This window comes from Vicugna pacos, chromosome 3, assembly GCF_048564905.1.
Source record: "Vicugna pacos chromosome 3, VicPac4, whole genome shotgun sequence".
Taxonomy (NCBI): Eukaryota; Metazoa; Chordata; class Mammalia; order Artiodactyla; family Camelidae; genus Vicugna; species Vicugna pacos.
This window is the reverse complement of record NC_132989.1, coordinates 5,327,588-5,395,956: the sequence shown is the minus strand read 5'-3', so window position 1 is coordinate 5,395,956 and position 68,369 is coordinate 5,327,588. Positions and strand designations below refer to the sequence as shown.

Here is a 68,369-nt window from a genome sequence, read left to right as displayed (position 1 = left end):
TTTCTCATACTCTCCACGGCTATATTCAACTGATCCATAAGTGAACAGCATCCTTTGAAGCATCAGTTAAGTTTATAACCAGCTAAAACAAGTCAAAGGAACACAGGTTACAAGGCCGTAATCACACTCAGGAAAAATTTGAATTTCTGGTCAAAAGTTGTCCACAAAGGCATAGAGTAACAAAATGAAGGTAAATTTCAGAAACCCCAAATGCTCTCTAGCTCCTGGACAATCTCTAGTTATCACATACCTACATGCAGAGGCCTTGCTTCCAACTGAGGTCCAAGTGAAAAAAAAAAAAAAATCCTCATCAAATGTACCCTGAGAAAGATTCTGCAAACACCAGACTCAGAAACATCCACTGCTGAGGGCAACTTATTATTTCCAAGCAGACATAATAATGTCCCACCCAATGGTCCTGCCCTCAGATAAACACCATTGCAGAGGCAGCCTTGTAAAGATGGCACCATGTTTCCTTTTGAATCCAGATTTGAATAATATCCTGTGTATTGAGTGTCAGGGAAAAGTAACAGAGTTCATTTAAGAATAAATAACTGCTGAGGTCAAGACCATTATTTAAAGTTCAGTGAAGAAGAAACAACAAAGATGTTTCAAAATATTGCATGGAAATGGGAATCCAGTCTCAATCCTTGTGAAATCAACTGAAATGTCCTGAAAGCTGTCCTGTCAGTAATTTACAAATCTAAAACCATCAGTTAAGTTACTGAGTATTTTTAATATAATTTCCCTCCTCTGCTATATTTTCCTAGGTGTTCCCAAATAGGGAAGGAAGATAAGTTTTTAAATCAGCATTTAAAAAAAGACAGGGTAAAATGCTAACTCTGTGATCAGACCTCAGCATTCTTATGGTTATGCCTAATGTTTTTTGAAGCACAATGCATCATTCTCTATACCAAATTCTCCCTATGGGTGGTGTGGTACTTTGAGAGTTCTCCCACTGTGAATCTAAGACTAGTGGTTACATGGGACCTGATGCTTTTGATACAAATATTCCCTGCTTGAGCTGGATTGGATTTTGTTTTTAAATATCAGTAGAAAACTAAAGGTGTTCCCAGCCTTCTTTTTCAGTCAGGTGGTCCCCTCTCCTGGGTGATTTCATAAAAATGACTCCCACTGCTTTCTCCTCTGAATATGTGTGAATCACTGAACACCTGGTGCCACATTCCTCTAACTCGTGTGCTGTGTGAGGCTATGAGATGTGCTGAAATGTGAAGCGGGGAGTCTGACTTGACTGCACTCGGCTGTGCATTGGATGCCCAAAGGTAAATGTTTGGAGCATAAGTTTAGCTCGCTTTGACTCTTCCCTGCAGTCAAAGCACAAAGAAGTTTTTTTTAACAGGCTAGATTCTGGAGAGCCCTGGTGACTTTCCCTTCTGCCGCACAGGACGCAGAGTGTAGAAATGGGGTTCAAGCTGTCAACATTATTCAACTTGAACCTCTGATAGAAAGCCGCCCTGTATCAACACTGAATATCAAAGGAGGGCTGTCATGAATTGCCGGTGGGAAAGAGCGTAGGTGTTACTTTTGTTAGAGAGAGCACCACGTCAGTAACAGGACTTTAAAAATAATATGTATGAACTTCCTCTCCCAGGGAATTTTATTTAGAAATTAAAAAAAAGTGAGCAACCTTATAGAAATAGTAAGAAAGCAGAGGCAACTTAAGCACCTGCTAATGGACATACACAAAATAGTTTAGGTTTTAATATTAGAATTAGTTACAGAATGTCCTTTACGACAGGATGTGGATCTATAATCATTATGTATGACAGTTTCATTGTATTCTTAAGAGAAAAATGTGGCAGTTACAATCTCATTATATGTATTATAATATATATAATATATAAAAACATATATGATAAGGATATATGTAACACTGAGCGTATGTGATAAGGATGTACATACACAGACATGTATATATAATTTAATGTGCGTATGTTGAGCACATGCAAGTGCATATATATGTAATTATGAAGTAAACTAAAGTTTCACTGATGGTGGAGTTTCAAGTGACACCAGTTTGTTCTTGGCTATATTTTCTGTCTTCCTACAATTATAGATCGAATGTGTAAAAGTAATTTACTTTCAAATCAAAGAATAAGCCTCCTGTTTGCAACTTGGGCAGTAAATACATATACTTTTTGGCTTTTCAGTCTTAAAATGTTGGTGGAGTGACTAAGCTATGATAAATTTATACCAGAATCCTGCCCATATCTGCTCCTACATTCTAGACAGAATCCACTTGATTTCTTCTGACTCTTACGCCTCTGTACCACAGGGTGTCACCTGAAGTACATGCTTCTAATCGTAAAATAGACACTTTAGTCTCTGCAAGTTAAATTTGGAAAGACTTGGCAATATACATACACTTAAAAAAGTCAGATAATAGGAACTTGTAAACATGTAGCATATTAGATAAGCAAAATAATATTTTAGCAAAGAGAGAAGAAATACAAACAAAAGAATGCCCGTAAGTGATGAAGACTTACTCATTGTTGTAAACAATTCCAGTTTGCTCGTGTAAATTTCCCAGTTTTCGACAATCACGTCAAACTCTAAGATGTCACTTTACCCTTCGCTCCTCATGCAGTTTTAACCTGATCCTTAGGGAGAAACTGTACCTCACTGCCTCGGGTGAAAATCCATGTGACACTGGGAAAGTCACTTTTCACGTTTGTTACTTGCCAAAAGCACATCAGAGCAGCCCCTGTCCCCAGGGTTATTGGGAGAATTTTGTGTAAGGCCCTCATGAGAGTCCTGGCACCTAAGACTGTTTTTGAAAAGTTTAGGACCTTCCCTCACACAAGAAAAGTAACCCTCTACTTTGCTAGTCGTGGAAACAGAACAGGTTCCAGAATGAGAAAATGGTATTAATTTCTGAATTTGAAAATGGTCAGCACACATAACCTTGTCTTAATTACTTTAATCCCCTTAGCCTAACTTTCCTTATATTTAGAGCAAACATGACAGTAAAAATAGTATAAAATTCATAATTTTTAGATTATACATCTAAGATTATAGAAACATGTATTTTCAACTAAAAACTAGCACTGGACCAGTTCTCTGTCTTAAGACATTTAATATCTAAAAATCATTTAATACAGGCACAGTGTATGTTGTAATTTGGTTCTTAAAAGTACTCAAAGATAAAGATTTTTATCATCTTTCAAATGAGAAAAGAACATTATTTGTAGGCACCCCTGGCTTCCATCAAGTGTATATTCATCTTTCTCTCATGGAAGTTGCCCCACGGTTTATCCAGGGATGCAGGAACGCAGCTGTCTCTGTTGCAACTTCATCCTCTCTACGGAAGGTCAGGGCCAGAGACATGGATTTACCTACGTTCAATCATGTTTCCTTCTTTTATCTTCCTAAGGTTATTGGTTACTGATTAAAATCACTGCCTATTGCAGGTAAACACTGGAAATTCAGGAAAAGAACAATTTTAATAATGTCAACTGATATATCCTAAGCCTTGTCCTAACACTTAATTTTTCAGTCAATATGGAAAAAAAATTTTTTTTCTGTCTCTACACCAGAGCAAATGCTTATATTTGACACTTACCTCCTGTTTGCGCCAAAGGAGGATGGCTATCTATGACAAATCTAGCAAAAAGCAATGATGTTTCTTCGCAGGAGCCACAAACTTAAAAGGCTTAAATAGAAATTATATCAGAATTAGTGGATTTGGAAGGGATTTAAGTATGTTTCTTTTGATCCAGCTTCCCCCTTGATAAGCAATTCTGTGTGAGCCTGTAAAAGTTACCTAATTTATATGATTTTCAGTCTCCACTGTATCTCTTCAAACCTGGATTTCCCAGGAAGAAGAAAAAAAGAAGAATTATGTAAACATTAAAATGTATATTTTCAAGTGTGAAGTCTTCTAAAATGAACTTGCCTTCATTCATTCAAACTAATAATATTCTACATCAGGAAAACTTCTTGGTACTTGGGGTGCTTCAGGGAACAAAATCAAAATCCCTGTCTTGCTTATGTGATGAGTAAAATCTAACATAATGGAATAAACTTACATCAAATCAAATCAAATCAAATCAAATCAAATCAAATCAAGCAAGATGGACTAGTAAGAGTTTGTGCTACACTGTATAGTACAGGGAAATATACACAAAATGTTATGATAAATCACAGAGAAAAAAATGTGAAAAAAAAGAGTTTGTGCTACAGATTTTATCACTGTTATATTCTTATCTAATTATGTAAACCAAGGTGATATAGTAGAACAGAAATCTTACCTATTTTCTTAAAATTTAATTATCTGGGATTTTGAAAAAAGCATTCACTGGGATGTTTAGTAAATATTTGGCAAGACCATAATAGGCATGCAGAGTGAATCGGATCTCTCTTCAACACAATCCCAACTGAAAACAAATTAAAATGCTTCTGGTTTTAGGTAATTCTATATGAATCAGCCTGTTGTTTTAGTTAAATAACCTTTCAATGCCATGAAATTTTCCATTATTACAATTGTCCAGCTTCATTTAAATCACTTCTTTATGGTATTATTATCAGAAGTTTTCAACACTTTTTCACGTGGTCATGGTTATCAAAGCTGTTAGCAGGACTTCACTTTGCCCACAGTGAGTAGTCTAATTTGTATTGTTTGTTTTCTGAGAGGGAGATAATTAGGGTTCTTCATTGATTTCCATTTAAAAGAGGTACTGGGGATTGAACCCAGGACCTCATGCGTGCTGAGCATGCGCTCTACCACTTGAGCTACACCCTTCCCCTCTTCACTTTCTAGTCAACAGAGATCTGTATTCTCTTCTCCACACTAAATAATTTTCTAAATATTTGCAATATTGATGATCATTCCCTTATATCTGAAACTTTCTTGGTATTCAGAAAGGATTTAACAAAATATTTATTAAGTAGACTTTATAGCATCCATGATTATAACTTGTATATTATATAAATATACATTTTATATTGTGCCAGTGAAATAAATATTTGGAAGCAATGGTTCATTTAATTTTATGCCCACATTCCTCACCTGTAGAAAGACCCCAGAAGGGGTCTGACTGCCTCTGAACACAGAGCATCAGGTCCTTGGTAGACCAGCCTAGCTGGCATACAACAGAAAATGAGCATGGATTTTATCAGCATGTTACTCCCAAAGGGTATTTTTCCCCCAGGTCATTATCAAGATTAACAAGCTGGCAGCTGCATATGGTGCCACATGCTTCTCTCTTTTGGAAATTGTTTTATCAATTAATAGTAAGGTTTGGTACAAAATCATGAAGTCAGAAGATGCGGTTTTGAAGTTTTCATCTGCCTCTTGCTTGGGTGAGGCAATAGTTTACTCTGAACTTCAGCTTCTCTATATCTCCCATGAGTGTAATTCCTTTCTCAAAATACTTGGCAGGACTTTGTGAAGAAGCAGAATCACAATCAGAGAATGCAGTTAAATATGCTTTGAAAAAAGGGGGCAGTATTCCCTTCACCTTTTCCCCATAGTCAAGAAAAGTACTTGACATCTTGTGAATATGCAACTGGTATTTTGAATTAATTTATATTCTTAAAATTCATAATTTTCATTCTCAAGTTAAATATATTTAGGCTGAAGAGGAAAATGTGATGACCACAATTATCTTCTACAAAAATTTGGTAACATTTGACTGGGAAAAAAAAATCCCCTAGTCATCCCTTATAAGATAAGACTAGTCTTGTGAGTGAAGGGAGAGGACACATACTATATATGATGTAATTTATTTTTTTATTATTAATTTTTTTTATTGAGTTATAGTCAGTTTACAATGTTGTGTCAATTTCTGGTGTACAGCACAATTTTTCAGTCATACAAGAATATACATATATTTATTTTCATAGTCTTTTTCACCATGAGCTATGACAAGATCTTGAAAATATTTCCCTGTACAGTATTAACTTGTTTATCTATCTTATATATACCGGTCAGTATCTTTAAGTATGGCATACAATAGAAAAACACACACATCAGAAGAGACAAGATGTATAAATCATCACAAAGTGAACACACCCATGCCGCCACACATGAGGCAAGGAATAGACCCTTAACAACATCACAGAAGTACCTCCCCACTTCTGCCCCAATCACTAACTCTAGAAACTAAATTTACCTCCCTTGCCTGTTGTTTTTCAGATACTTTTGAAATATTTATCAATTGTAAATGTTAAATGCCCTTGTGAAATGTGCAAATGACTCATCTTGGAAACGTGAAAACTAAAGCCATGTAGCAGCAACCCAGGTCTAGGCAGGACTCTGAGGAAATTGGAAAGAAGACATGAATGTCTAGGGTAGAGGGGGAAATGGGAATTGTGAAGTGAAAGATTTTGTGGATAGAGGTGCTAACAAAGCCAGGAAGAAGGAGAAGACAGAAAGTATTAATGCAGAGACTAAGGGATTTAAAAGAGAATGAAATTGCATTGAAATAACACTGATATTTTAGAATGGCCATCATTCAAAAGTCCACCAATGACAAATGCTGGAGAGGCTGTGGAGAAAAGGAGACCCTCCTACACTGCTGGTGGGAATGCAGTTTGGTGCAGCCACTGTGGAAAACAGTATGGAGATTCCTCAAATGACTAGGAATAGACTTACCATATGACCCAGGAATCCCGCTCCTGGGCATATATCCAGAAAAAACCCTACTTCAAAAAGACACCCGCACCCCAATATTCATAGCAGCACTATTTACAATAGCCAAGACATGGAATCAGCCTAAATGTCATCAACAGATGACTGGATAAAGAAGCTGTGGTATATTTACACAATAGAATACTATTCAGCCATAAAAAACGACAACATAATGCCATTTGCAGCAACATGGATGTTCCAGGAGAATGTCATTCTAAGTGAAGTAAGCCAGAAAGAGAAAGAAACGTACCATATGCGATTGCTCATATGTGGACTCTAAAAAAAACCGAAAACAAAAACATAAATACAAAACAGAAACAGACTCATAGACATAGAATACAAACTTGTGGTTGCCAAGGGGGTGGGGGGTGGGAAGGGACAGACTGAGATTTCAAATTGTAGAATAGATACACAAGATTATACTGTATAGCACAGGGAAATATATACAAGATCTTGTGGTAGCTCACAGCAAAAAAAAAATGTGACAGTGAATATATGTATGTTCACGTATAACTGAAAAATTGTGCCCTCCATTGGAAATTGACACAACATTGTAAACTGACTATAACTCAATAAAATAAAATTTTAAAAAAAGAAAGGACACTGATATTTTATAAACAAATCCTGGTTAGTTTTTCTACTTGAAAAGATTCATCACTCCAAGTCATTCTTTCATCTTTTTTTTCTATCTGTTTATTTGATTTTAGAGTAAGATCAAATTTTTAGGAGCCTTCCGAGGCAAAAGTAACTCCATGATTAGCATATTGCTGAGAACGTGTTATATTCAAATCAGCATCCATGGAGGAAACGTTTTTTTACTCTATATTGAAGCTAGGGTAACATAAGGCTGAGTAACCTTTTCTTAATCTAGTGTGAACTACAAAACCACTCAAAAATAGTCCAACATATTCTAAGCTTTCTGTTGATAGCTAAAATAAACACCAGGTGAGTCAAATTGTCTTTGTCGTATTTTAGTACCTCATATGCAGTAGGAAGTTAAAATTAGGTAAATGACTGGAGAGTCCTCAATGAGTATGGCATTTGGTAAAGATTCTATCAAAATCCTACATCTGTCAAAACTCCACACTTAACCAAAAGCTAATGAATAAAAGAAGTATTGTCTACCAGTCCACAAAACGGAAAGTTTTAGAATAGGAGCATGGACCAAGGGAGCTGAGTTAACTAATGAAATGTTTTGATTTAGTCATTCTATGTTTATCTATGACGTTTCACTGGGGAATGAATGGTAGTTGTTGAAGGATTGAGCAATGTTATCATCTTAATTACAGAAGTCAATTTTAATCAATCTGTAAATATTTACTAATTTCCAGGCACATAGTGGTCATGACTTACAGTTTAATTTCAGAGCTTAGAGAACACCGACATTTATAAAAGGTAACTAAGAGTACCGAACCCAGAACTCAATTGAATTGTCTTCACCAAAGTTTTCTAAATAAAGCTGCTACACTATTACCATTAGAAGGTATTTAATTTGCATTGAATATCTGACATTAAATCAGCAAGGACATGATAATTGCTCCTTGCAATTTCTTTTTAAAAGTTTGTCAGCAATACAGACACAAAAGACACATGAACACAGGCAACATGTAAAAACATCTATTCAGGACCTCAAGGGATGTTTGGCCTGCCTGAGATAATTTATAATGCTACTTGAAGAGAGTGCTCTCTGGAAGGTGTCTGTCAGTGAATCCAAACAAGTCAGTTGCCTGATGCTGAGATGCTGGCGGCCTTCAGCTATATAATTTTTTTAATGATGCTCGCAAAGGATGCTTCTGCCTGGTATAATTCAGGACTGTTAAAATGATAGTGACTATTTCTCAGAACCAAGGACACATTTTCCGGAAGGACTGTGTGCCACTGGCGACAGCACCAAGGATGTTAGTGTCTCCTGGACACATCCCCCGCTCTGATTTTCTGGTGGGAGGATGTGCATCTCCCCAGCACTCTTTTTAGAGCTGTGGCCACGTCTTTATTTCTCAAGCTGTAGATGAGTGGGTTGAGCATCAGAGTGAGGATGGTGTAGAAGGCAGACACAACCTTGTCTTTCTCTGGCATGTGATACGAATGGGGCAGCACGTTGGTGTAGAAGGCTGCCCCGTAGAAAATAATCACCACCATAATATGGGAGGAACAGGTAGCGAAGGCTTTGCGCCAGCCCTCGGCAGAGTTCATCCGATGCACAGTGAGCAGGATGCGCGTGTAGGAGACAGAGATGACAGATACAGGGATAAGTAGCATCAGCACGCAGCAGGCATACATCAGGGTCTCATAGAGCGATGTGTCAACACATGACAGCTTCAGGACCGCTGGGATCTCACAGAAAAAGTGATTGATCTCTCGGGAGCCACAGTAGGGGAAAGTCATGGTGACGGGAGTCAACATGAATCCGTCCAAGGAACCACCAACCCAGGAGCCCACCACCATGAACAAGCAGATCCTGTGGTTCATAAGGTGAGGGTATCGAAGAGGGTTGCACACAGCTATGTACCTGTCATAAGCCATGAGTCCCAGCAGGAAGAATTCTCCTCCGATCAGGGTCAGATAAAGGAAGATCTGAATCGCACAGCCCAGGAAGGAGATGGTCTTTTCCTCGGACAAGAGGTCTTGTAGCATCTTGGGGACAGTGATGCAGATGTAGACGGTGTCCATGATGGAGAGCTGGCTGAGCAAGAAGTACATGGGTGTGTGAAGGTGGGAGTCTGTGTGAATGAGCAGAATCATGACCAGGTTGGCTGTCACAGCCACCAAAACGATGGAGAAGACCACTGCAAAGATAAGTCCGGGAAATGCAGGATGTGTGATGAGACCCAAGAGGATGAAGTCAGTGGAGTTCTGGAGAACCGCCTCCATGCCCATGTCACATGACAGCTCCTGGAGCTGCAAAGACAGAAAGTTGTTGGGTTAATCGATAATCCAGTACATAGGCAGGGGTGGGCAACATGACTAGTATGCGTGAAGAAGCAGAGTGGAATAAAGGAAAGAACACTGACCTCAGAACCATTTTGAATCCCGGTTTCAGTATTAATGGTCTAACATTAACATCAGACAGAGAAATTAATCTATGAATGAACTCAACTTCATCACTTGTGAAGGGTTATCATAGGTCTGTATCTCTGCAGGCTGGATGTAAGATGTAAATGTAATAATTCCTACAGGATCACTTTCAAATTTTTCTTACTTTTTCTTTCAAACCATCTTCTATACACATTTTATAATCTTACTTTAGACTGAAAATTGCCTGAGTTTGATAACTGTGCCTTACTCTTCGTGTTGTCTTGCGATCATTATGCATAGGTTGATGAAATGTTAACTACTCTCTGCCATTTAGACAATTACATTGTTAATATCATACATAGAAATCCATTTGTGATTTCATAAATTGATAGAAGATAAACATGAAGACAATAAATGCAAGTAAATTTAATCATTTTGGCTCCTGTTATTATTAGACTATTTTGTGAATGGTTTGAACATTAAGGATGAACCAGGCAGTGCTACAGCCTTCAGTTAAGGTTCAGGATCCACTGGCCACTGGTTGGATGTTGTGCTGCCAAGGAAGCTCATGTTTTAGGCAAAGGTCACCTTAAGCGCTTGGATCTACTTTTTCTCCCAGGATCATTTGGGGTCCTAAATCTCAAATGAGGACCACTTAGCTTTACTCCATTCCACGAGCAGGACTTTGGGTTCATCATCATGGTGGTCCTTCTGGTTGACACCGTTGAGTCGGGTTGAGATTTTATGACTTAGTAAGGCATCATATCATTTCATGATGATCTAAGCTTCTCTTAAATCATTGTTCAGCCAAACATTAACAGAGTTTCTCTGGCAGGGTGGCATTCTGAAGTTTTCAAAATGTTATAGGGTCCTAGAAATCCATTTTTTGAAAATTTCCTTAACAATTTTTTCTACCTTGTTACTGATCCTTATGTGTATAAGTAAAGATAACTCCAGATGGACAAGTGATTCCTGAATTTAGAGAGAAAAAGATAAATTAATATTAAAACTCTCTTGAACTAAGTGGAATGAAAGCTTACAGCTTTTATTCTTCAGAAATGTAATTATGCATTTCTTAGTTGTGTTCAGAAACATTGAAGGGTGAATTGTTTATTATCATTACAATTATTTTGTACTGTATTTCTCTCCATCTCAGTGACAGAATGACTGAAGAAGTATACTTGTATAAAAGGTATTAGCTACCAATACTTTATCTGTATTTTTTATTCCATAATGGTCAAATATATTGTTTCTGAGACATCAAGAATGAATAAGTCCTCCTTTATGCTGAAGCAAACCCTTAGAAACAATAGAAAGACTTTTTCTTTCTGAGTGCTCATTAAAGATGGAGTTATATTATGAGTAATAGTCTAGAAAAATAAGCAAAATTCCAGAAGGAAAATGAAAAGCAATTTTATGTTGGTCTGTACTGGAACTTAAATTTAATACACCTTCTCAGTTGAAAGGGAGAGAAACAAATGACTGGATATTTAGTAAACTCTACCTAAATATCAAATATTAACTCTCAGTTAGTTCAGTGGAAGTCAGCTACTTCATCCTTCTTTAATATGTGAAAGATTTACCTGTCACAAGCACAACGCTGAATCATAGAGAAAGAGACTGAATTTAAGATATTGCAATTATAAGGCTTTGCAGTAACTGGTTGGATATGAAAATATTCACACAGACAGAGGTTAACTTTACCTTGACCAACAATCTTTGTTTTTCCACTTAGACACGTTATAGATTTTTATATGTCAATTACTGACAGTATCAAATCTGCTCCTAATGAATATTTCAAAAAAGCACTGAAAATGAAATAACCATGCCATCTGAAAATTGCCTACGAAACTTTAAAAAGTTTCTTTACAATCAAAATATGGGCCAGAGAATTTTATCTCACACAAGCAAGCACTCAGATTGGACTCCTCAGAATATTCGACAGAATTCATCAATCTTATTGCCTCGAGTCTTCTTGATTAAGGAATGCAAAATTTTTCTAGCTCCGAGATCCTGTCTTGGAGTAGAGCCTAGGATAACAGAATACAGAAGCTGAAGGAGAAGAGAGATAAGCCAACTTTTTTATTTTTAAAACAACCAGAGACTCAGTGAATAAAAGAACCACAGATTGGATCCAGGCTGCTTGTGTGCGTGTGCGTGTGCATGTGCGTGTGTGTGTGTGTGTGTGTGTAAGAGAGAGAATATTTGAGTGTAGGGAATAGATTTTGCTAGGGGAGTAGCCCACTATGAGGCTTAGCACAAAGGAGCATATTTTATTTTTGCAATGAAATCAAATATATAAACCAATGTGATATGTGATCAAAACACAGAATCACTACTGTACTGTGGATTATTTGATGTGACAAGTAAACAATGACAATGTTTGCATTATGAGCATGATGACATTTTATGATTTATTTCTTTTTGCATCAGTTCCCAGGATCTCATTTTAACAATAATGCAATGTAATGTGTGATTTGGTTTATTTACATGTACAAGATCCTGGATCCCATTCCCCTCAGCCTTTCTATCATTATCATCATTATTCCCTGCTCTTTCTTAGATTTTCTCCCATTTCCCTATCTAACTGAAGTCCTTTTAAGAGAGAGAGAGAGAGAGAAAGAAAGAAAGAAAGAAAGAAAGAAAGAAAGAAAGAAAGAAAGAAAGAAAGAAAGAAAGAAAGAAAGAAAGAAAGAAAGAAAGAAAGAAAGAAAAAAAGAAAGAAAGGAAGGAAGGAAGGAAGGAAGGAAGGAAGGAAGGAAGGAAGGAAGGAAGAAAGGGAAAGAAAAGAAAGAAAGAGAGAAAAGAAAGAAAAAAGAAAGAAGAAAAGAAAAGAAGCATTTAAAAGCCTGTATTTGCATGATCTCAGTCACAGGCCTGTCTGCTGTTCTAGAAAGAGAATGCACTGACCTCCAGGACTGGGTATAACATCACCTGGCATTGCTACAAAATCACCTGCTTAAGCAGGGGCTGGGGCGTGGGAGGATCCAACTAAGGGAAGGAGGGCACTGGGAAGGGAGACTGGATTCTCCGCCGAGGGAAAGGGTGGTGAGTTCTGCCAAGAGGCCTTGATTCTGTCTCTGGTATACCGCATGGAAAGAAGAGGCAAGGAGATCAGAGAGGGTCTCTATGCAGAGGGCCAGCGGCACATTTCAAGACAACAGGCCTGGAATTGTTCTGGGAGATGCCACAGAAATGCAGACACAGTTCAGACTCTCACAGTATGTTGTAAAAAGAGACCTCCAAATGAGATAGGTGGTGTTATACCAGGCAGAAGGAAGAGCCCAGATGGAGAATTCTTCGAACAATCCCTTCTGATACCCTGTATATGCTCATTTAAATCTTCTGTATGTTATGATGTTTTGATGTCTTAAAAAGCTATTCTAGCTATGGAGAGACTGCCCGTCCCTGGGCTAGTCAACTTGTAGCGAAAGCAAAGGGCCCAGCATGTCTCTGATAGGCAAACTAACCAATCCAGAGCCAGACACCCTCCCCTGGCAAGTGCACCCCTGGGGACAAGCTCTTCCTGCTTATTCACTCCAAAACTAGACACCAGGCAGCCACTCCAAAGCCTGCCCAAAGGATTCAAACTAGCCCATCCTTAACTGCTTCCCCTGCCCTGCCTCATCTTTCCAGCAGAAAGCCTGATAAAGGCCACGCATGGCCAAATCCTTTCCCCTTATTCCTGCCTTTTGCCTCCTGACCCCCTGCTGACTCTCCCATGTGACCCTGCGTGGTATGCTGTGCCTCCTGCCTGTTGGACCTTGAGTAAAATAAACTTCGTATTTTCTTTTTCCTGAATCCCTCCTCTGTCTCCTCTTGTGGCCGTGCTTTTCTCAACCAGCTCATAAAATAACACAAAGTACACCCTCTCCCAGGATTCAAGCATGACCAGAGCTATGGGAAATGATCTGGGCAGCATTCTTTCTGTGGTAATAAAGCTGCTGACAGAAGTGATCTCCTCCACCTGACACATCGTGCCTGTCACGTCTTCCTAAAGGGTAGCGTTTCCAATCTCTTCTTAAAGAGATCGGAAGGATTAAACTGGGAGTTCGAGATTTGCAGATACTGACTGGTATAGATTAAACAGATAAACAAGTTTATACTGTACAGCACAGGGAACTATATTCAATATCTTGTAGCAGCTTACGGTGAAAAAGAATATGAAAATAAATATAGGTATGTTCATGTGTGACTGAAGCATCATGCTGTACACCAGAAATTGACACAGCATTGTAAACTGACCATAACTCAATGAAAAAGAAAAGATAGACTCTGTCAAGTGCAAACACATTCTATGCTTAAGGCATTGCACCATGTGTGGGGTGAACTGCCAAGATTTACAGAAACTGCCACCCCCCCAAAGGAGCATATAACACAGTTTTAGGAATACAACATATACCAAAAATATTTATAAAAGCAGACTATTATAAATCGAAATTGGAGATTTCTCCAGAAGAGAAAATGGATTATGCTGGGAATTTGGAAAGTATTTAGCAGCAAAAATAAGACAGCAGCAGTGCATGTAGTTGCTCATGGAATTATACCAGAGCTGTCAAGTAGACTTGGGGATGACCTGCACATAGGAAATTCTCTGGACCTTCATTTACTTTCAGTCAAAGGAGGGAATTATATCACTAACCAAAAGTACCAGATAGCTCAAAGAGTTATAGATTATTTCTGAATGATATAGAGAGTCACTAATAGAATATTGGAATATATTTGCTTTCAGTACATTTTGTAAAGAGGAGACAAGGAAAGATGTGAAAGTCATCAAGAGATGCAGGCTGAGAAAAAGGATGTTATGATGCTGCCCAAACCAGAAAGCAAGCGGAGTTTGCCATGTGCCAACCAGGAAGTTTGAAAGCTTATTTCATACATGAAATTCATAGCAAACAAAAAAATGCTGTGCATGAGCTCAAGTAATGTGGGTCAGAATTCTTTACTTCAAGAGCTCAAGCTATGGCTAGAGATCGAGATAAACTTAAAGCATGGAGCATTTAAATACACTCAAGTGATAACTGCTTTAAAACGTGTGGTAAAGAGTAAGAACCAAGAAAAGGCTGTATTTAGTTCAATTAGAATAAACAGCGTAATAGCAAAGATGGAAATTGGCCTGACTTTAAAGCTTGAGGCTTAAAAAGGAGACAGAGAAAGACCATGATTGTTGTAAACAATGTCAGAGAAAGACAGCAAACAAGAATTATCAAGGTTCAGGGGTGGGGAAGAAAGAAGAGTCCAGTGTGCCAGTAGCTGAAGGGTGCCTCGGAGAGCTAATGTGTGGGGGACAGCCTGGAGATGGTTTATAATGAGGCTGGAAAGTGAAGGCTGAGAGATTTTGACTCAACTGAAAATTAAACATAAATGTAAGTTGTTTGATTATGATGAAATAGTAAAGATTGTATCTGAGAGTTTTCTAGTTCTGAAAGGAAGTTGATTAATTACTATTAATAATTTCTTTAAAGCCACACTAGGCTGTGACCATTGAACAACTTTTTTTTTCCCAATCTTTCCTTTACCCATTCTAAGTAATCCTGTCCTCTTTTATCTATTTTTTATAAATTAGGGGATTATTTTGAGCACTGTTTCACTCATTCAATAATCTGTTTATTTCTGTAGCAACTTAGTACCTAATGATGTGAACTTGTCTAGCTTTCTTCACTTTATTTCTAATGTTCATGGTCATTATACGTTCGTAGATACTCGTCACCTGCTCTGTTCATCTAAGTAGCAACTGATTTCATCAGTGGAATGCAAACCAACCCTCTGCTTTCCCTCACCACTCCCACGGTCAATTTGGAAATTTTCAAAGTGGAAAATCAAGCATAAGAAGATAGAAGAGCCTTTCCTTACTTAAAAAATGAACTACAGTGGCATGTAGATAATATTTATTGAACACCTATGGTGCCAGTTGAAGGAATATGTGTTCTAATGCCAAGCACCAACTTACCTAAAATATATTGCCAAGGATACCATCAGTGGTCCAGAAAAAATAAGCACAACTGTGCTCCGAAAGTAGTGGGCAAAGGGTCTACATTTCAAGCTGTCAGATGCCAGAAGGACAGCCATTATATTGATTTTCTGAACGGCAGGGTCAGTTTATGTGGTGGTAAATAGAAATCAGAGGATCAGGCATAGGTGACATCTACTCCACCCTACTAATGCTGTGGGGAGTGAAGGAGAAGAGGGAAGGAGATGCAGAAGACCAGGAGTGACAGAGGACCAACAGCAGCTGATACCTGTAGCTCTAAACATAATGTGCTCATCATGGCATTGTGTTATCTAAGTATCTGAAATGTAGACACAATCCCATCCGATTCAGTTGCTCAGCCCAGTGGGCTCTAGTGTGCCCACGCTAGGAAGCCATTCAGGGAATGTCTTTAAGAGATGTTGTTTGTTTATGGGAAAAAAATTGCCTTTTGGGGCACTCTGAGAGCACATGAGTGTGCCTGTGGAGTAAGGAAGGGAGAGGGGAGCTTAGAAAATAATCAGAAAAAAGAAATAATTCAACATCTTTTAATCGCCTCCCAAGGATACAAAAAAACTCTCTACCCTCATTTAACTACATCCAAAGAAGGTAACTCTTCCCTTAAAAATATTCAGAGGACAATCTATCCTCCTTCATTAGTAATATATCTCCTAGCCATTAAGATCTAAAAATCCCTCACAATTAATGCTAAGCTTGATCATCCAATCATCAGCTCAGACATGCACTTTTCCTCTTTAGTAAATCCATTCAAGTCTTTTAAAACTATTACTAGATGGCCCTTGGCTTCCCATTTCAAGCTAAAGTATCCACTTTCCAAAAAGTGAGTGTACAAATTTATCCTTCTTAATCTTGAAGACAGTTTCTAATGGTCACAGTTATACTTAAGGAAAACATCCCAGTGTACGAGGACTGTTCTAACTAGTTTCCACAAAAATGTTAGCTCTTACCTCAGAGCAGCTGGGTCCAAGCCTCAGTCAGGCAACAGTGAAATGGTAGACTTCTTAAATACTTGAATATGGAGGTGGGGCTAGTTCAAGGGTAAGCTTTTCATTAATAATGGATTTCAGTGTCCTGCAGCAGGAATCCCTAGGTTAGTAATTAATCTGTATTTACTGGGTTCACCTTGTCCATTAGAAGAGGATTAATGAAAGTCCAGCCCTCTTACCACAGGGTCCATTCTTTTCCCAAGTGAAACATTGTAATCACTTACTGATATTTATTCAGAGAACCACTTATCTAATCCTGGCACCTCTCCAGAGTAATTTAAAAACAAAATGTGGTGTAGGGGTGAGAGTAAGAGTCATTCTAAATTTAAAATTAAAGCTTCAAATCTCTAAAATTGGCCGTACCAAACCAAAAATAAAAACCCCACTCTTTTCTATGCCATTGACCTATTTTGTGTAGGGAAAGTTATATTAAAATATGTATTTAATACAGATGTTAAGAGTTTTTCATAATTATTCACTTAATGAGTAGTGGAGGAGGAATTTATACACAGTATGAAACAAAGGAGACACGATAAAGAGCAAAGAGAAAACAGAGAAAGAGAAGAAAGAAGGAAAGGAAACAAGGAGATGGGGGAAAGGGGAAGGGAAGAAGAAACAAGAGATGGAGTAAAATTAAAGGTATACATTTCCGAAAAGTTATTTTGCGTAGCTATATTAAGATATTAAACATGAGATGAATTAAAATTTCCAAAACTTGAATTCACTTTACTTTAGAGAAGTAGGTGGTCTTGTTTGACAAGGTGAGTATCTTAACTAATCACATCACCACCACCAAGAATACTAGTAAACATCATGATTGAATGGTTTTCATTCTTTAGGCCTCGTGATGCATGGGTGACTTAAATAATTTCTACTCATCGCAAATTCATTAGACATAGACCTTAGACCTCATACCCTCTATGTTGCAGATGAAAAAAATTCCAGCCATTTAGAATGCTATTCAATAACCAATTCTTCTTGAAGAATATTTTATGTGAGTTATCAATAAATGTAAAAGTCCTTTAATTAGATATGGAATTGATTCAAATATGCTTTCCCTTCCAGTGTGATGTTGCTCATTACCGAGCCACCAATAGTTTACAAACAGATATTGATTGTCCCAGCCCTACATGGGTCTGATAATACCCGGGGGTCTACAACTACCAGGGAGTTGATCTGGCCATCAGCAGCCACCTCAGTTTTCCCCCGTGTGCCATAAGACCACCATTTAGTTTGATATTCATGTCGTAAAAATGGTTGAGACGTGCTGCTGTAACAATTAAGTTGGTCTTCTCTTATTATTCTCAAGTTCACAGAGGAAAATAACACAGCCAGTGAATGTGACAATTTTTCATCTACTGTTAAACTTAGTGATCCTGTAAAAATACAAAAACCTAAATTATTTATATATGATAGATATTTTGTGACATCTCAATGTTCCTTTTCATGGTTCTTGCTCATTTTTCTTTTAGCTCTTTTTCTCCTTCTACCTTTCAACTCCTTCAGTCCTTTCCGGTAATAGTTCTTATACAGAGGTCAAAACAGACACAGCCTTACATTCCAAGACAGCAGTTCCTAAATTCTGTATGTTTACATTCCCAGTGCTTGATTTCAAATAATTCTGTTTGCCCACCCCCTCCCAAAGTGCTGCCTGGCATTTGGAGAGAATGCTTTTTGGACAAAAATCCCATTATTTAACATGGTAAGACATAAACGAATACATTTTTAGAAAGTTCTTTCTAAATTCCTAAAGATTTGAGCTCTCTGCTAATATTCTTGAAAGACAGAGACACATATCAGATTCCCTAACTAGGACTTCAGACATGGAAGAAAAAGCATGAAGACACTGAGAGACCTGGGAGAAGAAAATTTCAGAGCAGACAGAATATTGGACCTATGACTGGTAAGTCTTATAACTCAACCATCTCCTTGGAGGAATGAGTAAACAAAAAGCCTCAGAGGATGTGCCAAAGATCCTTGAACTTGGAATAAGAATCCTTGCCATTCCCTGTGTGTCTTTGGGAAAGGGATTCCATTCTCAGAGGTTGTTATACCCTCTATTAAACAAAAAAATGTTTTGGTACAATCATCTCTGAGCTAAAGTCAAACTTCAGTGTTCTATGACACAGAATTTAAATAATGTTTGCTTACTTTTCATTTTAATTCTCATTGCTTCATTATGTTTGCTTCATCGGCAGGAATCCAATCACTGCAACTGAAGTGGACTTCATGTATCTATTTGCTACAAATAAGAGTGTAAAGAGTATTTTTCTTGAAATTATAGAAGGTGCTCTGGGATATTTCTCAGCAAAGACTGGCAGTCACTAAACTTTAGGTCTACATTATAAGCAAAAAAAAAGTTGATGTAAATATCAAAGAGCAGTCTTGAGCAGAATCTACTCAGAGCACACATGAAGAATCAGGCACCCAAGATAGATAGAACGCACAATCTTAGGATGAAAATCAGATCTCTGCCCAGAGATGGAAACAACATTCTCTAAACTCATCTGGCTCACTATGGAATGGTAGATTCTAAACGTTGTGGAAATTCCATCGATTTTAGGCTAAAAAATTATTTATATTGATACATTAGAACCAAAGAGCCCCATTGAGCACACAATGAAGAAAGCAATGCTAGATTTACCTACATTTTCCATTGTGCAAACCTTCTTCTGGCTACAGCTAAGTGCATCTAACCAAGACAAACACATTTGTGTTAAATGGGTTTCCGTTAAAAACCTCTCTATATTAAAGCCTCATCTCCTTCTCTCTCTCAGATCATTGCCAATGCACTTCAGAAGTTCATTTTAAAAGGCCCTGTGTTTTTCATGTCCCTAGTTATCCTGGTAATCTTAGGAGAACTAAAATCCCATCTTTCACTCGGGAAGAGCAGCAGTGGGGTGCTGGAGCATAGTCAAAATAACAGAAAAAGCGGGGATGGATAAAACACAAGAGCAAGGGAGAGAAAAAGGAAATAGAAAAGGGTTAGGGATGTAGGGATGGTTAGGAATGGAAGAGGGAGGGATACACATCAGACAAGACAAAAGAAGGCATAGAAAAAAAAAAGAGGGAGGAAAAAAAGCTAAAATTGAGGGAAAGAAGAGCCCACGAAAGGCAGATATGGCATGAATTTCCTAACACTGCTCTAGAGGGGAGAAAATAAGCTGATGTTGAAAACAAATATATTATAAACCATGTGATATTTATTCTATTCATTCAATTTATATCATTTCAGTGACAATTGTATGTCTAAAACTAAGCTGGAAAGCAAATGCATGTGGCCACTTTTAATTCACTGGGTGGGGAAGGAGGAAGGTCAAGTCCTAATAGATGGTTATTCAGTTTCCTTCCAAGAAGAAACTTTCTTCATATTAGGACATGATTGCCTGTTTTCTTCAGTTTCTGAAGTTAAGTGGAAATGAGTCTGAAGTGACCTTATGATATCCAGCCCCTCACGACGCACTGGAGGCAATGACTATTATTTTATCTCAAGGATGCGTTATGGTCAGATTAACATCGGTCCTTGAAACATTTTCTGTATGTTTTCTTAAAGGTCTTATGTCAGAGTTAGAGGACTTTAATCACCTTTATAGTCTCACCTCGACAAAAGAAAATTCTGTGTTAAGTGCAATGTCAAGAGATAGGGCCACTCCTGGAAGAGAAATGAGGGAGAAAAGCAGGTTTCACTGCCCCGTCTCTACAGTTATGAGTCAATTACAATAGTACCTCATGGTATATAGTACCTTCCAAAGCTAAAGTTGCTTTGCATCGGTTATCTCGTATTCTCTTAAAATTATCCCTCTGAGGTAGTAATTAGGTTAGAATATTCTAATTTAAGACATTGGGAAAGAAGGTTTCAAGAAATTAACTTGTCCAACCTGGCATAAGTACATGCACGTATAACTAAAGCTTAATGAGAGTTACAAGCTCAAAGCATCTTTTTAATGAGAATGTAACATTTCTAAACTCACTATTTCTTTCCTAACCAGAATCCATTTCTAAAACATATTCACCATTTCTATATCAGAAAAGGCCAAAAGTTCCAATCCTGGTCTGAATCATTCTCTCCGTGACACAGACATCTGTGTGAGAAGACACATTTCTAACAGAATGAAAAACTGGATTGAGAGATCCTAGGAGATCGGGACACAATTGTGGAGTCTGAAAGTTGATTCCAACTTCCGCTTCCAGTATGGGTTTTATTGAGGGAAAATAGGACAGACGCCTGTATTTAAGGATAATAAACAATGTCATCTTTCACCCACGTGGAAATGCAATATAAAAAAAATAAGATGCCTTTGAAAGTTCCGTAATGAGCTGTTTCTCCTTTTCTTTTCCAAGGTGTAGAAGCATTAGATTTTCTGAAACATTATGTCAACTCCCAGATGACTTATCTATACACACTAAAACCAAACCGATACTAAAACATTCTTAAATGAGCTTATGTATAATCACATTTTCATTTTTGTAATACAAAGTATTCTTAGGGTTAGATAATGAAGTATAAGCAAACTCCAATATAGAAATGTAGAAAGATAGAAAGACTGAGGACTTAATATAGAATGAGTTTAGTCAAGTGGAAAAAAGTGTGGAAAAGAGAAAAGATAAAACTTAATTTCTGTGCTTCAAAAAATACTGGTTAATTACAAGTACTCAAATGATGAAATAAACTAAGCTAAATTAAAATATTATGAAAATACAAAATAATGAGTAGCATATATTAATTTCCAAAAGAATAACTCTCAAAAAAGTCCTTTTCTTTTGCATTAAAATCTTTGAAAATGAAATATATTTGGTCATCAGACAATTTAAATATAGTGAAAAATATGGGATTTAAAACTGCCCTGGTTGTTCCCATTAGATTATATCATTAAGAGAACAGAAAATGTAGAAGCCATCGAAGTTCACCAAAGCCTCAAAACCACATTGTTTTTTACATTGAATCCACCATTCTGGGATAATTTTAGCAAAATTTTATGGAGAAAAAGAAAAGGAGTTGGTCTCCTCCAAAAACTGATGTGTACTCTTTTGTCTACTAGCCATGCTAATGGAATTCAGCTAAGAAAATTAATTATATAGACTCAAACCAATTTTTAAAAAAAGAATAATGATAATGCCAATACTGGCTTGATTGAATAAAAAATTTGGAAGCCCCAAAATCACCTGTAAAAAGATCAATCAGATATTGAAATAACATTTGAAATAGAATCAAAATAATACTTGACATGTTGATATCTTTGAAGTAGTCGATTTGTAGAGTGTCTGAAGAGAGACTATAGTGAGAAGTTATTGGTGTAGCTGAAGATAAGCATTTCTTTTGGGATGACTGACATAGTAGGAAACAGACAACTGCATGGTCTTCAGTGGAATGCAGGGTTTGCTGAAAGCAGATGTGTGACTACTGAATTCCCTGTCTTATTCCCACTGCATTCAAAACCATCCATTGTTCAGAATCCTTACGTTTTTCAAAAATGATGAAATCTTCAAAATCTCGCTGTCAGCTTTCCAAATCCCAGAATGCCTCACGATTGCTGACATAGGGGTGACCTGTTATTTTCAGGCAGACAATATTCAAATCCAAAGGTGACGATAAAGTCCTATATCTTTTCTTCAACCTCTAGCAGGAGCTATGGTTTCTTTAGAAGGTGTTTACCTTCCTGGGGACAAGCACCTCCCCAGAGCTTTCTGTAGGGCCCCTGTGACGTCTTTGTTTCTGAGACTGTAAATGAGCGGGTTGAGCAAGGGAGTGAGGATAGTGTAGAAGGCAGACACAGCCTTGTCCTGCTCAGGAGTATGGTAAGAGTGAGGCAGCACATAGGTGTACATGGCAGCCCCGTAAAAGAGGCTGACAACCACCATGTGGGAGGAGCAAGTGGCCACTGCCTTTCGCCTCCCCTCTGCTTCACTCATCCTATAAACAGTCAGGAGAATCCTTGTGTAAGAGGCCGAGATGACAGAGAAAGGAATGAGGAGCATCATGATGCAGCAGACATACATGGCTGTCTCATAGGCTGATGTGTCCACACAGGAGAGCTTCAGAAGGGCAGGTACCTCACAGAAGAAGTGATTGATTTCCCGGGAAGCACAGAAAGGGAACTGCATGGTGACTGGCGTGAGCAAGAAGCCATCTATGGACCCTCCCAGCCAAGCTGCCACCACAATCAATAAGCAGATCTTGCGGCTCATCAGGACAGGATAGCGCAGAGGGTTGCAGATGGCGACATAGCGGTCATAGGACATGAGTCCTAAAAGGAAGAACTCAGCCCCTGCTAAGGTCAAGTAGAGGAAATGCTGGGCAGTGCATCCTGCAAAGGAAATGGCCCTCTGGCCCACCATCTGGTCAACCAGCATCTTGGGCACAATGGTGGAAATGTACAGAATGTCCATGATGGAAAGCTGGCTGAGCAGAAAGTACATTGGAGTGTGGAGGTGGGAATCCATGTGGATGAGAATGATCATGATGGTGTTACTGGCTATGGAGATGACAAAGACCAGGAAGATGAGGACAAAGAGAAGCCAGGGAAAGTGGGTGTTGCTGAACAGGCCCAGGAGGACGAAGTCGGCATACATAGAATAATTGCCCCACTCCATAACCTTGTAGGTTATGCAAAAGAAAGATGGATATGACAGGTAAAGCAGGGCACAAAAGATAAGTATTGGGTTTGCTTAAAACATGACACAACCACAGACAAATCAAGACATATTAATCACATCCCATTGTGTAATGTCCCACTTTTTCTAATACTTTCTGGGGTTGATTCCAGTTATCTGTTGCTTGAAGAAATTAGTTTTTACCTTTAGGTCCTAAGTAGACCCACCTTCAATCATGAAGCTCAAACTTTTTAATTTCCTGGAAGAACACTCATAGCAGGATTATATTATGTCACATCATACCATCATTTACTTAAGAATGATATTCTCGATTTACTGTTACTTCTTAACTTGGAGGTCACAGTGAAACAATTTTACGTCCATTGGCTCAAGAATATTTATTTATTTATGTACTTGCTTATTTATTTATTTATGCTCAAGCACAGTCTTACATTGAGGTAGATATGCATAAAATAGATAAAAATAAGGGTTCAAGATGGCAGTGTAGAGATATTCTAAACTCATCTCCTCCCTAGGACACAATAAATACACAGTGACGTGTGAAATAAGTTCCTTTTATAGGGACCTAAAAACTGGATGAACAGAGGCTTCAGAACAAAGAGTAAAAAGATACCATCAAGACAGGTAGGAGAAACAGAGATATGGTAACACCAAAGGGGGGAAAAACATCCAGCAGTGGCAATCAACACTTGTGAAAGATCACAAAGGTGAGGTTATTATCCTTGAAGACTGAGGAATTTCAGCTCCACATCAGGTACTGCAATGCTTAGATCCTGCATAGGACAGACAAGCCCCCAAAACACTTAATTTAAAAAACTAATAGGGGAATACATCCAGGAAAATTATAGAAGTAGAGGGAATGGAAAGCCTGCTCTCAAAGGATTTACATGCAGACTTGCCCCCAAAACCACTGCAAAAGCACCAGATTGAAAAATGCATGGACATTACTAATCTTGAAGCTTGTACCAGAGAGGCAGGAATCATCTGGGACATTCCTGGGGGATTGAAACATTGGTGAGAGACAATTTTGGGATCTCGGGCTACATTGTTAATACTAGTCCTTGCAGGTGCCACTTTAGAAATTTCCACCTAACATTTTATCACCAGTGAGCATGCTCTACTGAGAGCCCCATACACCCCTAAGCCTCAGCTGGACCTCACAGGCAGCTGAGCAATAACGTCATGCACCAGCACTCTGTAGTTGCCATGGACAGACCCTGCAGCTATGCTGGGGGGTAGCCCTGCCCACTAGTGCACTGCAGTGGTAACTGCTGCCTTATCCCAAAAGCCCACGTAGAGGACACTCCTTGAGTGCTGGGCTCTGATGGCTGCGTAGCATTGCTCTTCTGAGCCCTACAGAACATTTGCTACATAAGCCACTGTTTTTGGTGCTGATAGAGGTACCTGATTTATTTAGTACATAGAAACAAATACAGAGAATTAGGTAACAAAAGGAGATATAAAAATTTTTTTCCATAACCTCAGAAAGAGAACCCAATAAAACAGAGATAAGCATTCTACCTGATAAAGAATTAAAAGTACTGGTCATAAAAATGCTCACCAAACTCAGAAGGATGGATGAACACAATGTGGACTTCAGCAAACAGATAGAAAATACCAAAAATAATAAATAAAAATCAGAAATAGAAAGATATCACAATTGATACTACAGAAATATAAAGGATCACAAGAGACAATTATAAATAATTATATGCCAGCAAACTGGAAAACCTAGAAGAAATGGAAATATTATTAGAAATATACAACCGACCATGACTGAATTTAGAGGCAATAGAAAAAAAAAATCTGACCAGATCAATTATTAATAAGATGATTGAATTCATCAATGACAATCTCCAAACAAAGAAAAGCCCAGGATCAGATGATTTTGCTAATGAATTTTTCACAAATAAAATCAAAGAATAGTTAATAACTATCCTTCTCAAAATCTTCCAAAAACTTGAGGAGGAGTGAAAGTTTCCAACACATTTTGCAAAGCTATCATTAGCTTAATACCAAAATCAGACAAAGACAACACACACACAAAAAGGAAATTGCAGGCCAATATTCTTAATGAACATAGATGCAAAAATCCTCAACAAAATACTAGCAAATTAAATCCAACAATATATTAAAAGGTGCATACACCAGAAACAAGTGAGATTTATTTGGGGGATCCAAGCATGATGCAGTATTCGCAAATCAATTAATGTGATACATCACATTAACAAAATGGAGGATCAAAATCTTATGATTATGCATAAGAAAAACATTTGACAAAATTCAATAGTAAGATGAATAAGAAAAAGATTTGACAAAATTCAATATTCATTTATGATAAAGTCTCAGCAAAGCAGGCATGGAGGGAATTTACCTCAATGTAATTAAGATCATATATGAGAAACCCACAGCTAATATTATTATCAATGGTGAAAAGCTGAAGTATTTTCCTTTAAGATCAAAACAAGACAAGGATGCTCTCTCTCACCACTTTTATTCAACATATTACTAGCTGCAGCAATTAGGCAAGAAAAATAAATAAATTCAAATTGGAAAGGAGAAAGTAAAACTGTCACTATCTGAAGATAATGTGATACTGTATATTAAAAAAAAAACTAAAGATTTTATCAAAAATTTGTTAAAACTGATACATAAATTTAGTAAAGTCACAGTATACAAAATCACTGTACAGAAATCTTTGGCAATTCTACACACTAGTAATAAATTAAAAAGATAAATTAAGAAACAATCTCATTTGCAATCACAATAAAAAATAAAATACATAGTATTAAGCTTAACCAAGGACGTAAATAACTTGTACACTAAAAACTTCAGGACATTAATAAAAGAAATTGAAAAGGATTCCAAAAAAACAAAATACCATGTGGGCATGGATTAGAAGAATTAATATTGCTAAAATGTTCATACTACCCAAAGCAATATGCAGATTTAATGCAATCGCCATCAAAATACCAAGGCATATTTTATAAAAGTAGAAGAAATAATTTAAAAAATTGTATGGAACACAACATACCCCAAATAACCAAAAAAATCTTGAGAAAGAACAAAGCTGTAGGTAGCATGCATTCATATTTCAGACTACACTACAAATCTATAATAATCAAAAGAGTATGGTGCTGCCACAAAAGCCCACATATAAATCAATGGAACAGAACTGAGAGCCCAGAAACACACACACACACACACACAAACACACACACATATAGACAATTAATATATGACAAAATAGCAAAGAACACACAACAGAGAAATGTCTCTTCAATAGACGATGCTGAGAAAGGTGGACAGTCACATACAAACGAATGAAACTAGACCACTATTCTACATCATATACAAAAATTAAGTCAAAATGGATTAAAGACTTGAATGTAAGACCCAAAACAATAAAATTCCTAGAAGAAAATGTAGGCAATAACTTTATTGACTTTAGTTTTAGTGATGTTGTGTGGCTCTGACTCCAAAGGCAAGGAAAACAATAGCAAAAATAAACAAATAGGACTGTATGAAACGAAAAAGTTTCTACGCAGTGAAGGAAATCATTTCCAGAATGAAAAGTCAACCTATTTGAATGGGAGAGGATGTTTGCAAATGATGTATCCAATAAGGGGTTAATATCCAGAATATAAAAAGAACTCATACAACTCAGGGACAAACAGCAATAATCAACACACCAATTTTAAAAAGGCGCATAGGATCTGAAGAGATATTTTTATTCCAAAGACATACAGATGGGCAACAGTTACATAAACAGGTCCAAAACATCACTAATTATCAGAAAAATGCAAGTCAAAACCACAATGGGATATTACCTCACACCTGTTAGAATGACTGTTATTGAAGAAAGAGTAACAAATGTTAGAGCGGATGTGGAGAAAAGAGAATCCTTGTACACTGTTGGTAGAACTGTAAACTGGTGCAGCTAATATAGAAAAGAATATGGAGATCACCCCCCCAATTAAGAATAGAACTACCACATGACCCATCTATTTCACTTTGGATATTTATCTGAAGATCACCAAAAACCAGTATTTTGGAAAAGTATATACACCCCTATGTTTGTTGTAGCATTATTTACATTAGCCAAGGTATGGAAACAACTGAAGGATCCATCGATGAATGAAGGGATGAAGAAGACCTTTCTATATACAGTGGAATACTACTCAACCATAAAAGATAATGAAACCTCGCCATTTGTGACAAGGAGGGACCTTGAGGGTATTATGCAAAGCGAAATAAGTCAGGCCGAGGGAGAAAACACCATACGATTTCACTTATATATGGAATCTTAAAAATCACAGTGAACAAATAAAGCAAAACAGAAACAAACTCAATGATACAGCAAACAGATTAGTGGTTAGTAGAGGGGAAGGAGGTTGTGGGAGGGTAAAATGGGTGAAGGGTCTCCACTGGATGGTAATCGGTTTGTGGCAATGATTACTCTGTAGTGTATACAGATGTTGAACTATAATGCTATACACCTGAAACTTACATATATATATATGTGTGTGTGTGTGTGTGTGTGTGTATATATATATATATATTTTTTTTTTTTTTTAGAAGGCTAAAAACACAAGGTGTATAACTGCATAGGGATGGAGTGGTATGTTAGTGGTGGGAATCCCCACCATATACTTCTCTCCCACACCAGGCTCTAGTTCTCACAATTAGAATTCAGATTGAAAACCACTGATCCAGATCATACAGTTTGGCTGTGAGATGATAATAACCTTAACTGATTTTACCTGACAACATTATCCTTGACACACTTGTCCATTGTAAAATCTGAGTGTTTAGCTTACATTTTGTTAGGTGTTGGATATTTGAAAATGATAGTTCCATGTCAAATTAAAACCACAAGAGCTCTGAACTCTGAGAAATAATCTGTAAATTATTAGAAGAAAGGCAGTACAGGGAAAATTTTCAGAGTCAAGTGGTGTGTATTTTCCTTATTTTAGCCGGAAATCAGTGATTAATAACATACAACTCATATGATTAGTTAAATGAAAGCAATAACGAATATATAAATTTTTAATAGAAAAAAGAGTGAAAAGGCTGATTTACATAATACTAGGGGGTATTGTCTCCCCAAAGAGGGGGTTTTCTGTTTAAACTTGATGTTTAATTATGCATAGATAGTTATTTTACTTAAGCAATATTTTATCACACTTATGAACTGATAGGTTATTTAGACAAACAGTTTCTATTGGTACCATATAGATCTGCACTATACAGTACAGCACCACAAACCACGTGAGGCTGTTGAGGACCTGAAACATGACTTTTCTGAATGGAGATGTTCCGTAAGTACAAATTATATCAAGAATCAAAGACTTCTTAGTACGAAAGAAGATAAGCAACGTATCACATTAAAATGTCTATATTGACTACATTCTGAAATGCTAATACTTTGGATATCTTTGTTAAATAACATAGATTAAATTAGTTTTACTTTTTCTTTTTTACATTTTTTAATGTGGCTACTAGAAAATTTTAAATTACCTCTGTGGCTCCCAACAGACTTCTAGTGGAGAGCACTGGTCTAAGAGCTTCGCTTTCCTAGAATATGATGGCTCCAAATATCTCCATCCAAGCAAGCCCACAGAATTGAATAGAACCCATATTAGAAAAAATCAAGCAAAAAATTCAGGTGTAACAGTAAAATAGAAAGTAGTGGAGAGGCTGTGGAGAAAGGGGAACCCTCCTACACTGCTGGTGGGAATGCAGTTTGGTGCAGCCACTATGGAAAATAGTGTGGAGATTCCTCAAAAGACTAGGAATAGACTTACCATATGACCCAGGAATCCCACTCCTGGGCTTGTATCCAGAAGGAAATCTACTTCAGGATGACACCTGCATTCCAATTGTTCATAGCAGCACTATTTGCAATAGCCAAAACATGGAAACAGCCTAAATGTCCATCAATAGGTGACTGGATAAAGAAGAGGTGGTATATTTATACAATGGAATACTACTCAGCCATAAAAACTGACAACATAACGCCATTTGCAGCAACATGGATGCTCCTAGAGAATGTCATTCTAAGTGAAGTAAGCCAGAAAGAGAAAGAAAAATACCATATGAGATCGCTCATATGTGGAATCTAAAGACTCTTGGACAGAGAATACAGACTTGTGGTTACCAGGGGGGTAGAGGGTGGGAAGGGATAGACTGGGATTTCAAAATTGTAGAATAGATAAACAAAATTACACTGTATAGCACAGGGAAATATACACAAAATGTTATGATAAATCACAGAGAAAAAATGTGACAATGAGTGTGTATATGTCCATGAATGACTGAAAAATTGTGCTGAACACTGGAATTTGACACAGCATTGTAAAATGATTATAAATCAATAAAAAATGTTAAAAAAAGAAAGTAGTAAGAACACACTAATAACAGAGGGCTTGGTGCTTAGTGATTCATAAATATGATTTAATTTGCTTTCCCCAATATCCCTATGAAACACTGCTTTATCCATTCTACAGATGAAAAGCAATGAGATTTAAAGAGATTAAGAGATTTTCTTGGAAGCATATGACAAATCGGAGGCAGTATGCTGTTTTCCAGTAATTCAAAGTAGATAACAATTCATTCATTTCATAAGTATTTCCTGAGTCACACCGTATGAGTTATGGTTTGAATTTATGCCACAGACCATCTGCATATTTCATCAAAAGTAAGTTATGACTGATAGATTCATAACTATGAAAAGTACATACTCAGCCAGGCTTTTCTTGATGAGACCCATATTATATTCTTACAGACTTTTCAGCTTTTAACTCTTGAGATATTACAAGCTTTACACCAGAGCTTTATTAGCTGTTTTCCTGATGTGTGTCCTTCTTCGGTTTCTTCCCCCCCCCCCATTGTGCTAAACCACGGGGGAAATGGAAGGCAAGCCTTCAGCAGCAATTCGCATGAAGGATAAAGAGAATGCCCACTCAACCCTGCCAATCAGAAGTTTGGTAAGAACGACGAGTTCCTTAGAGAACTCAGTTCATTATTTCACTGTAAATTCAGATGGTGCCTGGTTAGTAGAGACCAAGCACAGTGATTGCTGCTGGTCCCTGGAAATGTTAAAGCCCACGAGGGACAGATGGGCCCCCAAATCTCTCTTTCATGGCAAAGGTATCCCCAGCCCTGACCATGATTATTTAAAGCATTGAAACTCACTAATGGGTCCCTAGAGATCCCCACAGCACTCTTCACAAAGGGAGAGATTTCAGCATCTCTATAATTCCTCAAATTTTAAAAGCATTTTTGTCCCTCTCTGTTCGTATTGACTCATGGCCTGCATTTAAAAAACTACAAAGCAGATAACTACACAAGAATATTAGAAAATAAGAAAAAAAAAACCAACGGAAACACTTGATGCTGTCATATAATAACTATTAATAATACTTCTATGCTTATGCATAATTTTTTTATCTTAGCATACTTTCAATTATATATATTATATAACATATATAATAATATATTAATACTATTATTAAAATAGTATATTAAATTAATGCTATTATATAATAGTATTTTATACTATCAAGTATACCTTTTTATGTAAAGTACAGTTTTTACACAGAATATTGAATAATGTAATATGTAACCATTTATTCCTCAGTTGGTTGACACTCACATTGTTTCTAAGTTTGCTTACAATGTGCAATACTGTGAGATTAGTTTTATGGAAGTGGGTCTTGGAAAATGGATTTATTAGGCTTTTGAAGTCCATGGCCAAATTATTACAAAGCTAGTGATTAGTGATACTCAAAGAATGACATTGGAGCACATTTGTGGCATGATAATCCGGTACCAGTATCTAAACTTGCTTTAATGTGAATTTCTTTGATACTGAAAAAAAAATACATGTTATTATATGTATATTTTGTCTTTCTATTGCTTATTTTAGGGATTTCATTCTTCATGACCCTTGCCCTTTTCTATACTGGAGATTTCTCAAAAATCAATATTACTCTATAGGTAAGGACCTTTTTTTCTGTGTCTAATATTTATTGCAAGTATTTTACCTAAATGATTACCTGCAATTATAACTTTATTTAATTTTTAGGTCAAAATGTTTTAAATAGTTACTTAATTAAGACATTTATTTTGTCCCTTTGAAATCTGGGTTTGGACGTTATTCCTCATACAGGTAGGTCTGTGATTCATATGATATTCTATTTTAATCCAGTTATCAAAATATTTCAAATGTGTAATATTTGAATTAAAAATAGAATCTATTTCACTCTTTCTTGAAAAATTTAGGACTATAGATTCCTCTAAAAGGAAAAACATAATAAATTTGTCCTTTCAGTTCATGCCAGTTCTACTTATTCAAATAAGCAAAAGAGTTCAAATGCAAATGAAGACTAGGATTACCTCGCTGAAGTTCCCCTCTTCTCTCTCTGTTGATGTGGGAAACACATCGTCATAAATGAAACCGATTTTCACTCATGTTGCATATGTAAATGTTGGCATAAAATGTGAATACTTAAAAAACTAATGGGTTTTAGTTTAGCCTTAAGCAACATTGCAATGGTAGTGACAAATTCTGGGATCTCACCCTGTGCTTTCTCACTCTTCTCTCTCTAGTAATAGCAGATTCAACAGAATGTAGCTAGGTTTCTTCCTTCCTTCCTTCCTTCCCTCCTTCCTTTCTTTCTTTCTTTTTCTTCCTTCCTTTCTTTCTTCCTTTCTTTCTTTCTTTCTTTCTTTCTTTCTTTCTTTCTTTCTTTCTTTCTTTCTTTCTTTCTCTCTCTCTCTCTCTTTCTTTTTCTTTCTTTCTTTCTTTCTTTCTTTCTTTCTTTCTTTCTTTCTTTCTTTCTTTCTTTCTTTCTTTCTTTCTTTCTTTCTTTCTTTCTTTCTTTCCTTCCTTCCTTCCTTCCTTCCTTCCTTCCTTCCTTTCTTTCTTTCTCTTTTCTTTTCTTTCTTTCTTTCTTTTTCCTTTTTCACATTGTCATTCTCCTGTTAAACTGCTTCCTGTCAAACACTGGAACAATTCTAAGTGACCATTTAATTCAGATTTTGCTAAAAGTTTAAAACAGGCAGGAGATCATGACATTGGCATAAACGGAAACTCACCTGAGCAAACAGAAATAAAAATAAAGGTTGACCCTCAGTATAAGCCATTTAATCCTATGTATAGTCTAGTCCATTATGATTCTCCCTTACCATGTTTTTATGTAAAACCTCACTTCTAATTGTGGAGTAAAAACAGCTTTTTCTAAAGTAAAATCATTTGGGCATCTTTAGAAGGGTAGAGAAATTTTGACAGAAACAAAGGATCATTCTTTATTCTGAAAGCAGACTAATAACGTGATCATCCCATCAGCTCAATCTCAAGAAGAATTAAACTGAAGTCTTCTCTTGTCTATTCCCACCCTTGAAATCTGTTTTCCTTGACATTTGGTGAGTAGTATTATGTACACTAAAAAATATTTGGAAACATAAACCTGTTTTCACGTTCTATTTTCATCATGTATGAGATTCTGGATGCCTGGCAAGCCACTCAAATTTTCTATCTTATCCAATAATTTCCAAGTATAAAATAAGAAAGTGTGGTCAGTTATTTTAGGGCAGAATTTGTAGGATTTTCTTAACTAAATTATTTTTAAAGATATTCATCAATTACCTGAGGAGATGGGCTGGTGGAAACAAATTAGATAAACTCTTGCCCTTATAAATACCTCAAAATTATAAAAGTGAATATACTTTTTCAAGAAAGTAAGCTTTGTTGAAACCTTACATTAAAACAAACTTGCATAGAATTTTCCTGAGCAGAAAAATCACCTGTATTCTAATGTACACAAGAGAGAATTGAGTCTATCTTATAGACTGAAAGAAGAAATCAGATCAAAAAATTATAAAATTTATATGAGTCATACTGATTCATAAGTACCTATAATTAGAAAACTAAGGTATTTCAACTTTGAGATTTCCTAGTATGTCCCTAGTTTGAACCAGCTTCCCAGTAAGTCCAGAATCAAATACTATTTCAAACACCACATAATTAACTGATAAAAAGTCCTCAAAGTTACTTACCTCACACTGTAGCCTCCCCAGAATCTGATGGTCTCAACTGAAGATCAATTATCTACTGTCTGGAGAAAAATCTTACAGAATTAAAGTAGTAAATGGAATTGCTCAGCAATTTTTAAATAAGTATGGGTAACTAAGAGGGAAGAATCAGATCTTTCAAACTGAAAGCTGGTATTCTGAATGGAAGGAAAACAAAGAAGGGGAAAGAAAAGCAAAGAGCGTGTGAAGTCATAAGTGGCTATAGTTTCAAAGAATAAAATGGTGAATTGGCTTGAACATAGAATTACATCTTGTTGGCCAAAGGTATGGACCAGTCTCAACCAATGTAAGATACTTTCAAACAGGCAAGGATAGGCGAATAGATTGAAAACCTAGAGATGGTCAAGCAGTCCTTAAATGCCTAATAAAGATGGTACAAGGAAAGTTGGCACCAGCTACATGATGTAGGCTACTACAAGCAAAGAGTTCAAGCAATTTAAATAAGAGAACTTGCATTATCAAGGTAGACTAGTACTCCCATTTGGAAGAATAATTGATATCAGAATATCAATCCCTGGGGCACTTGTCCCTAACCTACAATTACACATAATCTTCCAGTTTTCAAAGAATTATAGTAGTTAAGGTGTCATCCAAAAAGTCAGGCATCAGGCTGTGGAACTCTACATTCAAATTAATTACTTTTTCCCCCTACTTTTTTCATGGCATGATTTTGGATCACTTACCCCCTTTTTACACTTCTAATCTTTATGCATTCCACTCTCGAAAGTTAATGAAAAAATCCAACCCTCCTAGGGGTGCATTGTCTTGCTAAAGGCAGTACATTTTATGCCTACCCTGTCACTAAAGTATTCACTTGGTATGTGACCATCTGATCTTTCATATAACGTGTAGTTAGTTATAAGAAAATGTTCATCACTGAAAAACATTCAAAATATATAGAACAACAACTAAAACAATAAGAAAATACAATTTTTGAGTTATTTCAAGAGTAAGACACTCTTTCCCCTTTTTTTCTAATAATCTCACAAGTGCCCACATTCTACTCTTTGGGAAAAAAAAATCTTTGGCCAAGGAACTTTGCTATGTTGTTATCTCCCTCTGCATTATCTGTTGAGTCTTTATCATGCAATTTACATTTAACACTTCCTGCTACGTACATAAATGAAATTCGGATTTCAGGTTTTCTGATCCTGAAGTTCTGAAGTTCATGTAATACAGGGAGCCTTATTCATGTTTACACAGTTAGATACAAACATAAATATTCTCTTTGGGTAAAAAAAGAAATCCATTCAAATTACAAATTGAAAAAGCTAATAAATGCCTAAATGAATTTCATAAAAAAACAGTAACATAATATTATGATTTAACTGCTTGACACACAACTTTAACCATTTTTCAACAATTTTGGACTGCATATTCTGTGGTTGCACTTTATAAGACAATGACATTTTCTGTGAAGAAAAGAGAAAAATAATTCAATTATTCTAGTATTGTTGGCTGAGAATTATTTTCTTATACTTTAGAAAAGTTTCTGTGCTTCCTACATTTTTAGGATTGTGGTCAACTTAAGATAACTGTTATTAAATTATTTTCATATAGGACCTCCCTGAACCTGAGTTTCCCAGAAATTTGATCTTAGAAAATAAACACTACATTGTACATTTTCCCCAAGAAATGTGATCCAGGAAGCCAAAGGGACAGAGAGAGAGAAGTAGAGGTTAAAGCAAGAAAAATGAATGGAATACTACTGAGCCATAAAAAAGGATAAAATAATGCCATTTGCAACAACACAGATGGACCTAGAGATCGTCACTCTAAGTGAAGTAAGCCAGAAAGAGAAAGAAAATTACTATATGATATCACTCATATGTGGAATCTAAAAAAAAAAAAAAAGAGGAAAAAAGGACACTATGAACTCATCTGCAAAACAGAAACAGACCCACAGACATAGTAATCAATCTATGGTTACCAGAGAAACGGGGTGGGAAGGAATAAATTTGGGAGTTTGAGATTTACAAATGTTAGCCACTATATATAAAAATAGATTTTATAGTTTCTGCTGTGTAGCACAGGGAACTATGTTCAATATCTTGTAATAACCTTTAATGAAAAAGAATATGCAAACGAATGGGGAGCAGCATCCATTACCAGCTACCAGGCCCCCTTTTCCTGTTTTCCTCCAGACGGTGCATGTATAAAATCAGAATTTATCTTTCCTGGTGACTCCTTCATCTTAAAGGGCGGGAGAAGATGTCTGGCAAAGATAAGAGCCCATCTGGCTGACCAGCATGAAAGCTCTTGTCTCATTAGAACCTTCTTTATATTAGTCATTGCACCTTTAGATTGTCTTTTGCAAGATTTTGTCATTTTTGTGGATATCTACATCTTCTGGGGCCACAGTTCTTAGACATAGATGAAGCAGATGGGCTGGAAAGTGGCGTGCTCAATTATTTGGAAGTTGAGGATCCCACTTTCTTAGCTAAGACTTGGGTCTCTTGGTGCCAAACTCAAACTAATACCAAAGCAGCATCCAGCGCTGGGTTGGGGGTCATGGGGTGTTTTACTGTGTACCTCATTTGTTGCACAGGTTGACCTAGTGTCACTCTAACTCATTCCATTACAAATGCACTGTCACAGGTAGTCTGAGAAATAAATGATGCACTCTAACAGCTTTTATGTGCTTTAGTCATGCCCATCAACTTTTGTGACTTTTGGTTTTGAGATTCCGTTAGAAATAGCCTTTACCTCATGTGTACATTTAACACATCAGCAGAAACCAGAGAGATGTCACTGTGAACTGGCCAATAGTAGGCCTGTGCATACCACCAGCAATTCTCACTGTGAAACTGGGGACTGAGGAAAGGACTGACTCTGCAGACTCCAAAAAATTAAGACTGTGGACTGGGATATTCCAATCAGATGCAATACTGGGGACTAATCCACCAGTAATTTCTAATGTAGAATCTGAGGACAGAACCAAGTTCTGAGGATTCCAATCAAATGGGCAAGTGCAGACTGAACCAAGGGCTAGGGGCTTGGGTTCTGTGTGGAAAATTCTGTCAGTTCAAGCTGACCTGGCCTGGGTTGAAAAGCCAATTAAATCAGTACCCTGACACAGTGAGTGTGGTGCTCAACACCAAGAGGAGTTTCCCATGATTCCCAGAACTGTCAAGACATTGGAGAACTCAAAGTGTTTGTGGGTACCAGTGCCTGTGTTGTCCTTGAAGCCATGAGAAGTATCCTTCAGATCCCATCACGCTCCATAATATTGGCAAAAAAATAAAATTCCACTGAGTAAATTTTACAGACCTTATAAGTCGACAAATAAATATGATATATGTTAGCTTTTTTTATTGTAGTATACCCAACAGTCAAAAATAAACATACAAAAATTTGAACGTGATCAAGTTTTTCAAAGTCAACGCTGAGTGTGTCATGCATCCACACCAAGAAACAGAAAACTATGAGCACCAAGAAGTCTTCCTTTGCACACCTTCAGCCACCAACCTTCCCAAAGCACAAGGTAGTCTCGCTAGATCTGTACATTATATAAATACACCCTTTGTGACTTGCTTCTTTAGTTCAACATTATGTTTTTGAGACTAAGCAATGTTGCTCCCAGTGATGTTAGAACACCTACTATTATTGTATTGACGATGTCACTCTTTATTTGTTTTTGATTTCACCATCAGTGAGCTTTTGGGTCACTTCTGATTTTTTATTTGTTACTGCGTGACTTTTGGTAACCCTTATGCATATGTGTCTGTTAGGAATTCACTCAAGTATGAACCTTCTAGAGCACAAATTATGAATATGTTCCACTTTAGTGGCTGCTGTCACATAAAATGTGGTGGAAATACAGATTGCTTGCTTGCTTTTTTGCTTGACTTTTGTTTTCATTATCTTGCCCCCACTGGAATGTAAACTTCTTGAGCACAGGTGCTTTGTCTATTTTGTTCACAGCTATGATGAATGAGCAGATAAATGGATGGATAAATGAGGAAGCTGGATCTGAAAGACACAGCATTCTATCGATCACATTCCTTGAAACGTTACAGTCCAGGGCACTGATTAAAAATGTTACCCTAAAGAATTCCATTATATCCATGACCTCCACTGTTCTCATCAAACTGGAATTTATAATGAGTGTTTCATTTATAATGAGAGTAATAAAGGATGATGAATCTGACAAAGCGTTTAAATCATTACCTTTTAGACCGATGGACCAATATGATTATGATCATTAATAATTTAATAAAGTTACCCCTTTGATCACTGAGTGAATACCTTATATAATCCAGTGGGACGTTGAACATGATTTGTCACATCCTTTCTGCCCTCAATTCCTTGGATTAGTGGGGATATGGATAAGAACTGTGAGCTAACTTCTATTACCAGGCTAACATATGCTTAATCTTGATGACTTTGTGATATATTCAAAAAATATATCAGCATCCTCCCAGCTGGTATCCCTGTATGTTTCTCCAACATCTTAGAAATGCTTTCGTGCATTCAGTCCTGTCATGTTGTCTTCTCTGGGCAATGTCCTTTACTCTCATCCAATTTTTACTAATCTGACAAGTAGTTCTTACTAATGTGTTGCAAACAAGCAGAAGTTAAATACTGTCTTTCTACATAAACTTTTAAAAATCACCTAATGATTTTAATGATTACAATAGCTTTTTGAGTAAAACACGTTCAGTGAGTTTTCCTACCACTTGACAAATTGGAACGTGTAAGACAGCTATCCAACTGTCTTCCTAAATGGCTGGGTACGAGTATTACTCTAAAAATAGAAGAAACAATGATATTTCTCTCATTTTTAGATGGTAAGCTAGAGTTGCATAGCAGTAACTTTCACCCCCAAAGTAATACCTTCCGTTCTGTACTCCTTAGCATATTCATACCATTTAAAATTGCATGCAGTTTATTTTAGTCCCCAAAGGCAAAATTGCAGAGCAAGAAATTTTAACTTGTGTTTTTGGAAACCGCTGAGCATTTATTTTGAACACATGTGAGCAGGGAAGGAGGAAAGGAAGATGTAAGAAAGGAAAGAAGAGATGAGGGAAGGAAGACCAAGAGGATACATTTTTTTATATAGATCATTTTTTTTTCTGCACAGTTGAATGTACCCTCCAATTTAATCTTTCATTGAGAGCATTTCCACACCGGCCACAGAGGCTCCCATTCACCACCTGCATGGGGAAGAGTCAAGCGTCAAAAGGCATCCCCTGACACTCTTTGTACACCCTTGCACCTGGCCAGTGCCCTCTTCATAGCTCCGGTCACATCCTTGTTCCTCAAACTGTAGATGAGTGGATTAAGCATGGGTGTGAGGATAGTGTAGAACACGGAGAAGACTTTGTCTTGCTCTGGCCTGTGGTAAGAGTGTGGCAGCATGTAGGTGTACGTGGCAGCCCCATAGAACAGGGTCACCACTGTTATGTGAGATGAGCAGGTGGCAAACGCCTTCTTCCTCCCCTCCACTGAGCTCATGCGGTGGACTGTGGTCAGGATTTGGGCATAGGAGGCAATCACCAAAGAGAAAGGAATCAGAAGCATCAAAACACAGCACACATACATCACTGTCTCATAGACAGCTGTGTCTGCACAAGCCAACTTCAGGACGGCAGGTGCTTCACAGAAGAAATGGTTTATCTCCCGGGAGTTGCAGAAAGGGAAACTCATGGTGATGGGGGTCAGAAGGAAGCCATCCAGAGAGCCCCCAAACCAGGAACCTACTATAATCATCCAACAAACATGGCGGCTCATGAGGACGGGATAGCGGAGGGGGTTGCAGATGGCTACGTAGCGGTCATAGGCCATGAGGCCCAGCAGGAAGAACTCAGCTCCTACAAGGGTGAGATAGAGGAAGTGCTGAGCTGTGCATCCCACGAAGGAGATGGTCCTTTGACCCAGCAGGTAGTCGACCAGCATCTTGGGCACGATGGTAGAGATGTACATCATGTCAATGAGGGAGAGGTGGCTAAGTAGGAAGTACATGGGGATGTGGAGGCACACGTCGGTGCAGATCAGGAATATTATGACCCCATTGGCCATCAATGCGGTGAAAAAGATGAGAGAGATGATGGCAAAAAGAAGGCCTGATGTGTCTTGTCTGTTGAACAACCCCATGAAGATAAAATCTGTAGAGGATGTGTTATATCCTTCCATGGATCCCATGATGGCGCTGTTGTGACCTAGAACCTTCCAAATAAAACCATGATATTTGCAGGAAATTAACATAGCATACAGACTGATTGTTAGGAAGTAAATTTCTAAGTTGGAAGAAAGCGTTTAAAATATTTTTTGCAGAAAGAGAGTCACAGACACAGAAAACAAACAGAATGGAGGAAGGAGGGATAAATTGAGAGTTGGGCATTGGCAGATACAAACTACTGTGTACGGAATAAATTTAAAAAAAAACAAGGTCCCTCAGGGATCTGTAGCCAATGGCTTGTAGTAACCTGCAATGAAAAAGAATGTATAAACTAATACAATATTGTAAATCAAGTATACGTCAATAAAAAGTTAAATAACATAGTTTCACATTACTTTGTTACTCATTCTTAGCAACAAACTATTCTAAAATATTTTTCAATAAAATTGATTATTTTAAATCAAAAGTTCTTTATAATCATTGAACAAGATGATGTCAGCAATACTATTGTACCACAGTGATACATACAACAACCCTCAATGCTATACAGGAGTTAAATATACCCTGGTCTGTTGTATGTGTGTGTGTCTGTGTCTGTGTGTGTGAACGTACCACCTTGGATGCTTTTAAATTGGTATCCGTATTCAGTGCATGTTTATTATCATCATCATCACCACCATCTTTGAAACATCTCAGTACTGGCTGTTAATAGTGAATGTTGGCCATTTAGCCACAAATATGAGTGCCTTACCATTTGGGCTGCGAATCACTATGTTATGAGTGTTCTGTTGGTGCCATTTTGTCTATGTCGCAGGCAAAATTGAATGGAGGAAATCAAGTGGGGAATGGAAATTACTCTTGCAAACCCAGATGTGAAGGGGTCACCCAGTACAAGAGGCATTCACTGTTCTAGAATTATTTTTGTTGTTTTTTTAAAAAGAAATTTCCATTGTAGGATGTTGGGTAATTAGCATTAGTATTTAGCATCAGCAATTAGGATTCCGAGGGAATAGCACAAGAACATATGCACTGAACTATAACCCACTGGTTAGTTTTGGAAACTGGAATTTTTTCATAGTTATCTGTAATTCAGAAAAACTCATTGACTCTGTTTTATATAATTTCAGGTGATGATAAAGGAAAAATTCACAACAAATTGTTTGAAAGTCAAGGATGATTTTTCATATGTTTAAAGTTAAATATGTCAAGATGAGATATATTTTACCAACATGGTTGGAAGTTAAATTGATCCAACTAGTCCATGTTCCTCTAAATATACTACAAGTATGAGCATTTGAGTCAACTGTACAGAAAAAAATATTATCAAGAGTAATTATAATGATACTGTGAAGAGTTTACTTTGTGCCAAGTGTTTTGTATCTGTTGACTCTCAATTCACTATGTGCTCTCACTCAAATTAGTTATCAAATAAAATGTGCTGACAACGTGAGTCATTAAATGTGAATAATTAAATTTTTAACTATGCGTACTCATTAATGTGAGCCGTGAAAATTAGTCATAATCAAGAGTATACCACATTAACTGTTATAATATGGGCTGCTGAATTTCAAGAGACTTAACTCTATTTTTCATGTTTATCTTTTTAATTTTTTTTGTTTTGCTAATTTCATAATCTTTGTTGCCAGGTCTCAAAAATTGCCTGACACCACGTACCATTTTATCATCCTTCAGAACCTGCCTCGTTTTTCTATTACTGTTAAAATATGCTTCTAAAGGAAAAAACTTCTGTCCAATTTATGGAATAGCTTCAATATTAGTAATATTTTAACTGCTCCCACACCTTCCGCATTTTGGGTCTACCTTTTTTGCGTGTACCAAGTCCTACTCACAGAGGAAAATTATGTATTGCTTTACAAAGTCAAGTATCTTTCTTTGCTCTCCATCCACATTCATTCCTTAATCTTTTAATACTTTTTCTGCTGTTCTAATTTTTTTCTGCCTGGCCCTATAGTTCCAACAATGACAGAGTCAACTCCAAAGGCTTCTCCATTTTGCAGCTAACTGGTCATACCCTCTTGATTGCACATAAAAAGTTTAATTGGTAAGAGAACAAGTCCTGTTTGGTAAAATTACTGTCTGCTGTCTCACTAGGGGGCACATAATGTGAAGGCTATACATGAATTTCTGCTGGGCACGGATTTTATTGCTTTTCTATGATTTCGTACAAATGAAAATAATTACAAATTGTCTGAAATGATTCTGTGACTTTATACAGGAATTTACTTCTGAAATGAGGTAACAGACATACAGTAAAACAAAATTTTGAATCAGATAAATTGAGGTCTCCTGGCCATGATGTAAATTAACTCTGTGACTGTGGCTTCTCTCCCTAAACACTCTAAGCCTCAGATTTCATTTATATTAAATTCAGATGATATAACATTCAGGACTGCTCTACAGATCAAATTAAAAATCCATAGTTATAAGGTGAAATATTTTATACAATGCAAAGTAAAGTGCTAGTGAGTGTTAAGCACATATATGCTAGTTATCTCAGAATTATTAGTAAATATATGAAAATTCCTAGTTTCTCATTAAGCAATATACATATCCAACTAAAATCTATTAATTTGCATTGTAAATGCCTTGGGTTTCAGGTTTATAGACTCTGGCACTCCCAGTGGAAATAATTCAGCATTTAGATTCTGCATTTCCCCCCAGAAATCCTTTTACTTGAAGGAAATGTTTTTTGTACAAATCCTTAGAAAGATGTGTGCATCACATTTAAACCTGATGAGAACGTAATGTCTTTGAGAAGCATAGATATGCTGAGCCTGCAAGATATGAGAACACAACCAAAAAACAGTGATTGTGCAAAAGGGGCATGACTTTATTGAGTTAAATTACCTTTAAGGGTGGCTTAAATTACTTTTTTATTATACTATACCACGCATCACGTAAAAGTAATGCATAGAAATACATCCTGACATTTGCAAATATCATCTCCTGTTTTGTCAGAGGTACACATTTGGTTGAGTGGGGATAGTTACAAAATTACTTTTTCCTACTTAACTTTAAGTTAGGATGCAATTTCTGCCTGTGACTGTGAGGGTCGCCAAGCCTGTCCGTGAAATTAACTGACAATAGAATCTCAAAGTTGTAGACCGCAGTCCTCCCTGCTTATATGTGCCCCACTGGTGAGCTTTCTGCCACATGAAAGAGCGTGCTTCATGCTCCTTCAGTGCAACAGCCCTTTGCCAGGAAGTTCTATATTCACTAGGATTAAAAGCTGCTCATAAAACCCTCTAGACCCACTCAGAGGTAGTTTTTTCCATTTTAACATCAATCCTTCATAGTGTGAATATGACTATGTGAATGAAAAGTATTGCCAGCCATATCGGTAAACAAAGGATGCTGTGGCCATCAAGTCATCAGCCACTACCTGCACCCCCTTTCCCCCTGCCCACTAGTAAGCAGACGGACCTCAGGATGAGGGCCAGCAGGCAGCCTGGCCTCTGCTGCCACCCGCAGTGGTGTACGCTAAAGGGACTCAAGATGGGCAAGAACAGGATGCTGGCCCTAGAGAGCTAAGGTGCATATCAAAGGAATGATTTCAATGAGCCCAGATCTTTGTACCTTCCCATACATAGAAAAGTGCTAAAGTCTTTAACTTGAGATATCTGGTTTTCTTTAATTAACAGTAATCTTTTGATGTTCTGATTACCTGGTCCTTGTTGCAAAAATGCCTATATATCCTGGCTTCTCTTTTGCCTCATTGGAAGAGTCTCTTCGAATGATCTGAGAGGCTGCCTCCCGGTCTCTAGTCCTCAGGAAGTCCACCTAATAAAACGTAACTTTCAACTTTTTATGCATTTTCTTCAGTTGACAATGTCAGAGTCTTTTTCCACCCGTCTCTGTGTCAGTCTATGCTTTCCAATTCTTCTGTGCATTAATCTATATATCCTTTGCTGAAATACTCAAGTTTCAGGTAATAATTTGGGGTGATCTTTTGCAATGTCTGTTTTAAAATGCAGTATCTTAATTTCAAGAGTTAACCCTAGGCAGAATTTTCTAAAGCAGAATACCCTGGAAATATTATGTTTTCTGTTTTTATATCAGACATGTCACACGGTTGGCTCATTATATACAAATTATAACTTCCAGTCGTATCTTCTCATGAGAGGTCCTCCAGCAAGGCCCAATTCATCCTTGTTCCAGTTTGAAAATAAATACAAACATTTACATATATTTCTAGACCTTCTCTGTATTCCTAAATTCTGTTCAGCATTTCAAAAAGTTGGAATGATCGAGAATAAAGTCAAATTGAATCATACAATTATTAGATAATGAAATGCTAATGTACTCAGACAATTTCATCAGGGGTTCATTAGTCTTTGGGCCATCACTCCGGGGAGCTATTGAGAACCACATTCCTTTTTTAACCATATACTCCTCCTGCCAGGACTCTTGAAAAGATCACACACCTGGATAAGTCCCACAACTAGAGAGATTCACTCTTTCTGAAAGGAGTTCCTTCTGTGATTCAATATGGTGGCCACTAGAAGATTGCTTGTGAACCGCTGGCAGAGTGCATCTGAGGGATGCAGGTGTCTGCACATCTCTGAAAATCATTATGGAAAAGTGATATGTGAAATGCTCGCACCGCTGAAGCCAGGTGGAGCCCTAGGTTTGCAGTGAGAGGGCCCACGGGCGTCTGCCTGTGTCCTTAAGGCAAGTTCTTGTCATTCTCCAACCCTCAGTGTTCTTACCCATAAAAAGAATGCAAGCATACAAAAGATTTGACTCTCGAGTAGAGAGGAATGAAACACTAGCAGGGAATCAGAAAGCCTGGGTCATAGTCTGTGCTCTATAAATGAGGATTCAGTGCAAGTTTTTCATTTAGCCCATCAATTAGTATTGTCCTATCCCTTCTAATTCACATGGCTAAGGTTTGCTTAAACTATATATATACTTTTTAAAGGTTTTGCTAAAATTAAACACAGAGACACAAAAATATTTTGTAGAAAAGATTAGTTGCACAGTTCCATCTTATCATATCCTTAAAACCCAAGATTTGCAATACGTACTCTAGATCACTCCCCAAATTAATGAAATAAGCTATCTGCTACTCAATGAACTTGCAGTGGGGATGGAGGGCGTGGAGCAGTTACTTCCCCACTGAATCTGCACATGGGATTTGCAGCCTATGAGTTTTAGATTCCCTTGCCTCTATGCCCTAAGATTTAGTTTGCATAAAGCTTGTTAACATCATATAAAGCGTGCGTATTGTCAGACCCCTAAAAAATGATGTGAAAGCTTAGCCATTTCCATACCCAGCAAATATTTAAAGTGTCATTAAGACGGGCCAGGCGAGGTGCTCATCAAAATTTTATTTGTCACCTCTGATCTTACTGCACAGTTTCGAAAGACATGGATATTCATTAAGATATTAAGTAGAGAGGAATATACAGACTTGGTTTAAGTGTTGCAGAAGCTCCTGGATGAGTCACTGAATTGCTTAACTGAATCAAGAGTTTTTCATTGTTTAGGTAAAATCTCAAACCATTGAATCCAATCATTTACTTTTCTTTTTTTAACTTTTTTTTTTGGAGTTATAGTCAGTTTACAATGTTGTGTCAATTTCATTTACTTTTTAAAAAGCCATAAAATGATTGATTTATTTTTCCTACATCCTTCCTTGTTTAACCTCATCACCCTACATTTCTCATATCTTTTTCTGAGACATGCAGTATGAATGCTACACGTTAAAAAGACCATGTTACACAAGTCTCTTGGTGTGCATAAAAGAATTAAATACACATCATTCATATAAAATTTATTCAAATGTCTAATATGATCCTAAACTTTGTTCCAACTAAAGAAGATCATCTCTGTCACTTACTTGGAGCTGAATCTTCTCCAGATGGTCATTCAGGGTAAAGTAGGTTCATCAAAGGTGAAGATAGTCATACAAAATTTAGTGAACACAAAGACCTGCAAAATACAAGAACTTTAAGTAACTGAAAAGGATATGCAATGAACAGAGACTTTTCAGAAAGTAGAAGGTGATACGTTACTAGAAAAGACTTTGATTAAGCTTAGTGGATTTAATTTCTCTCCCATTTACATTAAGGAGGAAAAACACAAAGTGATTCATAGTCATGGGTATCCATAAATAGAAAGGTTTCAAGATCTCATCCAGCTGTGTGCTCAGGTCTTTGCACGTTATCCATGAAGATCCAAAAGACAGAGGTTTTTACTCTAGGCTTATGAACCTGAACTTGCTGAATTATAAATTAGAGCTATCTTTAGCACCTGATGATGGAGTTAGCTCAGAAGGAGACATGCAACAACTTACTAAGAGTTATTTTGTAATAGAAATCTACAAAAGGAAAATTTTAAAAATACCCTAAAAATCCTTGAAACAGTTTTGTTTTTTTTTATCTGCCAGGACAAATCACACAGGTCCAGCTTTCTAGAAAAATGTGTTAAAACACTTGCTTCCTTTCTTTTCAAGAGATTTTAGAAACCAGTGAGGGACAATTGTGAAAAACTTAAAAAGCAGAAAGAAAGTTGCAGACCATTAAAGAATGCTGGACGGTATCTGGGTGTTCTGTGTTTCGGTTCCCTGGAGCAACAGGAAATGCTCGTAGTGAGAAGAGGCAGGAGTTTAAATAGTTTTCTGAGAAGGCCACGAAGTGAAGTGCTCTTGTAAAGAGCATATCTCTTCCCTGTGGAGCCCAGCAGACCTTAATGAGACAGATCTGTCCCAGCTAATGAACAGTGTATTCATGGGGTGAAACAGCATGAACCCTAAGTCACATGGACTTTAATGAAAGTGTTTCCACTGCTGGGCTCCAAAGCCAAGATCCTGATTTCCTGAACATTTCATCAGAAATTTCCTTCAGCATCATGCATCTTAATGTGAAAAGCCATAAAGATGATTTTTTAAAATAGCCCAATTTCTGTTATTCATCTTAGCGGTTTATTGATAGTCTAATAATAATTATTTTATCTGGTATTGACACACTCACACACACACACACATATATATACTTGAGGAAATATGAAAAAGTTTAACAAATTAAAAGTGCTCATAATACTTAGAGATAGTCACCAAAGCGTATCATAGAGACAGTTATCTTTACAAAATTATGTTTACATTGTATACGTTATATACATGGTATTTACACACTGACACCTACATATGTGTGTATTTACATATAATTTGGCAATTTTGATTTTTCACAAAAAAATACTTAGGAAGTCCACGAAGTGAAATAGTCTTCCAAATGTAGCATTCATAAGCCACATTATTCTCCCCCAGGGATCTGCTCAGTTTTATTTAACTAATGCTCCACTTTCATGCGTACGTGTTTTAATTGTGGCATTAATAAATCACGTAATGATGAAGATCTTTTTAGAAATCAATCTTGTTTTAACTTGATTGAAGTTTTTTTGAAGGCTTCATATCCAAGTTTTAACATATATATATTAATTTTATACAATTTTTAAAGATTACACTTCACTTAGGGTTATTACTTAAGTAGTCTATATTCTCCGTGTTGTGCAATGTATCTTTGAAGCCTGTCTTACACCTAATAGCCCCTCCCTCATCTCCCCACTGGTACCCATTAGTTGGTTCTCTCTGTATCTGTTGAGTCTGCTTCTTTTATGTTATATTCACTAGTTCTGTATTTTTTAAGATTCCACATATAAATAAAAGCATACAGTATTTGCTTTTCTCTGTATGACTTATTTCACTTAGCAAAATGCCCTCCAGGTCCATCCATATGGGTGCAAATGGCAAAATTCTGTTCTTTTAAGTCTGAGGAGTATTCCTTAAATGCATACACCACATCTTTTTTATCCATTCATCTGCTGATGGACACTTAGGTTGCTTCCATATCTTGGCTATTGTAATAAAGCGGCAATGAACATTAAGATGCATATTTTTTTGAAAAACGATGTTTGGTTTCTTTTGGATATATAATCAGGAGTCGAATTGCTGAGTCATATGGTAGTTCTAGTTTTACTTTTTTTTTTTTGACAAACATCCATCCTGTATTCCACAGTGCCTGTAGCAATTTATAGTCTAACAGTATACACTTAATTTTAAATCTAGATCTTGTCGTGTTTCCTTCATAAATTTTTCTTCAATGACAATTAGTCAATTTGTGTAATTATTTTTAAGTTTTACTTTTAATTTGCATTTCCAAAACATTTTGTAATGTCTGATAGTTCCCACTGCACTGATGCAGCCTCACAGCTCTCTTTCCACATACATAAGTATAAACAGATATGCATATACATACACACCCATTTACAACTTTAAATTTGTACCTAAATTTAATTGATTTTTTTTCTAGTGAGGAAATTTCTTGAATGTGTTGGAATTTTTTTTTCTAAATTGTCTGCCCATTTCATGTGCTCTTATTTAATTGGATTTTTTTAACTTCTTATATTTTAAACACATTACAGTATACAATAAATGAACAAAAAAGACCTACTCTATAGCACCGGGAATTATATTCAATTTCTTGAAATGAGCTGAAAATGGAAAAGAATTTGAAAATATATATATGTATGTACATGTATAACTGAATCACTTTGCAGTATACGTGAAACTAACATTGTAAATTGACTATACTTCAATAAAAATTACAAAAAAGTATGAACATGTGTTTATCATATATAGTTCAAGTAGTGCTTGCATTTGCTTTCTGTTTAAATTTTATTCATTGTTTTTTGTTAAACAGATTATTGATTGACTGACTGATTTATGTTTTAGTTACTGGAACAAAGCATATCATCATTACTTCTTTCATTTTTATTTTCCCTGTTACATGCTTAGAAAATATTCTTATAGTTTTAAACATGAAACTATTTTAAGTTATATTGGTTTTCCTTTGTGTGTGTGTTTTTTTTTTAATTTAACTCTTTAAATTTGAATCTGAGGGTAAGATTGTGAAGCAGAAATATACAATATTCCCTCTAAATAACAATACATTTATCTCATTATCCCAATGACACCAATTATTGACAAATTATCCCTCAAATGAGTTTGAACATCAATTTTTTCATATATTAAGTTTTTACATTTATCAGGGACTCCATCTAGTGTACTGTACTGATCCTTCTAATTTTTAAAACTATACCTCACCATTTCTATTATTTCAACATGTTATTTGTTTTTGTATGTGGTAAAGAAAATGGTCTTCCAGCTTCCTCTTCCAAAAGGATTTATAAATATTTGCTCACTTATTTAGGAAACATACATCTAGAACTGCATTATTATGTTTCAAAAACAAAAATAGAAAAATTATTTTATAGTTCTTATTAGAGTAGCGCTAGACTTATTGATCTGAAGAGTATTAAAATCTTTACAAAGTTACTCTTCTCATCCCAGAGTGTGATACGCCCTTTGATTTGGTTAGGTATTAGGTTAAGTACCTTTAAGAGTTGCAATTTGTATATAGTGTGTGGATATTCTTGTAGTCATGTGTATGGGTATGAGTATGGATTCTGTATGTTTCTGTGTATTACTAATTATTTTTGTATATTTATTATTAGATTTATTCCTTACTATTTTATTTGTTATGATTTCTGCAAATTTTTTGTATTTGTCAATATTTACCTCTGGCATACTGAGGAACTGCTGGATTTTAAATACTAATTTATTTTTAATCTGTTAACAGACAATTTCTAATTAGTAAAAACATCTGGAAAGGTTCACATTATGTTTACTTTGCACACTTATCAAATGCACAAAAATAAACATATGCTCTTCTTCATTCTAAAATGTAAAGATTAATTTTTTATTTGCCTTATACTATTAAGAATTTCCCAGAAATGTCAACCAACATGGTGGACATGGGTTCTTTGTATTATTTTAGACATTCATAATAATGCTTGTATTACTTTATCATTTTGTCTGGATCTTTTCTTAGTGTGAGACAGATAAAGTTCATCGTGGTAAGGAGTTATACTTTTATTTTTGTTTACTATCTAAAATTTTCTATCGTCAATGATTGCTGGATTTAATCTCTTGGCAACCATTCTTTACAAGCAGTGTGTGTGCGTATGTGTCTTTATGTATTTGTGTGCCTGAATCTCAGAGAGCACATTACTAATTCATTTTTTTTGCAATAGTGTTATTTTATATATATATTTATTGAAGTATAGTCAGTTTACAAGGTTGTGTCAATTTCTCATATGCAGCACAATGCTTCAATCATATAGGAACATACATATATTCCTTTTCATATACTTTTTCACCATAAGTTACTGCAAGATACTGAATATAGTTCCCTGTGCTATACAGTAAAAACCTGTTGTTTATCCATTTTATGTATATTAATTAGTATCTCCAAATCTCAAACTCCCAATTTATCCCTAACCATAAGTTTTTTCTCTATGTCTCTGAATCAGTTTCTGTTTTGTAAATACGTTCTTTTTTTTTTTTTTTTAGATTCCACATATAAGTGGTATCATGTGGTATTTTTCTTTCTTCTTCTGGCTTACTTCCCTTAGAATGACATTCCCCAGGTCCATCCATGTTGCTGCAGATGGCATTATTTTATTCTTTTTAATGGCTCAGTAGTATTCCATTGTATAAATATATCACAACTTCTTTATCCAGTCATCTGTTGATGGACATTTAGATTTTTCCATGTCTTGGCTAATGTAAATAGTGCTGCTATGAACATTGGGGTGCATGTATCTTTTTGAATTAGATTACCTCTGGATATATGCCCAGGATAGCTGGATCATATGGTAAGTCTATTTTTAGTCTTTTAAGGAATCTCCATACTGTTTTCCATAATGGCTACACCAAACACCATTCCCACCAGCAGTGTAGGAGGGTTCCCTTTTCTCCACAGCCTCTCCAGCATTTGTCATTTGTGGACTTTTGAATGATGGCCATTCTGACTGGCATGAGGTGGTATCTCATTGAAGTTTTGATTTGCATTTCTCTGATAAGTAGAGATATTGAGCATTTTTCTCATGTGCCTATTGGCACTATCGTCACTGGAGAATTTCTTGTTTAGGTCTTCTGCCCATTTTTGGATTGGTTTGTTTGTTTTTTTGTTATTAAGTTGTATGAGCTGTTTATATATTCTGGAAATTAAGCCCTTGTCTATCTCATCTTCTGCAAATATTTTCTCCCATTCTGTAGGTTGTATTTTTGTTTTGCTTATGGTTTCCTTTGTAGTGCAAGTGCCTGTAAGTTTAATTAGGTCCCATTTGCTTATTTTTGCTTTTATTTCTATTGCCTGGGTAGACTGCCCTAGGAGAACATTGCTGAGATTTATATCAGATAATGTTTTGCCTGTGTTTTCTTCTGAGAGATTCATAGTGTCTTGTCTTATGTTTGTCTTTAATCCATTTTGAGTTTATTTTTGTGTATGATGTGAAGGAGTACTCTGACTCCATTGATTTACATGCTGCTGTCCAGTTTTTCCAACACCATTTGCTGAAGAGACTGTCTTTACTCCATTGTATGTTCTTCCCTCCTTTGTCAAAGATTAATTAACCAAACGTTTGTGAATTTATTTCTGGGCTCTCTGTTTTGTTCCATTGGTCCATATGTTTGTTTTTGTACCAATACAATGCTGTTTTGATTACTGTAGCTCTGTAGTATTGTCTGAAGTCTGAGGGAGGAGTGGTTATTCCTCCAGCTTCATTCTTTTTCTTCAATATTGCTTTGGCAATTCTGGGTATTTTGTGATTCCATATAAATTTTAGGATTATTTGTTTTAGTTCTGTGGAAAATGTCCTGGGTAATTTGATAGGGATGGCATTAAATCTGTAGTATGTTTTGGGGAGTATGGCCATTTTAACAATATTAATTCTTCCAATCCAAGAACATGGGATATCTTTCCATTTCTTTAAGTCCTCTTTGATTTCCTTAGTCAATGTTTTGTAGCTCTCCGTGTATGTCTTTCACTTCCTTGATCAGATTTATTCCTAAGTATTCAATATTTTTTGGATGCAATTTTAAACAGGATTGTTTCTTTACTTTCCTTTTCTGATATTTCATTCTGAGTGTAAAGAAATGCCAGTGATTTCTGTATGTTAATCTTATATCTTGCTACCTTGCTGAAATCTTTCATTAGCTCTAGTAGTTTATGCGTGGAGCCTTTAGGGTTTTCTGTATATAGTAACATGTCATCTGCATATAATGACAATTTTACCTCTTCTCTTCCAATTTGAATCCATTTTTTCCCTTTTCTTGTCTTATTGCTGTGGCAAGGACTTCCAATACTATACTGAATACAAGTGATAAGAGTGGACATTCTTATCTTCTTCCATTTTTTAGGGGGAAGGCGTTCAGCTTTTCACCATTGAGTATTATTCTGGCTGTAGGTTTGTCATTGTCACCAATAGCTTTTATTATGTTGAGGTATGTTCCCTCTATACCTACTTTGGTGAGAGGTTTTATCATAAATGGGTGTTGAATTTTATCAAATGTTTTTCCTGCATCTATTGAGGTGATCATGTTATTGTTATACTTTCTCTTGCGGATGTGGTGTATCACTTTGATTGATTTGTGTATGTTGAACCATCCTTGCATCCCTGGGATGAACCCAACATGATCATGGTGTGTTATCTTTTTTATGTGTTGCTGGATTCTGTTTGCTAATATTTTGTTGAGGATATTTGCATCTACGTTCATCAATATTGGCCTATAGTTTTCTTTTTTGGTAGTGTCTTTGTCTGGCTTTGGTATCAGGGTGATGGTGTCTTCATAGAATGAATTGGGAGTATTCCCTTCTTTTCAATTTTTTGGAAGAGTTTGAGAAGGATTGGTATGAGCTCTTCTTTGTATGTTTGATAGAGTTCCCCCAGTGAAGTCATCTGGTTCTGGACTTTTGTTTGCAGGGAGTTTTTTTTATTGCTGATTCTATTTCACTTCTACTGATTGGTCTCTGCAAATGATCTACTACTTCTTAATTCAGTTTTGGTAGATTGTATGTTTCTAGAAACTTTCCATTTCTTCTAAGTTGTCAAACTTATTGCCTTATAGCATATAGTTGTTCATTGTATTCTCTTATAATTTTTCATATTTCTGTTGTGTTGGTTGTAATTTCTCCATTTTCATTTCTTATTTTGTTTATTTATGTTCTTTCATTTTTATTCTTGGTCAGCCTGGCCAGAGCTTTGTCAATTTTGTTTACTCTTTCAAAAAACCAGCATTTGGCTTGATTTTTCTATTGTTTTTTAATCTCAATTTTATTTATTTCATCTCTGATCTTTATTATTTCTCTCCTTTTGCTGACTTTAGGTTTTTTGTTTTCTTTCGGTTTTCTTTTTCTAATTCTTTTAGGTGGTAGATTATGTTGTTTATTTGAGATTGCTCTTCTTTTTTGAGGATGCCTGGATCGCTAGGAACTTCCCTCTTAGTATCAGTTTCCCTTAGTTCTGTCTGCCAAGCCATTCCCACTTTCTCCTCTGAGCCTTGGAAGTTCCGCTTCTGTCCTCACTGACCTCTCAGCTAGAGAGGAGGAATCCTAACATGAGGGTGCCTATCTTCCTATACCACTCTCTCCTTGCAGAACTGTCCTACACTGATTTTTTCTTTTTTTCTTGATGGATTTTGTGAGAATCCTCCTGCATTTCAAAGAGAGAGACACACTGCCAGAGTTCAGTAGGTGTTCTGTGCGATTTAATGGGTTTGCAGATGTAATTCTTGATGTATTTGTGGGAGAGGGCAAGCTGTGAGTCTCTCCACTCCACCACCTTGGCTCAAACCCTGCAATAGTGTTGAGGTTGCTTACTAGCAAGGAATGGAACAGTAAGTAAAACTGTTTTAAACAGAAGATCCTCATTCTGTGCTAGTGCTACAGTTTATAGTAGACTATGTAAGCCAACTCAGCTCTCTGAGACTGTTTTCCCATTTCTGGGATGATCATTTTGAGCAAGATCAGTAATAACACATGCAAGGCATTTGTGTCTGGCACCTTATGCCCTGAACCTCATCCCCAGGAACCCACTTATGCACCTCCTGATTAATGGGACTGCATGACTCTTCTTACAAAGCATAAATGTAGATTTTGTTCTTAAAAAATTTCTTGACACAGTGGTGCAGAAAGCCACTGGCCAACCATTGGCAAGATCCCCTCTAGGACAATTTGCTCCCTTGAATTCTCTTCCTGTAAGAAGTTTCCCCACATTTTCTTTGGCCATTATTTATGGAGCGTCTGCTGCTTGTCAGGCCATTGGGGAGGTCATCTAAGTCACTGGCTCCCTTCCCTACCATAGTCCCCAATTCACCTGCACTCCTTCCCAGGGATAGTCCTATGCTTCGTAGGTGGAATCATTGACTTCTTAGGAACACGGCTTGATGCCAAAATTCACTCTATTTGCTACATACAGCTACATATTTAAAACACTGAATGTGTTCATTGCATTCTAAACATCAGAACATACACCGAAACAAAAACTTAAAAACTGGCCATAGTCTATCTCAAGCTGATGGAAGGGCCTGTGTACTACTCAAATTGTTAGCAAGTTTTTTTTTCTTGTGGGCACCAGCAATTATTTTGTATTGGTAATCTGTGAGAATATATCCCATTTCACTTATGGACAAACTGAAGCCAAGGCAGCCCAGTCATCTAAGTAACAGTGAGTGTCTGGCAGCTCTAAGAGCCAAATCAAGCACCCTTCCAGTCATTACTAATTCTTTTATAAACACAAGTTGCACATTTAACTTGCTGGTTGCCACCACAGGAAGGTCTTAAGACATTTTCCATGGGCTCTGACACTGATATTCAACCTGACTTTCTTGCAGGCATGTCTGTATAGCTCACAAGTGGAGACATTGTCTTCACGTTCCATCAGAGGACTTCAAAAGTTTCCACTGTCTCTGCAGAATTAAGACCACCTGAATTTTATAAACTTCTTAGTGTATTGGACATGTGATGAATAAAAAAACACCTTCTGGAGAGAAAACCATTCTGCTCACTCTAACGTGGACTTCTCTTGCAGCAGTAGCCTTCTGAGAAATATAGATGACTCATTTCCCCTCCTTACACAGGTTATATATGCCTTATTATATATGCAGGATGGGAAAGAAATACTGACTTGAAATGCAGAGTACCAAGGAAATACTACCATATGCCCAAGGTGTGAAATTAATTTGTCATCCCCGCCAAAATTCTAGCCTTACTGCTCCCCCACCTCCAAAATACCCATAGCCAAATCACCAAAACAAAGCCAATTACATTAGCAAGGTCTTATAATTTAAAGTCTGGTCTCCATCCTGCTTCTACAAATTCCACCATTCTAATGATTTCTTGAGTGAAATGCAGCATCAGAGAGTGACCTGGGTTTTAGGAAGTTTGTTTTTTTTAATTAATAAGGTTTATATTAGAAGCCTTTTGATTTACAGAAAATGTAGCATGGAGTTTGACCATATACTTCCTCTCTTTTCCCTATTTTTAACATCTTTCATCAGTATGGTACATTTGTTGCAATCGATTAACTGATTTTCATATATTATAATTAACTAAAGTCTATGGTTTGCATTAGGATTCACCCTATGTTCTATAGTTCTGTGAGTTCTGACCAATGCATCATATTCCATTACAGTATCGTACAGAACAGCTTCATTGCCCTAACAATCCTCTGTGTTCCATTAATTTGTCTCTTCCTCCTGCAACCCCTAAGAACCAATCATCTTCTTATCATTTCCTTATTTTGCCTTTTCTGGAATGCTATACAGTTGGAAATCACGTATTATGTAGGCATTTCAGACTGTCTTTCTTCACTTAGTCTTATATCTTAAATATTCCTCCTTTACTTCATGGCTTGTTAGCTCATTTCTTTTTGTTGTGGAAAACATTCCATTGTATGAATGTATCACACTTTATCTGTTCATCTACTGAAAGGCATCTTGATTAATTATTGATGATCATATAAAAAGCTGTTATAAAGACCACATGCAGGTTTTTGTGTAAAAAAAAAATCAGTAGGGTAAGCCCTGAGAAGCACAATTTCTAGATTATATGGTAAGACTACGTCTGGATTTGTAAGAAACTGCCAAACTGTCTTCCACAGGAGTTATTTCGCACTCCCACCAACAACAAATGAGGGTTCCTGTGTTTCACTAGCATTTGCTATGGACAGTATTTTGAGTTGTAACCATTCTAATAGGTGTGTAGTGCTATCTCATTACTGTTTTAACTACTACATTTAAAAAGTATGCACTATTTATTCTTAATTTTATAATTTTCCTACTGAAATTTATTTTAATCCCTACAGTTGGGGTATTAATTTTGCACATTATCAATGTCCTTTCCTTAGTATAATGAATAAGACAACATGCTTATATGTGCGAGAAAGACAGAGAAAAATATAAATGGAGGAATTTTAAAAAACCAGGAAAAATAATATAAACATGAAGGGCAATCACCTTTGTTATGAAAAGCTAAAATAATGGTTGGTATTTAGTACATTTATCATATTTGCTTTTATAAAGAAAACCATTACATTAGGTCAAACTTTACGAAAGAGGAAATTGGGCCTTTGTTACATATATGATATACAGAAGTTCACATGGCCTCTACAAGTGGAGCCCAAATTGATTCTCAGTTCTCAGGACCACGCCTCATCTCTTCTGGTTAATTGCTTTCTTGTGCCTCACCATCCTCTGGGTTGGAGATGGTCTCTCCTATCACCTGGCAAATGGTACTTTCCAAGCCAGTCGGACAAGATTGGAGGAGATGTACCTTCCAGATAGAGAGCCTCAGAAAGTTTGCCTCTGGTTTGCAAGTGATAACCCTGCTGAATCAGATGGAAGCAAGTCCACTTCCTTGATTAACTAGTTAGTCCAGCCCACAGTGTTCCAAGGTGGATTTTTCCTTTTGGTTACAGATTTTGTCTACAACGCAGAATCTTTTTCAGTGTGATAGGAGGCATGGTTATGTTTACCTCACCCACTATCACCTGTGTCCTGTCAGCAGTAGAACATCCCCAAACCCAGTTGGGATTTTGTCATACTGGTTAAAGCACAAAATCTGGCACATCACCATGCAGAGGTGGTCTAAGGGGCTTGGGGTATGGTCCAAGTGTTTACAACTGGGTACAGTTTAGCACAAACACATATATTCTGGGTTCCAGCTTCCTGGAAAGAAATTATATTGTAACTTCCCATGAATTGTCCAGCTCCAACTTTCAAATGAAAAGTGAATTATTTCCCTCCCATTTTATAATTTTATATAATGTAAAACTTAGTACCATAGAAAGAGAAAAATATGCTGTCCACTATTTCTTTGGAAGAAAAAGATAACATATCCACACCACCACTAACACCTAAAGAGCGATTCCAGAAATCTAATAATTCCAATGTATTGGAGAAGAAACTGAAAAGTGATTACTAAGTTTGCAAGTTAATGGAGCACTGCTTCCTCACCTGCCTCTCCCTGTGTCTGCATTATTTTCCACATAACAAATATAATATCATAGAATCCTTGCCCAGCAGATACTTAGTCTTTGCATTTCTGCAAAAATACATGATTCTTTTTTTTTCCCAGCTCCAAATTTAAAGGAGGGATGTTTTCAGGTGTCACTCAAAGAAGGGATATTCAGATATTCTAAATCCTGGTGTGAGTTAATGTAGGTATTTCCTTTGAAGTTTTATGACATGATAATTTCTTTCAAATGTCTGCATACCTAACCCTTTCATAAACTCCATCAATGGATCATTTGAATAATGTAATCAAATGTTTCATTCTTATGAGGCTACTGAGGGTAGGCAGAGTATATAATATTAATAAGACATTTGGGGGCCCTTATATACATAAATTACAGCCAGATAAGTGGTATGAGAGAAGAATTGGAATGGATAGATGCAAGGAATAAACATCAGTGCTGTTTTTGAAACCAAGCAGGACCCTATAGGGCATTCCTGGGTACCAAATTTGTGTGCCTCATTTCGTTTTTGTAAAAAAGGCTTCAGTCTCCTAAGCTTTCCCTGAGGTCCAAAGAACAGACTCAAACAGTGACTAATTAGAAAAGTGAGGAATTGCTGAAACAAAGGAAAGACAGTCAAGTAAGAAAAAATAATGATAGCTTAAACAATAGTTCAGCAATGAAACAGAATCACAGGGCTCCTAGTTCCTCCTCAAGTACATACCAGTTCTTTGAGTTCTGCAGAAACTAAGACCCTCACCCAGGCAGAGAATGGTGACTACAATGCTAATCACAAGCGTGTAGACCCCAGACTGGTTGGAATGAGAAAGTTGATGATTAAGATTCCCAAAATGTGATCCTGTCACCTCAACACCAACACATCAGAAGAATGTCCATGAACTTATCATGCACCCTGGTACCCTCACCTTTAATGTTGCCTTTAAGAACCCTTGCCCCAAAGCCGTCAAGAGTTTTGTTCTTTTGAGCGCTAGATGCCCATTCTCCTGGATTGGTGGCCTGCGATAAATGCTGCACGCTCCTTCACCACAACCTGGTTTCAGTAGACTGGCTCAGTAGTGTTTATAGCATTCTTGCATTATCAAAGCACAGATGTTACAATGGCTTCACATTTTTGATAAGAGTACTGCTGATGGACCTTTTGACATAACTGGCATTGGTTGCTGCAAGCATTATCTGTAGTATCCATGGCATAACCCCATTCCCCCCTGAGCAGGCATGGAGAATTTAGATTGTCAGAATTCTCCTACTGTCCCACCGCAGGGCCCTTGACATCTTGCCAAAACCCTCCTAAAGGCCCCAGTCACATCTCTGTTTCTCAGGCTATAGATGAGAGGGTTTAGCAAGGGAGTGAGGATAGTGTAGAAGGCAGAGAAGACTTTGTCTTTGATTGGGGTGTGGTATGATTGGGGAAGCATGTATGTGTACAGGGCGGCCCCATAGAACAACATCACCACCATCATGTGTGAGGAGCAGGTGGCAAAGGCCTTCTTCTTCCCTTCTGCTGACTTCATCTGGTGCACTGTGGTGAGAACCCTGGTATAGGACACGAGCACCACAGAGAAGGGGATAAGCAGCATCACGACACAGCAAAGGTACATCACCATTTCATAGGCAGCTTTGTCACCGCAAGCCAGCCTCAGCATGGTGGGTGCCTCACAGAAGAAGTGATTGATCTTGTGCGAAGCACAGAACGGGAGACTCATGGTGATAGGCGTGAGGAGGAAGCTGTCCAAAGTACCACCAAACCAAGAGCTGGCCAAGATTATCCAACAGATCCGAGGGCTCATGAGAGCAGAATAGCGGAGGGGATTGCAGATGGCCACGTATCGGTCATAGGCCATCAGTCCCAGCAGGAAAAATTCAGCCCCTACAAGGCCCATATAGAGGAAGTACTGGGCTGTACAGGCAACGAAGGAAATGGTCCTCTTGTCCCTGAGATAATCGACCAGCATCTTGGGAACAATGGTGGAGATGTACATCATGTCAATGAGAGAGAGGTGGCTGAGCAGGAAGTACATGGGGGTGTGGAGGTGAGGGTCCATGTGGATCAGGAAGATCATGACCCCATTAGCTATCATGGCCATGAAGAAGATGGCACAAATGATGCTGAAAAGGAAACCAGAGGCTTTATTGTTAGTGAAGAGCCCTGTGAGGGTGAAGTCACTGAAAAATGTCTTATTATCTTCATCCATGGTGTTGAGTTGGACCTGGAGGCATAAGAAAAGAAGTCTGGGGTTAATGAAAACTGCGGTAGATAAAACGAACCATTAAAAATGTCTGTACAAGCATGACTGAATTAAAATGTTTTATATAACTGATATCAAGAATATTGTTTTTTGAGTGTGAGGGGGGTGAGCCTGCAGCTTCCTCATTTGTGGTTATTTCTTCTTACTGAAAAGCAGTTCTAAAATTTGGTCCCCATGGCATGAAGATGAATGGTCATCTGGCAATTAACACTTGGTTTAAGCAAGTTTAATTATTATTTCAGAACATCTGGGCCACAGAGAGGATCTTCCCCTGGAGTTGGCTCCATTTATTTGAAATGTGGATACTACTGCAAAACAATTGATTTAATCATTTCAAATAAACCTACAGTTCAGTAAGATGTTCCACTGAATTGAGAATTTTTGTGACAATTTTAAAACCGATCAACCTCATCAGAAAATAACCATTAAGTTGTAGATATGATTGAAAACTATAATGAACTGTAATGAATTGGATCACAGCTTTGGCCATCTGACTATTTATCAGTCACTCATCCTTATTTGTACCTTCACTCATTTGTTGATTTTTCAATCAATCACACACCAACCTTTAGTTATGGCGAACAACTTATACAGAGTTTCTAAGCTCTAGAGTTACTGTTGCAAACAAAAGAGGAAATGTTTCATGTGAGTTATGGATTTAGTTGTGGGAGAATGAGAGTGAATTAATAAAGGACAATGATGGCTCTGGGTAGTAAGAAATACTACAAGGAAAAAGTTTACCATGGATAATGAAGGACGACAAATGAGCAGTCATGTGAAAGTTAGAGAGAAGGGTATTCCTGCAGACTGAAGAGCAACTTTAAAGTCCCTAAAGCAGAAAGGAGCTTATTATATTCAAGACATTTCATGCAGAACATCATGAATGAAGAGGGTAGTGAGGTGTCAGAGGACAGATTTTTAAGATGTGTTAGCCAAGGTCAAGGGCCAAAATTATTTTTAAATATCTGTTGAGAATTAAGATGCAACTGACAGCTTGTAACCATCTGTTTAACACTTAAACACATGTTCATTCTGATTTTTTCTTTTTCAGTTTCCCTTTTGTGCATATGAGCCAATGATTCCTCCTCTTTATTCTGCAGTTTTGTGGACTTTGAAGGCTTTACAACAGGAGAAATTCCATCTAGGTTAGTCTGGGGCAGTCCGAGTTACATATTCTGTCCCTGGGTCCTTTCTGGTTTAGCGTGAGTCCTGCCCCCTTTCGCTCTCAAGGGCATCCTAATTTGGTTGGTCATAAGCCTTAGACATGGTACCTGAAAGAAGTGTCTGAAGGACTATGTTAGGTACAGGGTAGCAGGAAACCCTGAAAGGTCTCAACAGCTGGAGGGAAATCCACACTATGGGCAGTACATTTGCATATTGAATATATAATGAGAATAAAGGAATCCCTTTCAAAAATTCCTTATTAGCTTTACCATTTACCAGTCTTCAAAGGCCAGATCTAATTTGTGAATTACTTGGGTGGGGGTGCATAATATTAACCATTGCAAACATGAGTTGTTCTATAGGAAGGAGCAGGTAATGTAACCATAAGTGAGTGGAGCTGACAGTCAGGTTGCTGGTCTAGGAACAGCATTTTGAAGTAGGGGTTCTCTATGGTTCCAGTTCCTTGATCTATAATTAAGTGTCATCCTTTCCTCACCATGTAAATGTTTTTGCCTCTGTCCCCCCATCTTCTCTGTAATGACAGAAATGACACAATTTGCAAGGTCTAAATCAGTTAGCACACATCAGTAAGCTGGTACCTCAAATGCGTTACCTGCCTAATAAGAACTATTGTCCATATTACTAGATACACTTGAATTGTCAGTAATATGTGAATCAAAAAGGAAGATATTCTAAAACGTGTTAATAGGGAATAAACATTAACATATATCCAGATATTTGTATAGGTGAAACAAAATTGAGAAGTAAGAATAGAGAAGAAATTGCAAACTGTTCCTTACAGTGGACAATGAATTCAGTTTAAATAGATATGTTTAAAAGGAATGTAAATATGATTACAAACTTGCTCAAATTCAAAATAACGCTTAACAACAAAGATCTATTGCAAGGTATGAAAATGTAATTAAAGTGGGGGAGGGTATAGCTCAGTGGTAGAATGCATGCTTAGCATGCACGAGGTCCTGGGTTCAGTCCCCGGTACCTCAGTTAAATAAATAAATACATACATATATACATAAATACATAAACAAAGCACCCTAAATCTCCCTTCCCAAAAGAACAAAAACGAACAGAATATGTAATGAAAATTTTATATAAAAAACAGATTCAATTTACATAGGATGGAAAATTAGGGAGTACCAGAATGTAGCTTGCATGAAGTTATTTTTTTATTCATTCATTCCACTATTTATTGTGATCTGTTGGTGGAGGAGCTATGATACAACAACAATGTACACTCTATCTCGGAACATATATTCTAATGGAAGGGACAGATGGGAAATAATTAAACACACAACCATCAAGAGTTTAACATGATTCTCTCAGCAAACGAGCCAGAGAAGATAGATTTTCTCACTCATGAGTGGAACAAAAGAGAGCTACAAGGAAAAGCACAATTCTGAAAAGCACTAACAAAACCAGGCCGAGTATTAAAGTCAGACACGAGGATGTGTGTGTGTGTTCAAAAAACACTAGAAAATTACATAATATAGAAAGGCAGGAGGTAAAAGCATATAATGAGATTAGACAGGAAACAGCTAATTTGATATCAACATATGGGGTAGAAACACTTCCTTTTAAAGAAAAGGCTCACTCTTTAAGGAAGCAAATCAGAAAAAGTACCAAACAGAAAAAGACAGACTGAAAAGATGAAAAAAAAAAAAAGAATGAATATAAAAATATAAGTCAATACTACAGATGGAGAAAAGAGGTAATTCTATTATTCACGTTATAAATGGAGATATTTTATGTGCTTAATATGTTCTATTAGTTTCTAAAGGACAATCTTTTAAAGTAAAATATGTTAGAATTATGAAATAATGATAGGTTTAAATCTAATTTAAAATATATAAATATATGCCAACCACTACTCAGGGCAAAAAGACACTCAAACTTGTACTTAAATCAAAATACTATGAATGAAAGCCTATAGGACATAGCCAAAGAGGTACTCAGACAAAATTGTATAGCACTCAATAAAGCATTTTTATATGAAAAATATGTGGTGTAAATAAAGGTTTAACCTAGTAAGTTAGAAATATATCCACAAAATAAATTTAAAGATGAGGAAGAGAATATACCAGTTTTAAATAGATATTCATGGACTCTAAAATGCATAGACTGCATATATAAAGAGGTTATTCTTTAAAATTGAAACAAAGTAGACCAACTTCTGACTAGGCTAATGATATTTTGGGGAAAAAAAAGGATGAGATTAAGAATTAAGAATGAATTAAGAATGAGAAAAATGATCTAACCACAGATATGAGAAAAATAGCAAAATATTTGTGATAGGATGTTATTTCAACATTGTATTAATATAGTGAATATTTTGATAAAGATTAGTTTCAAATATATACTCTAGATGTGTGTCTATAGGCATAATATGCATGTATAACTATAAATAAATAGAACGCATATATATCCAAATTGCTAAGAAAATTGTTAACAAGATCCACAAAATTTGGAAAAAATTAAGTAAAATATTTTAATAGAGCTATGTGTCCCTCAAGTTCCTAGTTTAGAAAGCATTCTATAAAAATCTTCTTAGAACAGAGAATTTCAAAATTATTGCAGTGTGTAGAAAGATATGGGTTTTATCCCCACTTATTTTATAAATCTGTATAGCTTGCAAAACACAGTCCTTCCTAATTGTAAATCAATTTCACTTATACATGTAGATTAAAATTCCCCAAATTAATATGTCATTAAACCCAGCAGTACGTTAAGAATAGCACATCTAAGAACCGGCTCATATAAGCCTACTCCTTCTCTCTTAAAGCCCGTCAAGTCGCTGCATTGTTTTTGAGCTACAGGTAAAAGTCCTGAATGTGGTTTGCCTGGCCCTCAGTGGCTTGGACCCTTGGCCCTCTGCTTTCCAGGGATCTGTCAATTCCTGGCTCTTACCTCCCAGAAACTAGCCTGACTCAGGAGCACCCCCTGCCTGGAACACAATTCTCCCCACTTTATCTGGTTTCTCTGGCCTCTTTTCAGCTCAGGTGTATACTTTCCTCAGAGAGGACCCTCTCTGGTGTCAGTGACAGCATAAAATGCCCTAATTACATGTTAACATACTGTTCATAATAACAAAGATGTTAGCAAAATATCTGTACATAATATTAACAGAAATGCTGAAATAGTTGGTAATGTGTCAAACTTGGATAAAAGTGTAAAACTAATAAAATGCAATTCTAATTAAAATCCCAGTAGGAATTTTTCTGGAGAAACTTGGTAAAATGGTTCTAAATTTGATCTGACAGAACGAGGATGTGCTAACTGTCCAGAGGGAACAATGCTAAAAAATGGCAGTACTTCAACCTCTGGGGGACCAATGAAAAATGCAGAGACTGAACAACTGGATAAAAAAGCGTGTTTAGAAATAAACGCCCCTAGCCCCTGAAAAAAAAATGCACACAGATTATAGCACATTGGTAAATGTTGCACATACGATTTTTTAAAAGATGGATTTCAGAATGCACATACAACAATGAAAGAAAACAGACTACGTCACCCTAAAAGATGCATCATTGACATAAAACTTATCTTGAGCTGAAGGCAATTAAAAGTAGCAAACTAGGGAACAGCTCCTTCTTTTCTTTCTAAAGGCAGGATACACAATCTATTATTGGAGACAGACTCAGCAGGAAACTGCAAACCTTATTCATTTCCTCCCTTACATTATACTCCCACAGCTTGCCACTCACAGAAGCATAAAACTGCTTCCCTTAGTCTTACTATTTTTCTACAAATGTATTTTTCTTCGCTGAAGTTGCTACATATGCCACAGTTGTAAGCCAATGGCTTTGAGTTACTTTTGGGTTGAGATTTCTCCTGTGTATGGTAAGCTACATGTATTAATAATTTGTTTTTCTTTTATTAATACGTCTTTTTGTTGAAGCGCCCCAGCTGAAGACCTAACAGTGGTAAAGCATTGCCTTCTTTATAGAGACAAGAAAATTGCATCCTAGAGATAAAGAATACAGCTTTTCTTTGAACTCACAATCTTTAGCCCAGGTGACTCCAAAAACTTAAATAAAAGAAATCAATACATTTCTAAAATGAAGCTTTTATGTAATGTTTGAAGCCCTTTAACAAAGAAACCTTGTTTTGGAATCAGAAAAAAAATACGTTTAAAGAATGACAGTAACATTTTAGGGTTTTCTACGTGAAGAAGTGGACTCGTGCAGTCCCACGTACTGCTAGTGTGACTATAAATTACAACAAAATTTCTGGAAGTGTCTGGCAATATTTATCAATTTTTAAAAGATCTACACTCTAATGTTATGAATTTATTCTAGGGAAATATATAGTACGAAGATGTGATTATATGCAAATGCATTAATCATCATTTTGATTGTGAAAATAAACTGAAAACAGTGTAAGTGATCAACATCACCAGACTGACGAAATTAAACATTATACTCCTTACCTTGGACCCTTTGATACTAATAATGTAGATTAGTTTTCCTGTCATGTAAATATGTGCATAATATATTTTTGAGTAAAAAACACATTAATATTCTTTTACAGAAATATGTATGCCTAGAAAAACTTTCATCACCCATAGTTGGTTTAGTGTGTTTTGCACTCAGATAGGGAAGAATGAAACTGAGGGCAGAAATCAGGCTTAAGGAAGCAGAAAAACCCACAGGAGGTGCTAAATTGAATGGAGATTGAAGAATCAGGAAGACATTTTACCAGAACATCTTACAGTCTGGTTTATTTTACTTACAGCGTACTATGCACTTTGTATGTCATGCTTTTCCAAATCAGATAGACTCTGATGATCAGAGTTCCATAACACTTTCAATCTCTTTGTGATGCTCTTAAATTTCTGATAGGAAGAACACTGCTCCCCATTTGCGCCCATGACATGTCTTCAACTTGTTTCCACAGCTCACGGCTTTCTGCCCAATGTTTTCGTTCGTTGTGTATTTCTCGCGTTCCAACTACAGTGTGAGATTTTTGACAGTCAAGTCATCTTCCAAATGGTTTTTATAGTCATGGCCATTAGCGCAGTCTTGCACTTACTAGGTGGTCTGTATATCAACAGATTACTCCAAAAACGTAATGATTCCTATGGCTAATATTTTCCCATTTCAAGCTTGTACGTGAGGGGACAAAGGATGTGACTAATTCCTTTTATAGCCTCTATGATATCACATGGTACCGAAGATCTAAATTCAAAGACCTCTTAAGTCAGAACAAAACTGGTCTGTGGAAAGGAAAGACAGCTTTGACACCAAGCAGAAAGGTGATGGTGTTGGCCAGGTGTTTCTGTCTAACATCAAAAGTTGTGTTAAGCCTGCGCTTTCAACACAGCTTGACTAACAAGATCTGACCGACTGACAGCCACAACTATCTGGGAAGAGGGCTCCCATCTTCTGGGTGCTGCTGCCTGCTGTGCCCAGAACGGTCCACAAAATGCAATAAACATAACCAGATCATGATATAGTGAGTGGCTCCATAGCAAAGCTAGCAGTGTTAATTACCAGTTGATTATTTTTTGTGTGAAACAGTGATGCTGGTTTCACACAAGTGAGTGGCTATTTTGTAATTGAAGCAACAGAAAACTTGAAGTCTAATCCAAGTGTTTCTATGATTATTTCTGCCCAACTGCTGACCCCACCCCATTTAACTGTAAATATTTCTTTATTACCTGAAAAATAAATATTTAAGAATGCTAAATGAATACTTTGCGAGTACGCAGAAATAGCTAAAATAATAGTCTATGTTTTTTAGGTTTGACAGCTAGGTTTTTGTCCACAGTTTTGGCTTTATTCAATTCAGTCAAAATTATGTGCCTCTACTTTCCTGGATTCTATTTTATCCATTTCCAACCCAGTCTTCTAAAGGTAAAGCATCCTGTCTTCCTTATACTTCCACCAAAATTTCTAATTTCCAATACTATTCAATTTAATTACGTTTTCATCACCAAAGTCTTTGTGCTCCAAGCTTATGTAACAGCAAGTTTGAATATGCACAAAAAATGAATATGCAAAAGATATGTAAATTGTCACAAACCAGTACATTTATTATGAATTCTTTCTGGCCCCCATATGTATTATCCATGAGAGCCAAGAGGCTTTCTTACCCTGAGGATGGAGATAAAAGCTGATGGCAATGTATCACTTGCAGGTATAATATATTTAGAGAGAGGAATGTTAGTTAAAAGCAAGATTAGTTACAGACAACTTCACAAAAGATAAGACCTTAGAAACTGAAAGATAAAATGGAACCTCTTTGGTTTTCCTGTTTTCTGTCTCCACATTGGCTTCTTGCCGTCCTTGAAAAGACGACAGGAGATCCAGGTTGAAAGACCCAGAGAATCAAAACAGATTGTTAGTTAGAAGTATTTAAAGATGACCAAGTTAGAAGTATTTAAAGATGATCAATATAACTGAAGCCATGTATTTCATACTTCAGTGCCACAGACAATTTGGGGCACACAGCAGCAGGGAACTAAAGCAGGAAGAGTTTAAATAACCTTTAGAATGATACCATGACCATCCTGAGAGCTCTCATGGTGAGGTCTCCTTCTAAGAATCCAGAGGGGATATTAATTAAACTGATTCTGGTTGATCCTGAGAAATTTAACCCAAAAGTCTAAATGGCAAGCAAAGAAAGTGCTCTAAAGCTGAAAGGATTAGTCTGACTTCTCTCCAGTTTTTTTTTTCAATCAGCTTGAGAACAGCTGTTTTCTGAATGTTTCATCACATCACATTATGTATTTTATTCCCCTGGAGAGCAAATTAGTAATAGTGGGAAAACCAGCAAAGTAAGGAGAAAAGTTGGTCATCTTTTTTTTCTCACTTCCGTAACAATCATGAACTCTAATTCTTACATTTTTTTTTCTTTTGTGAAGCAACTTTCTGATATGGATCATTCGTTGACTAAATGATAGCAAAACAACTCGTGTAATCGCCAGTAACATCACTGGCCAAATTTGTAAGAAAATCTATGGGGAAAGTTTTTGCCTATAAGAATCCAATTTACAGAAATGATTGTCATCAAACCCTCTTGAATGCCTGGTCAAATATCAAGTTGATGAACATTGCTTTATCCTAGATTAGAAGTCAGAGTGAAACTTTTGTTTAAAAAAAATAAGCCTTTGCTTTATTTTTTAAAGCAAAAATTCATGTGAAAAATTTGAAAAAAATGGACAATACTTCATTACTTTAATACATAAAGCAAAGTGTGCCAGTCAACTGGAAAGTTTAGACATGCTCATTCTTTTTTTTTCTGACAACATCACACTCAGGTCTGGGATGAATACTTCCTGTGACCACCTGAAATGGGAAATGTAATAATCAGGGACACTAAATAAAACAATATTAATATCACCTGTCATTCCACCAAAGAACCAGTGTTATATTTTGTTGTATATGCTTAGGAATGGATGGAACTTAGCTAGGTTATATTATTCAGTGTGTATTTACTTTCTCTTTACTGTGTATCGTAACTAGTGTTGCCACCTGCAATCTGACGTTAATGGTTTCATGGTAAAGAGAAACGATTGTAACTAGTGTCCCAGGCTGATTCATATTTTGGCCATTGTGCACAGCAGGGCATTGGATAACTGTACAGAAATAGTTGTGTTCAAATCTACTTCTTTAGAAGAGTTTTCAAGAAGTGGAGTTGCTAATACACCAGTATATATATATATTTTTCTAATACACCACTGTTTTTTCTAATACACCACTACTAATTCATGAGTCAAGGGATAGAAATCTATATTGCTAAATAAACCCCAAGATGAATTTTATAACACTTAGTAGAAATACATGACAAGAGTGTCTATTTCACCATTCTTGTGTGGGGTTTTCTCTGCTGATTCTGGTCTATATGCATGTATATGTGCATGTATGTGCATTTGTAGACCAGAATTTCTGTAAAACAACTAAAACAGATGTAGCAACACCACCGCCATCATCACTTTCATCATTACAAAGTAAGCCTTGGGTATAAAGTATTCCATTCCGTATTTTAAACTAATCAATCGTCATCCCTTGATATGGTCAGTTTCTCTCTGGGGACATCAGCCTATGAGTTACGGGGTGGATTCTTGCTG

The 68,369-nt window shown here is 36.7% G+C and overlaps 4 protein-coding genes across 4 annotated transcripts; all 4 read right to left on the bottom strand.

Annotated features, from left to right (window-relative positions):
* Nucleotides 1–8,551: 8,551 nt before the first annotated feature.
* LOC140690435 (olfactory receptor 2T2-like) lies at nt 8,552–9,529 on the bottom strand. Its single transcript, XM_072952166.1, has one exon. It carries the CDS (start codon nt 9,527–9,529, stop codon nt 8,552–8,554), a length of 978 nt encoding a protein of 325 aa, XP_072808267.1.
* Nucleotides 9,530–22,291: 12,762 nt separating this feature from the next.
* On the bottom strand, nt 22,292–23,233 carry LOC140689327 (olfactory receptor 2T27). The gene has a single exon (XM_072949769.1). The coding sequence runs from the start codon at nt 23,231–23,233 to the stop codon at nt 22,292–22,294; it is 942 nt and encodes a 313-aa protein (XP_072805870.1).
* Nucleotides 23,234–38,530: 15,297 nt separating this feature from the next.
* On the bottom strand, nt 38,531–39,487 carry LOC102533253 (olfactory receptor 2T1). Its single transcript, XM_072949758.1, has one exon. The coding sequence runs from the start codon at nt 39,485–39,487 to the stop codon at nt 38,531–38,533; it is 957 nt and encodes a 318-aa protein (XP_072805859.1).
* An 18,615-nt stretch (nt 39,488–58,102) lies between these two features.
* LOC140690432 (olfactory receptor 2T6-like) lies at nt 58,103–59,062 on the bottom strand. The gene has a single exon (XM_072952153.1). The coding sequence runs from the start codon at nt 59,060–59,062 to the stop codon at nt 58,103–58,105; it is 960 nt and encodes a 319-aa protein (XP_072808254.1).
* Between the last annotated feature and the right edge of the window lie 9,307 nt (nt 59,063–68,369).

Bases quoted from the DNA above. Each gene is read 5' to 3' on its own strand.
- LOC140690435 (XM_072952166.1), bottom strand. From the start codon at position 9,529: ATGGGCATGGAGGCGGTTCTCCAGAACTCCACTGACTTCATCCTCTTG.
- LOC140689327 (XM_072949769.1), bottom strand. From the start codon at position 23,233: ATGGAGTGGGGCAATTATTCTATGTATGCCGACTTCGTCCTCCTGGGC.
- LOC102533253 (XM_072949758.1), bottom strand. From the start codon at position 39,487: ATGGAAGGATATAACACATCCTCTACAGATTTTATCTTCATGGGGTTG.
- LOC140690432 (XM_072952153.1), bottom strand. From the start codon at position 59,062: ATGGATGAAGATAATAAGACATTTTTCAGTGACTTCACCCTCACAGGG.